Consider the following 71,845-nt stretch of genomic DNA (forward strand, 5'->3'; position numbering starts at 1 on the left):
ATATTGGTTTTTCTCTGTCCCACACCAGAGGGCTCTTCTGATTTGGGACATAAGAATATCTTAACCTTTTTTTTTTTTTTTTTAGCAATATGCTTGGGTTTAGAGAGGGAGTGAGCCAATCCATCTCCGAGGCCAGCTTGGTATATTTGGGAATTTGGGCATAGCTTCTCTTACTACTTCCTGCAGGAAGGGGCACTGTATCTTATGGGGACACAAAGAAAATTTTAGGATTATGGAGTAGTCCATGAGGGTATATCGTCTGAGTCAGTCACCTTGAAATGGTTTTGGATGTCGGATCATCTGGGCCATGATGTCATCGGAGACCTTTCGGGGGTCTTGGCTGGTCAAACCTGATGTATCTTAATCTGGAACAAATCCATAGCCTCTGGCTTTCTGTGGAAACAAAAACAGAGCCTCTTTTCCAAAGCAACATATCCTTATATCCAAATTTTGAAGTCAAGGTACCTTTAAAATATACATTTTGGCATATCTCAACAACTTTTGCAATCAAATGTTTTTCTTCAGTTACGAATATCAAAGAGAACATAATCCAGATTCTCTGTGTGATAGCCATCTTTACATGGCTTATTTTTTATATTACCTTTACTGTTTCTTTAAAGACTTTATTTTTAAAAACTCTGTTTATATAACTGTATATATTCCGTTTTCTCTCTCTTTCAAGCCTACATACATTTTTTACATACATTGTAAATATTCCACCTGAATCAGTCTTATTGTGAACCTATTGCTTTAAACTGCAGCCTTCTAAGACTGAAATGGCGATGTGGCTGCTGGCTCCACCCATTTCAGCTTCCCAACATGGCGGTGGTACATTTTCCGCCAGCTCTGGGAGCCATCAACTCTCAGAAATAGTGGGTCTATGCTTCTATCAAAGCAGTGTGTAGCCCAGAAACCTCTTTTTTTGTTTTGTACTAGCAAAGGCTAAATCCACCAGGCAGCGTAATGTGCCACTTGTAGAGGCCTCATTCCCACCATACTGTAGGTCGAGTGCACACGCTAGGAACCCACCATAGTAGATAGTAGCTCAAACATGCAGGCTGCTGCTAACTTGAGAGAGACAACTAGGAACTGTTTTTAGCTCTGTTTTAGAATCTTTTTTTTCTCAGGTTTTAGGTGGAAACTCTTGCCCCATTTTGGGTGCTATTAAGACTCTTTAAGATTCATGCTACATCCGGCACCCAACGTTTGTGGTATGAATTCATGAAAAAGCTGCTTGCCTGTGGCCTTGCGGGCCCCTACTCAGACCCAAGCTACCCTCAACCAGTTGTGGTGAAGCACACTGGTTGGATTTGCTGAAGGAGGCAGAGGTAGGAGGATCCAAAGTTTGAGGGCAGCCTAGGGGGCTTGCTAAGGAGAAGCTTCGGCCAGGACCCAGGCACAAACGGTGGCGGTGGGACCATGGAGGCAGTGGCTGCTGCTCCAAATTGCTGGCTCCTTCTCATCTTATTGGTGACTGCGGCGATGCTGCTACCTGGGACGAAGGGTTTACTACTGCTTGTTCAGAGAAGAATTGCCAGGACCATCATGTTACAAGAAAGCATCAGCAAAGGTCAGTTTGGAAAAGTTTGGCAAGACAAATGGTGGGGAGAAATTGCTGTGAAGATTTTCTCTTCTAGGGAAGAACATTCATGGTTCTGAGAGACAGACATTTATCAGACTGTGATTACTCCAAACCACAGAGGAGGCAAAAAAAAAAAAAAAATGTCTGCAGGGAACTATGGCCACGCCTAACTGCCTAACAGTGACTTTGAAATCTTCAAAAAGATGACAGGAGCCCACAAAGATGATTCCACATGGACTATGATAAAGCCATTAAGCTGATTAACACCACCAAAAGATCGACTTTGGACTACAAACTACTCAGGACAATTTTGAGATGGCTAGCTGAGATGAACCAGCCTGATGGACTACTTGAACAAGCACTTGAAACAAGCCCTGCACTTTCTCATGCAGAGACTGGACAAATGATACAGGACTTGACAATTAACCCAAAAATTTTCTTTTCAGGATCCCCTAAAGATGTCTTCACCCCAAGAAAGCAGGAAGTAATTTTAAGAAAACGATGCCCACATTCCCAAGAGGTGGGATGGGAGGTTTTTGGTTGTTTAATGAGTTTTGGATGTTGTCATTGTTTTCAATGGTTGGTTACAAGTTGTTAATTGTTAATGGTCAGGAAAAATGCTGAACACGGAGCTTAGATTTAGAGGTTTTGTTTAAAAAAAAGGAAAAAGAAAGAGACTATAGATATGAGGTAGATATACTCTGAAAAAAAAGGTAAAAAAAACAGGATAAATGAGTAGATCATTGAATCTATTCTAAAAAGAAAAAGGGGAAGATATAAAAATGACAAAAGGTAGATTACTGAATCTATTATGAAAAGAAAAAATACTTTTAAAAAGGAAATACTTGTTTTAAATAGGATAAGTAATGAAAAATTTTTTGTCTGAGTTTATCAAATGTTACTGGACTGGACATTGTTAATATATATAATGGAGTTTTTTGTCTGAATCTGTCAAATGTTAATGGACTAGACATTGTTAATGTAATTTTTGACTGTGTATATTGTATATACTTATTGGATAGTTTTTCTTGTATTAATTATAAGCTTTCTTTAATTTTAGACAAAATAAGGGGAAATGTGGTGGTATTGTGTTCCCCAAAACATTGTGCACCCTAATAAACTTATCTGGGGTCATAGACAGAACAGCCACTAGATACAAAGGCTAGGAAATGGTGGCACACATGCCTTCAATCCTAGCATTCCAGAGGGAGAAATCCCTCTGGATCTCTGTGAGTTCAAGGCCACATTAGAAACAGCCAGGCATGGTGACACATGCCTTGAATCCCAAGAAGTGAGCCTTCAATCCCAGGGAGTGATGGCAAAAACAGAAAGATATATAAGGCGTGAAGACCAGAAACTAGAAGCTTTTAGCTAGTTAAGCTTCAGGCTTTCAAGCAGCAGTTCAGCTGAGACCCATTCGGATGAGGACACAGAAGCTTCCAGTCTGAGGAAACAGGATCAGCTGAGGAACTGTTGAGGTGAGGTAGCTGTGGCTTGTTCTGCTTCTCTGATCTTCCAGCATTCACCCCAATACCTGGCCTCAGGTTTTATTTTATTAATAAGACTCTTTAAGATTCATGCTACACTCAGTCATTCTAGGGTCCCCCTATTAGGTAGCCTCCCTGGATCTGTGGGTTGCAGTCTGATTGTCCTTTGCTTTATATCTAGTATCCACTTATGAGTGAGTACATACCATGTTTGTCCTTCTGAGTCTGGGTTACCTCACTCAGAATATTTTCTAGTTCCATCCATTTGCCTTCAAATTTTATGATGTCATTATTTTTCTCTGCTGAGTAGTACTCCATTGTGTATATGTGCCACATTTTCTTTATCCATTCTTCAGTTGACAGGCATCTAGGTTGTTTCCAGGTTCTGGCTATTATGAATAATGCTGCTATGAACATAGTTGAGCATGTGTCCTTGTGGTGTGATTGAGCATTCCTTGGGTATATGCCCAAGAGTGGTATGGCTGGGTCTTGAGGTAGATTGATTCCCAGTTTTCTGAGAAACCACCAAACTGATTTCCACAGTGGTTGTACAAGTTTGCACTCCCACCAACAGTGGAGGAGTATTCCCTTTGCTCTGCATCCTCTCCAACATAGACTGTCATTAGTGTTTTTGATCATGGCCATTCTGACAGGTGTAAGATGGTATCTAAGAGTCATTTTGATTTGCATTTCCCTGATGACTAAGGATGTTGAGCATTTCCTTAAATGTCTTTGAGCCATTTGAGATTCTTCTGTTGAGAATTCTCTGTTTAGCTCTGTAGCCCATTTTTTAATTGGATTGTTTGTTATTTTGATGTCTAGTTTCTTGAGTTCTTTATATACTTTAGTGATCAGTCCTCTGTCAGATGTGGGGTTGGTGAAGGTCTTTTCCCATTCTGTAGGCTCTCTTTTTGTCTTATTGACCATGTCTTTTGCCCTAGAAAAGCTTCTCAGTTTCAAGATTGGGCAAGCTTTAGTGAAATGTTTCACTATTAGGATAAGAATTTGTACCGTATCAAGCTGATGAAAAAAATGCTGACCGAACTTTCAGGAGGGGAGGCTAAAATCTTTTTGGATTATAGATTAGCCTATAGAAAAACATCTGCCATAAATCAAACAGTGAAGGGGAAGATGAATAGGAATCCCACTTACATAACTTAAGTAAAACATAGCTCTCTGAACAGATGAAGATAGGTTTCTTCTGTATCCCAGAATCTAATCAATATTTATGTATAATTCAGCTATCATTTGGCTTAAAAGGGCTTATTGGGAAATGTTATCATTTATACTATTTTCTACAGAGAAATATTTTACTGTTTAAAATAACCCTGGACTTTTAAATTAAATTATAACCTGTTTTTATGTTCAGGCTATCAGAGTATTATTTCTCCTGCAGTTGTATATAAGAGGTTTTTTTTCTGCTGTGGGATGGTCTGTATGTCAAATGTGTTGCTGATTGGTCAATAAATAAAACACTGATTGGCCAGTAGCCAGACAGGAAGTATAGGCGGGACTAACAGAGAGGAGAATTGAGAGAATAGGAAGGCAGAGGAAGACACTGCCAGCCACTGCCATGACAAGCAGCATGTGAAGATGCCGGTAAGCCATGGGCCACGTGGCAAGGTATAGATTTATAGAAATGGATTAACTTAAGATATAAAAATAGTTAGCAAGAAGCCAGGCACGGCCATACAGTTTGTAAGCAATATAAGTCTCTATGTTTACTTGGTTGGGTCTGAGCGGCTGTGGGACTGGCAGGTGACAGAGATTTATCCTGACTGTGGGCCAGGCAGGAAAACTCTAGCTACATTTTTCTTTTTTTTTTCTTTTCCAGAGCTGAGGACTGAACCCAGGGCCTTGTGCTTGCTAGGCAAATGCTCTACCACTGAGCTAAATCCCCAACCCCATAAAACGTTTTTACATTCAAAAAAAGGGACAAATACTATAGAATTGTATTACATGAAGTATATAGAATATACAAATTCATAGAGACAGAAAGATTAGACGTTACCTCAAGATGGAGAAGAAAGGAATATAGAGCAGTGATTTCCTAAGTACAGAATCTCTGTTTTGTGTGATGGAAAAACCCCACAAATGGACAGTAATATCAGGACATAATATCATGAATGTAATAAATCAATACAATTGATGTAATTAATGAATATTATAAATATAATTATTGAATGAATACTGCGAATGTAATCAATGAATACCACAAATGTAATTAATATCATGAGTGTAGTTAATGAATATCATGAGTGTAATTAAAAAATAGAAAAAAATTTTAAAAAAAGAAGAAATGGCAGCCCAGCGGTGGTGGCGCACGCCTTTAATCCTAGCACTCAGGAGGCAGAGCCAGGTAGATCTCTGTGAGTTCAAGGCCAGCCTGGTCTACAGAGTGAGATCCAGGGCAGGCACCAAAACTACACAGAGAAACTCTGTCTCGAAAAACCAAAAAAAAAAAAAGTGAGCGGGGGCGGGGGGGGGGGGACATATAAAATGTCTTCTTTTATACTGAAAATCTAGGTTTAAGTATATAGATGCATATATACACATGTATGTGACAATGCAGTTGGAGTTTTGAGGAGAAAGCCTGGGCTCCAGCAGCCCCGCACTCTTGGTTTAGCCATCCATCCCCAGTGCCAGCTAAAGCGGTGGGTGAAAAGCAGAAACATACATTCAATGCAGCCACACGGGAAAGAGGCATAGATCTGCACGGGGGTCTGGTGATCCAAGTCTGTCTTTGGGGTGCTGACCTAAGCTTTAGGCTTAAATTGAGGAGGGACTGGAGCAGGGCGCCAGCGATGTGCACAGCGGAGCAAGCCTGCCAAGGCCATTGTCTCAGCTCTGGTTCTGCAAGGTGGGCAAAGCGCTAACCCGTTCTCAACCCGTGGGTCGCGACCCTTTGGCGGGTGAACGATCCTTTCACAGGGGTCACATATCAGATATCCTGCATGTCAGATATTTACAATTCATAACAGCAAAATTACAGTTACGATGTAGCAACAAAAATAATGTCATGGGGGGGCGTCAATCAATCATTGGTAATGGTGACAGTCCCCTCTGGGCCACATGGTTACTCAGATTTAACTATGGTCACCATAGGAAAACAGAAGTGAAGTGTCTCTCCTCTCCATCACAGCCATCGTCAGACAGTGTTAAGCTCTCTGACTTTATGACTCGGTGCTAATATGAAATGCTGGTGTCCAGGAGGCCAAACGCTGAATGTCATGTTTAACTGAGGAACAATCTGGAAGAACCACACCAGGGAACTGTGTCAGAGATGACACACACCCCTCCCCCCACCCCACTAGGACCCCATTCTAGGCATGGACCTCAATTTAGCTCCCAGACAATGCCTAATATATTTTGGTATCTCCACTCTGTTTCCAGTCAAAAGAATCCTGGTCTAATTGAATCTCAGAATCCTGGTCTAATTGAATCTCAGGTAGGTGATGGGAAAGTCTGTGTTGTTAATGCACCACAGCCTCCCAGCTTCACACACAGAACAGCTCACGCACTCAGCAGAGCTCCAGTTCCGAACAGCACAAGGACCTTCAGCTGGAGAGGATTAGCCCCCTGCTCCCAGGAGTCGCCTCTCCCGCTGGCACCTCAGACACCCAGGTACTCGTCTCCCCAGGCATCCTGCCCTCCCAGAGCAGCCTGACTGCGGCCTCTCCCCACTTTTCCTTTGTTTGCTCCCCAACTCCTGGTACTTAACTAGCACGCAGGCTTACCCAGCACCTTCTCTTTTTAGGACCTCAAAACAGAGAGACATTTTTTTTTCTTATTTTCATGTGTTCATGACTGGAAAAATGGAAATCACAAAGACTGTTAGGATCATAATGACTCTGTGATTATGCAATGAATAGTTCATGATAAAGTCTGGGAGGGGAGCGGCTCCTCCTGACTCGGGCCTTGGGGGAGGAATCTGGTTCCCAACCAGGGACAAACACCCGCTGCAGCTCAGCTTCCAGGCCCTCTGACCCGGCTCCTGCCCGGGACGTGCTGATCTACAGGGACCTGAGGGAGGCGACAGCTGGGCTGCCTCAACGTGAGGCTCATCACGTTAGCCATTTCAACAAATACGAAGAACAACAGTTTATCACTTTCTCTGGCATTTGCTTCTCCCAGAGACGTATTAACATGGATGTGGCAAGCAGGTTCCAAGCCTCGAATCATGCTCATTAAATCACAGCTGGCTGAGAATACACCGTCAGTCCTGCGCCTTTATTTCTCAAGCCTGTTTTATAATGAAATTAAAATGGACTCTTTCTGACACCCCTTCCCTGGAAGCAAGCAGCTTGGCCCTCTGGGGAGTGAATACCGTGTTCTTATGATGCTCTAGTCTCAAAAGAAATGCATATGCAATTTCAGTAATTAAAACATTTAATTTGGTGATTACCCTCACAAAAAGAAACTGCTGGAATTGTCTTGGTGGGGGAATGTTCCACCCAGCTGTTACAGCTGGGGGTCTTTTCTGCCTCCAGACCCCAGTTCCCCTTCCCTTTAAGAGAACAGCCCACCTGCTTGGGATGCTTCCTGGTCTCTCATCATATCCAGGTTTTCTGAGAGGAAGTATGGCTGACCAGATGTCCCCATCCATCCTCACTTTCCTCTGCTACAATGCACGGTTTGGTTTCTGAGACCGAGTATTTATTTTTACCAAGAGCTAAGGAAAAAGCTGATTCACTGTACCTCTAGAGGAATCCCTTCAGGGAAGGAGGGCAGACATTTCATAGGACAACTTTTGTACTTAAGAACAGCTCTGTGAAGTAAATTCACCCAGGGAGCTCGTTAGATGAGGGGATTCCTACATCCCACACTGCACCCGTTGAGTGTGGGGGGAGGGGCAGACACTCAGAACCCGGGCTATTTAACAAGCTCCCTGGGTGATTCATTTGCACCCTGTAGTTCAGGAGTCACAGAGGTGGGAGGCGTCTACAGATCAGTGGAGTTGGGGTGTCACCCCGAGTCACTCAGGGAATGACTGTGCTTCACCTTTGATTAGGGGCAGCTGAGCACATCACACCCGGAAGACTGTGCTCTGTTTGAAAATAACAAAGTAGAAAATGAGGTGCAATTAAGCTTTTCACAAGGCAGCTAATTAGCTCATCCCCTCCAGTACCTCAGAGCCAGCCTTCTTGTCCCTGGGTAGTTAATGTCAGTAAGACGCCATATTGTGTGGGCTGGAGGGTGACAAGCAGGAATCCCCAGGTGTGGCTGTCAGCCCCAGATCAGCGCAGGCCACTGAGTCTCTTAGCCTCACCCCTGCTGTGTTCAGACTCAGAAATTTCGAGAAAAAGCCTAGGTGCTGGGTGTTTTGTTTTTTGTTTCTTTTCTTTTCTTTTGTTTCAGTAGATTCCAAACGGCTGGCGGCTCAGTGGAGACCAGAGCTGGGCTGGGCCAATCAGAGCCTCCCAGGTAGCCGATTAAAAATACCGCTGTCTGCACTATTGTTGAGAGGCTGGGAGGCTGCATCCTGAAATCTCTATGTGTACTGACCCTGGCATTTGGGAACCATTGTGAGCAGAGAGGACGGCTTGTTAGATCATGCTGTGAATAGAAATGGATTCACAGAGAAGATGGCGTGGAGCAAAGGAAGCAGACGCCTGGCAATGGGGATGTCCTGTCCCAGTGAGGTCAACCAGCTGCGCCCATAGGAGAGCCCTGCCAAGGAGGGCGGAAAGAGGTTCCTTCAGAAGAGGCTGGGTACCTCTTGTTCTAGTTAGCACTGGCAGCTTCTAGAGAGTAAGGCTCGAAGAGGAAGAGTCTAATTCCACAGGCTGGGGGCGGGGCGTGCGGAGTCCCACCTGGGCAGACGACATATTTCAGGCTGACCTCGAACTCATGATCGTCCCCTGGCTTACAGATGTATGCCACCACATCCAGCTACCTTGGGAAAGATTTGAAAGCAGAATTAATTTCTGTTTCCTTTGAGCAGAGAGAACACAGATTCACTAAGGAAAAGAGAGAAGGAGCTATGGGGAATACGAGAGGGACCTACCCTTAAGGAGATCGTTCTGTGTGTGGTTAGGTGAGGGTGCGGGTGTGGGAGGGGTGAGGAAAAGGAACAGCCCAGATTTGTGACGGTTCTGGTTTCTTTGGGATGGATACTCCGTGTGTGGTGGGTTTCCTCCCCTCCTTTCCTTCCTTCCTTCCTTCCCTCCTCCGTGTCTTCCTCCTTCATGTGTGTGCCAAGGCCTCCAGCATCCTAGACCCTGGCCAGCAGCCCCGCTGCTGCAGGTTCACCACTACCGTGAGGTGGGATTGGAAGGCGGTGCACACGGTTGACTCTGCTTTGGTGCCCGGCCATCTGCTCCATCACAGTTCTGGAGAGTTCCATCCTCTGGGAAGATCTTCCTGCCATTATCCAGGCTAGACTCCCAGGGGGAACCAGACCAGCAGAGCGTCTGGGTCACAGGCCCCCAGACTGTGCTGTGGAGCAGCACCTCTCCAGGTGTGCTGAGTGGAGCGCTCTGCCAAGGAGAGGCTGTTGCAATGGCCAACTTCTCCCTCCCTGGACTGAAGGCCAGCTCACCTAGCTGCCTTTGGAAGTGGGGTGTGCCGAAGGAGCAGGAGCTGGGAGTTTAAGGCGGGAGGGCGGATGTGACGACATACACCTGTAAGCCCTGCACTTGCGCTGCAAGGGAGGAGGATTGCTCCAAGTTTGCGGCCAACCCAGGCTGTGTAGAGTACAGCCTACAAGATCGACATAGAAAAAACCAAGAGTGTCTGAAGTGGAGGAAAGGGTTCTTTGTGAATTCTGCTCATGCACTCAGTGAAGGTGGAGTTCAGAGAAAAGGAATAGAGGCCTGCCTGCTGTCCCAGAATGACAGCAGAGTGCCGACTCAGCTGCAGCAGAAGTAGATGGGGTGGGGCGGGGGTGCACACAGCACAACTAGATATCACGTGTCCTGCACACCCCCCCAGCATGTGTCCTGCACCCCCTGAGCACGTGTGCTGCACCTCCTGAGCAAGTGACCTGCACCCCCCTGAGCACGTGTCCTGCATCCCCAGCACGTGTCCTGCACCGATGATCATGTGACCCGCACTCCCTGATCACGTGTCCTGCACCCCTGATCACGTGTCCTGCACCCCTGATCACGTGTCCTGCACCCCCTGCGCAAAGTGTCCTGTACCTCCTGAGCCGGAATGGAGTGGAAATGTCTCATTAATCATTCAAGTTTGTGGCCAAGGAACCAGAGCCTCAGATAGGAATTTCAAGTACTTTAAAAACCGCTTTGGGGAGACACGTGAAACCCGTGATAGAGATGAAATTAACACATATTTTCCTAAGTAGATTGCAGTGTGATAGGAAAATAATAGGAATGAAGGCAAAGGTTTCTGGGAAATAGTTCATTTGCATGACTGAAGAAACCACTGAGGAACCTGAAGAAGGCAGATTCCCCAGCCTTGTGGGAAACATCTTTCTTCCTCTTAGTGGCCCTAGTGGGGAGCTCTTTGCCTTTGAAAGAAAAGCCAGACAGTTTGTACTATTGTTTCCTATGTTTTATTAATATGTCACATAGATTTAGAATTGAAAAATAAGGACAGCAGAACCCATGAACTACTGTATTTTCAAGTTCCCTGGCTAAGCTTGTGTGTGTATATGTGTGTATATGCATATGTACGTGTGTGTATGTATATGTGTGTGATTGTATGTGTGTATATGTACATGAATGTGTGTGTGTGTGTGTGTGTGTGTGTGGTGTGTGTATATACATATGTATGTATGTGTGTGTGTGGTGTTTGTGTGTGTGTGTGTAGATGTTGGGGAACTAGGAAAATCCTATTTTATTATGAAAAATATCACCGTGCAATGTGCTGCTAAAGGTTATTTGCTTCTGACATTGGCAGATGAGCAGGGTGGTATGGAGCTAGCTTGCCCTGCATGGCAAAAGCCAACGGTGGGCATTTCTTCTCACCTGGGTGTTCTTGATGCCGGCCCTCATGGGAGTGGTGATACCATAGTAATTTGGCAAATCAGACCTGCCAGCCTGTTTGTCTCTGGAGAGCTGGTTGCTAACAATCTCTCACCGCAAAACTGTGGGCAAGTTTTCTTGCTGATGGGTGGATCGTGACCAACCATGAGCGTTAGTCTGCTGGGCCACCGCGGTGAAATACCGCACGCAGCCTGGGTGGCTGAAACAATAGGACTCTGTTTCTCCCAGTTCTGTGGCTTGAAGTTCATCAGGGAGGTGTCAGGGAGTCGCCTTTCTCCTGAGCCTTCCTCCTTGGCTTGCAGGCGGTCACCTTCTCACCGAAGCACATGTGGCCCCTTCTCTGTGCAAGTATATCCTCATGTGCTTTCCTCTTCTTACATGATTTCAGTCATACTGGATCAGCCTCTTTCCCAGATGATCTTGTTATCAAACTTGGGGGCACAGCTTATGTCCCAAGTCAGGTCCTGCTACCTCAATAGGTCAATTAAAAGAATGGAAAGCAGAAAAAGGAAATTTATTTAATGTGGTCATGTTGGAAACAGGGGCAAAAAGACGAAGTGACCTCTCAAGTCAGCCTTGTAACAGGGTCCCCGAAGTCTTGAGATAAAAGTTTAAATAAAGGACCAAAGATAGGAACCTTTAAGGAGTCCCAGCTGTGCCCACTGTTGACTCCTCTGTCTAGGCTGGTTTCATCCTGCTAGGGGATCTGACAAGTTGTTAGAACGGTGTGAAGTCTCTTCCTGGGTGACAAGCCCCCTCTGGCTGATGCCTTTTGCTTTTCCCAGTATGAGAGTCATGTGGAAATTCCCATTTAGTTGGGATCTGTCATTTCTATAGCCTGATAATCAGATTGAGAGACACAAGTGTCTCTTTAGAATATCTTCATTTTAAAGATGGTGTGCCTTTAATCCCATCACTTGGGAGCCAGAGGCAGGCAGATCTCAGTGAGTTTGGAAGCAGCATGGTTTCATAGTGAGATCAAGGACAGGCAGGGCTACAGAGGGGGACCCTGTCTCAAACAAACAGCAAACAAACAATCAACAAGAATATCTTCATTTCTGTAGTCCTATTACAACTCACTCAGCTTTAATTACTCTTTTCAAATACAGTCTTCAAATACATTACATTGGGGGTTAGGGTTCCAACAGAGGAATTATTTGGAGGATACAATTTAGTCCACAGTGCCATGTGTGGTGATATTGTGTTCCCCAAAATATTGTGCACCCTAATAAACTTATCTGGGGTCAGAGAACAGAACATCCACTAGATAGACATAGAGACCAGAAAATGGTGGCACACACGCCTTTAATCCTAGCATTCCAGAGGCAGAGATCCCTCTGGATCTCTGTGAGTTCAAAGGCCACCCTGGATACAGCCAGGCATGGTAACAAGAGCCTTTAATCCCAGGAAGTGATGGTGGGAAGCAGAAAGGTATATAAAGTGTGAGGATGAGGAACTAGAGCCTGGTTAAACATTTAGGCTTTGAGCAGCACAGTTCAGCTGAAATCCATTTGGATAAGGACTCAGAAGCTTCCAGGCTGAGGAAATGGCAAGGTGAGATAGCTGTGGCTTGTTCTGTTTCTCTGATCTTCCAGCGTTCACTCCAATACCTGGCTCCAGGTTTGTTCTTATTTAATAAGCCCTGTTAAGATTTGTGCTACAGCCATGTGTTATGGTTTGGGTGAGAAATGTCCCTTATAGGTTCATGCATCTGAACAGTTGGTCCCTAGCTGATGGAGCTGTTTGGGAGGTGGGGGAACCCTTGGGGCAAGAGGCACAGTTGGAGGAGGTGGGTCACTAGGGATGGGCCTGGGAGGTTTACAGGCTTACCTTGTTTCCTACTTAAGCTCTCTGCCTCTAGGTCACCACAATAAAACAAACTACTCTGTAAGGTTCTGAACTCTACAGACAGCCCACCCCAGCCACCAGGATAGACTGTACAGCCCTAAATTGCAAGCCAAATAAAGCTCACATCCTTTAATTCACGTTCACATATTTTGTTAGAGCAATAAGAACAGCAAATACTCCATGTGGCAGGCCCTTGGGAAGATTCGCTCTGTTTTCATGTTCATTGATAGCTCAACTATCCAGGTCCCTTTAACACGATGGAGAACGGGGAGGCAGGTAATTCTCTGAAGTAATGAGGTCTTGGTTCAGGGGTCCTGTTAGCAGCTCGACTGTCATCTCCTAGGGAGCCCTGGGGATGGGCGGGTCTGGGTGAGGATGAGGGGCCACAGCCACTTGTTCTCAGAGACAAAAACCACAGGGAGACTGCGGCCTTGAAATATTCTGCTCAAGTATTTGCTTGGGACCTGCTGAGCCCGGTGACAGCAGTGACCTTTCACAGCAATCAGGAGTGAGCCCGGGACATCAACCGCTGCAATCAGAGGGAGCCCGGCACTCTTTTTCTCTCCTTTGGGATAGGATCTTGCTATGTAGCCCAGGCTGGCCTCCAACTCTTGATCCTCCTGCTCCAGACAGTGAACCACCACACCTAGAAAGACTATCTTGATAAGTGCACGGTAGTTGTTGCCTCTCATCCAGATGTCACTTAGGTAACAGGTAACTGTGATGATTGCTGGTAGCTGCCTGCAGGTTGAGGGAAACAAGCCTGAGCACAAACACTGAGGAAGGCAAGAAATAACGCCATAAAAGAAAACAATGCCTGTAGCCTGACGTATGGACGCGCTGATTGTGTGTTAACGCTGCAGCTGAGACGCGGTGCTGGTGTAGACCCCTGAAGACTCCCTGTGTTGGAGTTCCACTCCCATTGTGGGGGAGATACTAAGATGGTGGAAACTCAGTCTGACATGGATAGTCAGAGGTGGCCTTTAGGACAGGACAAGGATCAGATAGATCATCAAGTTGGGGCCTCTTCGGTTGACTCTTCTTGGCTTTATAAAAGGGGAGAGAGTGGAAGTGCCACCTCTGGGTTCTGCCAAGAAGGAATAGATGCTGGGTCTCCATGTTCACCTGTAGACCCTTGAGCCAAAATAAGCCTTGAGTGTGTGTGTGAGTGTGAGTGAGAGTGTGGGTGTGAGTGAGTGAATGTGTGAGTGTGTGGGGGTGTGTTCAGTTGGTGGTACTGGGCTTTTAGAACAGAAAATGAACTATTCATAGTCAGTGAGCTCATTTTGTTGTACAGTTCATCTTTCACTGGCTCTCTTTATAACAGAATCACTGTAACCAGGCTTTTTGATGTATACTTGAACTCACAACACTCAGGAGATAGAGAGGCAGGAGGATTGCTGCAAACTTGGGGGAGTTTGGCCTACACAGTAAGTTCCAGGACAGCTGGGGTTATATATATATATATTAATTAGGCTGCCTCAAACTGAATTTTATTTTATTTTTTAGATTTACTTTATTTTGTATGTATGAGTGTTGCTAACATGTATGCCTGTGCATGACATGTGTGCCTGTGCCTTTAATGGTCAGAAGAGGTTGTTGGAGTCCCTGGAACTGTAATTATGGATGGTTGTGAGCCACCATGTGAGTACTGGGAGTGGAACCTGAGTCCTCTGTAAGAAGAAAAGGTAGGTACTCTTAACCGCTGAGCCATCTCTCCAGTCCCATCAAACTGAAACATTTTTAAAAAGAAAAAGAAAGAACGAAAGAAAAAAGAAGGAAGGGAGGAACGAGGGAGGGAAGGTCATCTTGGTGGTGATGAGGGTTCTGTGTGTGCATGTTGGCGTGCACGGGCAGAGCATGGATGTGCTGCCTGCACCGGCTCAATGTGTCACGGATGTCCTCTCACATCCTCACACATCCAAGTAGCCTTCCGTTCCCATTTCCTCATTTACAGTCACACAGGAGGCCTTAACAGAGGGTGGGAATGCTATAAGGACCGGGCAACCCTGGCTGTGGTCACAACACTGGAGAAAGCCTCTTTAGCTGCCTTGTGAAAGACCCTGGAGACCCGGGGTAGGAGAGGCCTGGGGAAGGCCGGCACCAGCTCACAGCAGGTGTACTGATTAGTATCTGTCACTCTGCTGCAAACCCGAGTCACCTGTGGAGAGGAAACCTCAGCTGAGGAAAACTTCTGTTGGTTGGCTGTGGGCATGTCTTTAGGGGGCATTTTCTTGATTGATGGTTAGTGCCAGAGGACCTAGCCCACTGTGGGCGGCGCCACCCTCCCCACCAAGGACCTGGGTCCTGTAAGAAAGGGAGCTGAGCAAGCTGTGGAAGAAGACAGAAAGCAGTGTTCCTCCGCGGTCCCTGCCTCAGCTCATGCCTCAGGTCTTGCTCTGACTCGCCTCGATGATGGACTGTGATTGGAATGTACAAGCCAAGTAAAGCCTTTCCCCCTCAAGCTGCTTTTGGGACCTCAGGAGGGAGAGAATTCTAAGCCGGGGGCCAGGGGCAGCTGTTGAGAGCACAAAGGGATGGTGGGCAGGAGGCGGCACGCAGGAGGCCATCCGTCACATCCTGACAGAGACTCCCAGGCTCTGCCTCACCAGTACCCATCTGCCCCGCGCAGCCTCTGGCTGTCCTCAACCCACCCGTTGAGCCCATCGGCACCTGCTGAACCTAGCACTGCGCTCCGCATTGTGCATGGGGACTTGCAGCACAGGCCCAGTCAGTCCTCTCTAGGGTAAGTTGGTCATGTAGACAAACGTGAACCCCATGACAGGGGCTCTGGGACACACGTAGGCTCACTCTGAAGCATCTCACAGGCACATTGATGAGTCCGTCCCCAGGGATGTGGCATTTAAGCTGAGACCTGAGCACGGAGTAGAAGTCGCTAAATTGAGAAGGCTAAGCATGGCACAGAGAGAGCACTGAGGTGAGGGAGCAAGCACAGTCTGAAGTCCACCCTCTCTCCCACCGGTCCTGGAGTCTGGAATTCCAACCAGTGGGAGGGTGGGCGATAAAAGAGCTGTGGCCTGGGAGAAGTGCAGGCCTTGTCCTGAGGCCAGAGTCCTCTTAATAAACAAGTCAGTGTGCTCTCACGGGAGGGAGGAAGCCAGGGAGTAGCCAAGTTCCCAAACCTAAGATAGGGGAGGTGACAGAAACTGAGTGACCTCGGGGTGGATGCCAAGGTGAAGACAGCTGAAGACAAGTCATTCAAGAGGTTGGAGACCCACCCAGGCAGCAGACCATCGGTTGGCAGCAGTTAGCAGGAGATAGAATGACTGAAAGACCATGTCCTAGACCCCAGCCCCTCCTGCGGTCGTAGTCACTATTGGAGAGGTGGGGAATGTCATATGGGTGGCTTTTCCAGCTGGGGCCCATGCTCCTTCATCCAACCCCTGCCTCTGATAGTGTAGGGAGCTGGGCTTTGAGAAACTTCTGGGAAACAGCCCTCCAATTTTATTTATGTAGAAGACATTTGTTTGTGAAGTTAGGAGCAAATAAGATCATAAGGGAAACAAGAACTAGGTCCCTTCAGGGCTTTGGGTCTCTGACATGCTCAGAGGGACCTCTGAGGGAATTTAGATGTAATAAGCCACATTCTTTGCATAAAGATTGAGAGCTGCTGTTTCTGCTGGGGGTCCCCAGTGCTCCCACAAGCTCTTTCAAGCGCCTCTAGATGCAAGTGTCTCACAAAGGTCCCTGCTGCTGTCCCTCGGGAGCTCCCCTCTTCCCCTCTACAGCTCCCCGACAGACTTTGATGATGTCACTGGTCCTCTGGCCTAGAAGTCACCTACAGGCTTCCGCTCCTGTTCCTGCTGAAGTTCTCAAGTGAGAACCCTGATGTCCCTGCTGAACCCTGATGTTCCAGATGTTCAGCAGCATCTCTGGAGCAGCAGTACTCTTGGATGCCACTGTGGGTAACATCTGGGTATCCCCCAGGCCACCTGGGGCACCTGGGTCCACTGCAGCAGGCAGAAGGGCAGGAGTGGGGGAGCTAAGGGGTATTCTTTGGAACTTTGGAAAACCAACCTGTTTTGAATTGGAGTGGGAGACAGATTCCTCTTTCACTCCACACAATCCAGCATTGGCTAGAGTGTCCCTGGCCTTGGCCACTCAGAGGCAGAGCCTTCTCTGCAGCTCCAGGCACTCAGTGAGATCCCTGTGGGAGGCCAGCACTCTCTGTCTCTCTCCCACTGACACTATCTTGTCACGGGAGGCTCTGCTCACAGCCTCTGGACATTATCCATGTGCTCTTTTCTGCATGGCACGAACTGCATCTTGTTCTCTGATGTCTCTTAACTAATTTCTCAACTCATAGAGGTGACCTGTAAGGGATGCCAGATGTTGCTGAATGTTGAATCGGGCTTGGAAGGTCCTATCATAGAAGCACAGACTCAAAACAAGACCTCGTTTAGTTCCTGCAGTAACTCACTGCCAACTCTATATGCATACACACTGATTTGGAAGGCTGCTTAGCTGAGCCCAGTGAGGCTGAACAAATGCATGCCACAAGACTAGGCGACTCCAGACCACAAAAATGCTGTGATTATTCACCAGAGTGACATGTGCAGCCTTGTTCCTCACCACAGTCTCAAGTGGGAAACATCCCCCTATGTCCATCTACATAAGTAGCATGAATACATTGGAGTGTATTTACAGCATGATGAAATGTGCAAGATTCCACAACACAGATAAATCTTACAATTATGCTATCGAGTAAGGGAAGCAAGGCACCAGCATGAGGATTTCTACCTATTGGCATTTATACAAAGCCAGGAACCAGAGCTGGAAACCTGTTTAAGGCTCTAGAACACAGGTCAGTGGACCCTTGTGGAGAGGTCAATGCCGTCGGGAATAAAGGGGTTTCTGGTATCTCTTACTATGAATGACAAGTCACCAGGTTAAGTTTACAATGTTTTCTCTTTTCTTAAACAAAACAGAAAGCAATCCTGCTGTGGGGTGATTTTCTCGGACTGAGACTAAAAGGCAGGCCACAGAGGGTGGCCCTCCACCCAAGCTTCATCCCTTGCTTTATCCAGTTCTTTCTCAAAAAGCAGATGGATCTGAGCCAGACCCACTAATCCAGCCCACACAATGGGCCACATCCAGATCAGTCCCAAAGAGGTCACAGCTTGGCTGGGGCCAGGATCCTGTTACCACATGGTTTTTATTGTTGTTGGTTTGTTTGATGTTGAGTATGGAACCCAGTCACAGTAACAAAGTCAAGTGCTCTACCACCAAACTACCCCAGACTCTTGCCCTTTTGTTTTTGAGACAGACTCACATGTAGCTCCAGTTGGCCTTGAACTCACTATGTAGCAGTGGAGGACTCTGAACTCCTGATCTTCCGGCTCTTAAATGCTGGGATTGCAGCCATATGTTGCCATGCCCTGTTCATGCAGTGGTAGGGTCAAACCTAGGACTTTGTGTGGTAGATAAATAGCCACCAACTGAGCTATATCCCCAGTCAAAAACATAAACAATCAGCTTCCTGCTCACCTTAAAAAAAGATTTTTTAAAATTGTATTATTTATGACTATGGATGAGTGCCTGCATGTATGTATGTGTACCACATGCATGCTTGGTACTCAAAAGGTCAGAGAGCATCAGATCTCCTGGAATTGTAGTTACAGACAGTTGTGAGTTCTGGGAATTGAACCCAGGTCCTCTGGAAGAGCAGTAGCCAGTGCTCTTAACTGCTGAGCCATCGCTCCAGCCTCCATCCCCTTTTGAGACAGGATTTCATATAGCCCAGGCTAGCCTCAAACTTGGTACATATTTGAGGATGACTTTGAACTTCTGATCCTCCTACCTCCACATCCTGACAGTTGAAGATACATAGATCCATATACCACACAGTTGTTTCTATGCAGTGCTGGGGTTAAACCCAACGCTCTATGCGTGTTGGCAAGCACTCTATCAGCTGAGCCAACCCCCAGATCCAATTCCAAGGTTCTACTTCCTTTGCTTTTCAGATTCATATTTGGTATTGATCTTTGAGGCATTTGCTAAACCAATGAATGGATGGGATAATCAACGAGCAGAGTGTCCTCATCCAGGACTTTGAAGCAGGAAGAGCCGGGGCCTCCCCACCTCCTCAGAGGCTGGGTCATGCTTCCCTGCAGCCCACCCCACGTCAAATTCCCAGAGGGAAGAACCCAGCAGATCCAGCTGCAGTCAGAGTCTTCTCTGGGTACAGAAACATATGCCCACAGAGGGGGCAGGCCGTGTCTTAGAAGGGGTCCTGGCAGTTCTCAAGGAAAGGGATCAATCAGTGGGAAGATTTCCCAAAAGTTCCACAAACCAAGATGTGAGGTTGATTTCCACGTTCCCAGAATGGTATAGCCATTGCGGTTTTGAGGCACTGTGTGTTTCTAGAACCTTGAACTAAAGCAGCCATCTTCGACATGAAATGGCCATGACCATGAGGAGTCTGAGAGACTACTCCCTTGTAAAGTTCACATCTGTGCACAGCTGGATTCTTCTCTATTTAAATAATGCATTGCAATGGGTTGGAGGAAGAGAAGATATTTGGGCTGTTCTGTATGAAGCCAGACACTAGGAGAGTTGTAAATCAGTGTTCATGTACTGGTGGTTTAGTTGTTGCTGGTTTGGGTTTTGTTTGGTTTGGTTTGGTTTGGTTTTTTGAGATAGAGTTTCTCTGTGTAATGGAGGTCTGGCTGTGCTGGAACCAGGCTAGTTTCAAACTCACATAGATCCTCTCAACTCTCCCTCCAAGTGCTGGGATTAAAGGCATGAGCTCGATTTTTTTTGTGTGTGTGCAAATTAAAAAAAATGTCCCATCAAAAATGTCTTTGGTGGCTAGGATGGGGTGGGGTGGCTTAGTCAATTAACGACCTACAGTGCAAGCAGGAAGACCTGAGTTTGGAACCCTGGCCCCATGTAAAACTTGGGTGCAGTGACATGTATCAGTAACCCCTGTGCTAGAGGTGGGAGTGGGAACAGGGGCTCAGCTGTCCAGCCAACCTGGCTAAATCAGTGGTCCCAGGTTCCAGTGAGAGGTCCCATCTCAAAAAAACAGGATGGAAGGCAAGGCTATCCTGAGGAGTAAAACCCACCCTTGGCCTCTGCCTTCCACATACTTGTGGACACATGCATGTGCACACACACATAGACATACACTCGGAATCATTTGGGGCTGCGTCCAGAGCTACATAGGTAGAATGCTTGCTTAGCAGGTGACACACTCCAGCTTTAACCCTCAGAACTGCAAAAATTGCAAAAAGATAAAAAAAAAAATTTAAAATTAAAATACAATTGGTAGTAACAGGTACTGGAGTTACTGTTGTTAGAGTTTTTCCTTTTCTCTCTCTCTTAAGATATGTTTTGTTTTTAATTGTGTGAGTGCATGGGCAAGTGAGTGCAGTTTCCCTAGGAACCTAGGGTGTCAGACCTGCCGGAGCTGGAGTTACAGGCAGGTGGGAGTCACTGGAACCAAACTCTTACCTGCTGATCCGCCTCTCCAGCCCCTCTTCCTTCGCTCTATGAGACGGACTCCTAGTAGTAGTTGAGGCTACTATGAGATTCTTGGCCCACCTCTCCTGGTCTCTGGAGTGCGATGCTTGCAGGCATGCACACACATTCCATTTTACTATTATTATCAGTTTTTAAACGAATATACATTTTATGAATTCCTGTTTTAATTTTATTTTCTTTCTGTAGTACGAGGAATTGAACCTAGGGCCTTGCAAATGAAAACATATATCCGGGGCTGGAGAAATGGCTCAGAGGTTAAGAGCACTGGCTGTTCTTCCAGAGGACCTTAGTTCAATTCCCAGCAACCACAAGGTTGGCTCACAACCATCTATTGTGGGGTCTGATGCCCTCTTCTGGCATAAAGGTGTACATGCAGATAGAGCACTCACACATAAAATAAATAAATCCTTAAAAAGAAAAGAAAAGAAAAAGAAAACACATACCCTACTACACCTCCAGCTCTTGGCAGTAATTTCTAATATGGTAAGTACTGATTAATAAAACTAGATTATTAAAATGTTCCTCTGGATCCGTGTGAAGTATAACATGACCTCAGACCCAGTACTTCAAGAACTTCACACCCACCTCCTTCCTTTTTTCTAACTCTTCCTCCTCTTTGGCTGCCCAAAGGTGGGTCCGGGTGTCCCTGCAGCTCCTGGCATCAGGAATCCTATCTTGTCCCATGTTTCAGTCTCCAGCAATGGGTGGGGACAGAGTGGAGCCTGAGTGTACCTCAGCGGCTGGGAGCTTTCCCTGGAAAGCCTGTCAGACTGCACATTAAACAGGGCTTCTGGTCCGGCATTGGGCTTCAATACAACCCCATCTGAGTCACCCTCTGGGAGAGAAGCAAGGCCTCCAGTTCCTTAGGTGAACATGAATGATTCTCGTGTGAAATTCAAGGACATTTTGAGTCTCTTCTCCTCACCAAGAACAATCCAGATTGCTGCCGACCTTTTTCTTGGAGAATTCATGAGCTTGAAAGAGAGGAGGCAGGGAAGGAGCACCAAGATGGGGGGTCATCAGAACACAGTCAGAAGGGAGGACGCCAATTTACACCCCAGGAAAATCAGACTAATTAAGCACCCTAAAATCTCCATCATTTTTAAACATTTTTATTATTATTATTTTATAATTTAATTTAATTTTACATATCAGCCACGGATTCCCCTGTCCTCCCTCCTCCTTCCTCCCTCCATCATTTTGTTTTAAAGGTAGGGGCTGGCCTAGACTTACCATGTAGCCAGACAATCTGGAACACTGATCCTGCCTCTGACCCCCAAGTGCTGGGATTACAGCCATGCACCCGCACACCTGGGTTTACTTCTCAAATCTTAACAAAGAAATGCCTCTGCTTATTTGATGTGTAAAATTCCCGTCACTCCTCAATGTCTGAGTCGTCAGATTTTCCAAAAGCCAAAGGAAAACTCGCTCAGTTCGGCCCTCCTGCTCTTAGATGCTACCCACCAGGAGCAGCCTCCCAGCTGCCTAAGGAGCCCACTGGCTGCAGCTGCAGGAGCAACATGCCACTTCCTTCCCCTCTCTCTCACCTTACCTAGCAGGGAATTCCTTAAAGATTCCTACGGGGCCCCAGCGAGACTTAGCAAGCAAAGACCCTTGCCTCGCAAGCCAGAGACCAGAGTTCAATCCCCAGAACCCATGGTAGATGGAAAGAACAGGCTTCTTGAGAACTGTCCTCTGATGTCCACACATGGCAGAGCACACACGTGCCCACCCTCTCTCTTAATTACACATGCTCTCTCTCATAAAACTTTAAAAGGGGGTTGGTGGTGGAGAGAAGACTCAGCAGTCAGAAACATTTGCTGCTCTTGCAGAGGGCTGTGGTTGGGTTTCTCAGCACCCACATCCAGCGGCATATAACGAACTGCCTGTAACTCCACTTCCGGCTTCTCGGCACCTGCACACACATGGTCCACATCCGTACACTCAGGCACACATACACATACACATAAAATATGTAAGCAAATACATCTTTCTTTTATAAAGACCTCATGGGGCTGAAAGAGCAAAGGAAGATCAAACTACACGAACTAATACAGTCATAGGATTATCGTTCAAAGCAGTCACGGCTGTCTCGGCACCCAAATGGCCTGTCTTGCAGGCTCACCTGCCCCGGGTTCCCAGCTGAGACTCTCTGCCAGGGGAGGCTGATGTGCATAAGAGCTTTTCCAGAACTTTTCCTGAGGTTCTGGCCCCATAGAAACTTCTGCTGCCTTAAGGACGCTGTTCTTGGATGATCTTCCTGGCATTTTCTGATGTTTTCCCTCCCATGAGTCACCGTTGTTCCACACCCACAGGCCTTCAGTGTGACAGCTGCTCTGGAGGTACTGAGATCCAGGCTAAGGGGGAGAAGTGGGGCTCACATGAGATGATGTCCTCTGGGGCAGCGGCTGCCTCGCCTCCAAGCTCAGCCTGGAGGGGCCTCTGCCAGTAGGCTGAAGGGAGCAGGCTGTCATCCCGGCAGAGTTCCACGTTTGTTTGTGGAAATGTTTTATTTTTCTGGTCCTGGGGCTGGAACTTAGGGTCTCATCCGCAGTAGGCAAGTGCTCTGTCAATGTTCTGTGTTCTAGTTCTTTCAGTTTTTCAGCTCCCCTGAACTTGGCCATCCTCCTGGGGAGCTGCGATCACAGGCCTGAGCCACTGAGCACTAGGCCTGTCTTGGCTGTTTGGTTTTTTTCCCTAAGATTTCTGTGTAGAAGGCTGGCCTCAGACTTGAGTCCTTACAAGTGCCTCTGAAAGGCTGGAATCCCAGCACGTGTTACCATCCACGCCAGTGCCTCAGTTGGCCCCCATAAGTGAAAAGAAGCCGCGGGTTTGAGCCAGGCCTGGTGGCACACGCTGTAATCCCAGCACTGGGGAGTTCAGCAGAAGCAGGAGGATTGCCTAGAGGTGAGGGCCAGCCTGGGCTATTATATAGTCAGTTCTGGGCCAGCTTAGGCTATGTAGTGAAGCCCTTGTCTAAAAAATAAAATACAAAGCAGGCAAAGAGAAGAGAAAGAAAAAGATGAGGTTGTCGGAAACACCTGAGGAGCTGACGGCCCCGAGAGCAGCTGATGACCAGTTTGGAAATGTGAACTGTGTTTAGGCACTGTGCTAAACAGGAAGTTCCAGGAGGACAGTGGGTTGGCCAGCTTAGTGCCCGTCCTTTGTCTAGGCCACTTCACTGACAGTACCTAATGGTGGGGAGTGGGACAAGGAGATGGTTATTGACCTAAAAGCAGGTTTCATGGGTGATGGACAGACCAAAGACGTGTCTTACGGAAGACTTCTCCAGTGGCCTGCTCGGGGGATGGTCCAAAAGCTCTCCTGGCTGTGTGTGATGCTGAGTGTCCTCCTCCATCTCTCCACTGTGCTGAGGCAGGGTCTGCCTCTGAACTGGAACTCCTCAGTTTGACTAATCTAGCTAGTCCCCTTGCCCAGGGAATCCCCTGGCTCTGGATTCCACATGAGCTCTCATCCCTCCTAGCTTTTACATGTGAGCTGGGATCACAGCTCTGGTCCTCAACCTTCAGAGAAGCTCTTTATCCACTGAGCCGTCTCCTCAGCCTCTCGCCTGGATTTTTGAGATGGGACCAGACGTGAGTGCTAGACATGTGACAGCCGAAGTATTTCAGGGCTAGTGAGACGGCTCAGGGGTGAAGGTGCTCACTACTGTGCTAGCCTGGTGACCTGAATTCAATCCATGGAATGCACGGAAAGGTGGAAAGAGAGAACTGACTCCACAAAGGTGTCTCTGAGCACTCTGCATGTGCAACAGGCACATGTGATCACATACATACACATCACACACACACACACAGGCACATGTAACCACATACATACACATCACACATGCACACACACACAGGCACAGGTAACCACATACATACCCATCATACACGCACACACAGGCACATGTAACCACATACATACACATCATAGACACACACACAGGCACATGTAACCACATACATACACATCACACACACACAGGCACATGTAGCCACATACATACACATCACACACACACACACAGGCACATGTAACCACATACATACACATCACACACACACACACACACAGGCACATTGTAACCACATACATACACATCACACACACATACACACACACACACACACACAGGCACATTGTAACCACATACATACACATCACACACACATACACACACACACACACACACACACACACACACACACACACACACACAAACAATAGACTAAATACATTTTTTGTTTGTTTTTGGGGATTGAACCCAGAGCCTCTCACAATTCTACCGCTGGGTTGTACTCCCAGCCCTAGGAAGGAGAATTTTAAAAGTCACCTATACCTTACTTCTCAGAGATAACCACAGACAGTTTCTAAGGGTCAGTCTCTCCTTCACTGGATTCTTTCCAACAGCATGAAAGCCATGTCGAGTGCATAATTTGGGGTTTAATGTTTACACACTGTGTGTTGATCCCATCACCTCTAGATGAATACCTCTGTAGCTTTGGCTTAGTGAGTGGACTTGGCCTGTACCTGCCTTGCCGGGTGGAGGAGCAGAAGAGGCCCCCCCCCCCCCCCTTGGCACACAGGTCTGCTAACACTGGGACCAGGCAAGTGCTGCCTGGCTTGGGAAGCTGCCGGCTCCTGCCCTCTATCCCCGAGGAAGGTCTGTCTGTCACCAGCCAAGGTGAGTGGGCATGTCCACGACTTAATCTGGTGTAAGGGACAGCCCCCACCTCCGCATTAGAGCCCGTGAACATGCTCGTGTTAATAGTTCCAGGAGCTGTGCCTGTAGCTCACCCTGAAGGATTTTTAGCAGATTCTAATGAACTTCAGCCTTGTCCTTCTGATGCGAACAGACCACAATTCCACCGAATCTTTAGTTGTCTTTTGATTTGAGACATCCCACTGTGTATCCTAGGCCGTCACTGACCTCACAAAAACCCACCTATCTCTGCCTCCCAACTACTAAGATTAAAGGCTTGCATCACCACACCCAGCAATAATGTAGCCCAGGCTGGCCTTGAACTCACGATCCTTCAGCATATCCTACCCGTGTGAGGCAGCACAACTGTCCCGTCGAATCTGTTAATATACTTATTCAGTCACTTGAAATGACGTAAAAAATGTATTTCATGATGGAAGAGTGAAATTACTAGGGAGGTGGGGTCATGGGAGAATCCTAGTGAAATGAAGTCAGGACTTCTTAATAACATGCCACGTAGACTGAGATGTGTGCTTAAGCTCTGAAAGATGTGTACTTAACAAGTTAAAACAAGAACGGCCTGTTCAAACCTTTGCTGACATTTGCTAATCACGGAATTCACTGGGATATGAGAATTCAGTAGTCTTTCACTTGGTGTTGGAGAAATCCCGATACGCCTACAGGTCGTGTTCCTGGTAACAGAGGCCACCCCTCAGAACTGCGTAGAACTACCTGCAAAGGACATTAGCTTTGGTCACTAGAAAAGCAGAACTTGACCTTTGACTCATCCCACCTGACCCAGGTGGCTGGCTCCCCCTCCTCTGTAGGTGCTGGCTGCCTAAGTGTCTAAGACATTCATCTTCACAGAAGTGGGGCCTTCTAGGTCATGGCTGCGGAAGGCTGGGAACACACAGCGGCTTGGGCTTAGGTGCTATGGCCTCTCTGGTGACCCCTAAGAGACTCTCATGAGCTCTGTGGCACCCCTATTTCTGGTTCTTTTCCTCAGTCGTTTGGCTCCATCCTGTCCCCGTGCAGGAGCTGTGTATGCAGCCTGCCTCCCTGGTTTGTATCGCCACCTTTCTTTGAGTTCCAGATCACTTATTCACGAGTCCCCTCCACAGTTCACCTTGAAGCTGCCACTAGCCCCGTTTACCACACTCTACCCCCAGCTCATTGCCTCAGTGACACCATGAGCCTGCCAAGCTACAGACTCGGGAGTCACTACTGATTCTTCCTTTATTCCATTTTCATTCTGCTCACTAAGTTCTGCTTATTTGTCCATTTGGTGGCTCATTGTGTAAATGCTAAGCTCTGACGATGCACCAGGCATTGTGTTAGGTTGCTATTGGTGAGCAAAATCAGTCAATATCCCCTGTTTAGTTTTGGAACTAGACAAGCAATGTCATATCCAAAACATGTCGGGGCTGGGGGTATTCTAACTCAGTGAACAGAGTGCCTGCCTAGCATGCATGAGGCTCCGGGTCAGTTCCCGGCACCTCATAAACAAGGCGTGGTGGTGCACACCTGAATCTCAGCACTCAGGTGGAGTCAGGAGATCGGGTATAGGCCATCCTCAGCTACGTAGTGAGTTGAAGGCTAACCTTGTCAAAGACCTTGTCAAAGAAGGAAGAGAGAGAGAGAGAGAGAGAGAGAGAGAGAGAGAGAGAGAGAGAGGAGAGGAGAGGAGAGGAGAGGAGAGGGGAGAGGGGAGAGGGGAGAGGGGAGAGGGGAGAGGGGAGAGGGGAGAGAGAGTGAGAGGGGAGAGAGTGAGAGGAGGGGGGAGAGGAGGGGGGAGAGAGACAGACAGACAGAGAGGGAGAGAATGTCATAAATGTTTGGTGGTGGGACAGAGAAGACTTCCCAAGGATACCCATGCAAGAGGGAGCAGTAATGAACTAGATCTCAGACTAGGTCAGAGATTTCAGCTTCTAAGCAGGCAGAGCAACTCTGTTTAAATCCAAATGAGGTGGAAAGTGTGAGCTAAGGCCTCCCAGAGTGAGCAGGTGAGTTTTAAGGTGAAAAGGAAGGACACTGAGAGGTGACAGGTTCATATGCAGAACCAGTCTGGCTCCAGTGTGAAATCAGATTGGGTGGACCTTGAGGGGAGTGGGGAGAATAAGCCCATTCGCTTCCTCATTTTAAAATTAGATCTATTCATTTTGTTTCATGTGTGTTTTACCTGCATGCATTTATGTGCATGATCGTGCTTGGTGCCTGCGGAGATCTGAAGAGGGTATCAGATCCTATGGTACTGGATTGAAGTGATTCTGAATCACTATGTGGGTGTTGGGTATCGAACTCCGGTCCTCTGCACGAGCACAAATGCTCCTAACCACTGAGCCACCACTCCAACTCCAGCTTCCTTCTAATGCTCCTCGAACCATGAGCACCAGCCCTTGCCTCTTCACAGGGTCTGACCTACTTTAACATCTATCACTAGGGGAGGATGGATCCTTTATTGAACTCAAAATAATTCATCCCCCTTACTGTGGCCTTCAAACCTAGCTCTTAGCTCCCTCTCTGGTGTCCCATCCACTTGTCATCCTGTGCCTCCCCTGGGTCTTAGTCTAGGAAAAGGGGAATTGAGAGATGGAAGTGGTCTGAGGGACAGAAGTAGATAAGTATAAGTCAAATCTGAGACGAGTCTGCAGTCTAAGAGGTTAATCCACATTAGCGCGTAGGCAGTGGCTGAAGCAAGGGTTTCAGGCTAATGGAAGAGGACCAGGGCCAGTGCTTGGGAGGCACTCAGGGGCCAGGCACTTGGAGGCTTAGAAACAAGACCATCTTTGCTGGGAGGGGGTGCCTGAAGACAGGACCCTGAGCAGTAGGAGACAAGAGCATATGAGCCCCGGACTAGTGAAGAACTGATGTTCCTAGTTAGCTAGAACCCTAGCTGATAAAGGATGGGCAGTCGTCCATGATGTGTGAGGTCCTGGGTTTGATCCCTGGCACCAGGAAAATAATAACAATAATCATGGATGGGACTCAGAGATTTGGGACTGAGAAAGTCAATGACAAAGGCAGACTTGTGGCGGACTTGGTAGGAGAAAAGGGCAGACAGCAAAGTTCTTCACACTCTGTCTGTAGCCAAAATAAACCTTACAACAAGGCTCAGGTCTAGAACCAGAAGGCACAGAGACCAGAGCCAGGCAACCCATGCTATTTCCACACCAAGATCAAAACTACACTCACATCCATGCCATAGCTTCTAAACACATACAAGTCAAGGACACTAAAGGCTGGTCCATGAACCCCAAAAGGCTGTGACTGCTGGGGAGCCCCACCACCACTCAGGTGAATGAAACTCAGTGTGAGTATGATCCTGGGAGTAGCCCTGAGGAGGGTCTTTGGGGACCATAAGTGTTTGTGGTTGGCATGGTAACCAGGAGACTATGACATACTTAAGGGTGGGCGGGGTCACAGAACACAAGCTTTAAAGTAAGTGAATCATGTGTGGCTCATTTAATTTTAAAGGAGGACTCTGAGCTGAGCTTAGAACAATTTTTTCCTCTGAGTGCCATTTCCCAAAGGTACTCACAGAACAATAAGGTGTGACCATAATGGCTGCACTGAGTTGTCTTTTGGACAGTGTTAGGAGGGACATAAAGAAGGTGGACAGAGAATTAAGGCAATTGAGATGTATCGACGAACTCAGCTCCCGCTGCCTGTGTGACTTATACATGCATCCGTACTGCTGCTGTGACCTGCACCCATACCCCTACTGCCTCTGCTACTCCAAGCGATCCCGCTCCTGTGGCCTGTGCGACCTCTACTACCCATGCTGCCTGTGTGACTACAAGCTCTACTGCCTTCGCCCATCACTCCGCAGCTTAGAGAGGAAAGCTATCCGCGCCATTGAGGATGAGAAAAGAGCGTTGGCCAAGTGAGAGGGTGTAATCTAGGCCTGCGTAGTCAGTGCAGCAGCTGCAGCAGCGGGAAGAAGCGGGGCAGTGGGGACAGGGACAGCTGAATAGACAGGAAAAGGGATCAAGACGACAACTCGGGTGGCCTAGGCAAGGCTTAAGAAAAGTGGGTCCGTGGTGGGAATAGTGAGGTTCTCCAGAGGCAGCGTGAGGTGGTGGGCTGGCAAAATTGGTGGGAGTCTACAGTGAGAGTGCCAGTGTGGTACAGAAGGTGGTCTTAATGAGGGAGAGAAATGGCAGGTGTCGTTAAAAAGCTACTGGAAGCAGCAAGCTCAACATTTCTTCTGGGTATGACTCAAGTGAGTATTTCTGGGCTTGCAGAAATGACTGCAGGAGAAGTCATAATCATTGATCAAACCTTTAATGTTTGCCAGAAGCCTCAGGAGTAGAGAGTGGACTGAACGCCAGAGGCATTTCCTCTGTGCGTGGAAACCTTTCTCTTATCCAGTCTCAGGGCTGCTCTGTTGGCCTCCCTTTCCAACCTCAGGAGGGATGTGTGACAGCCTTCACAGAAGATTCAAATGGGGTTTTCACTGAATTGGGTAATTTAACAGGGGGAGTTGGTATATTTCTTTAACCCTTTCCTAACTTTTCACATATACCTATATTCTACATAGATGAGGGGCACTGTCCCCTGGTTAAACACGAAGTAAGGATTAAAGAACCAGGTGTGGTGGCTGACTCCTGGAGATCCTTGCACTTGGGAGGCAGAGGCAGGAGGATCACAGGTTCTTGGCCAGCTTCTGATTCATAGAGCATGAGGTCAGCTTGGGCTATGTGAGACTGTTTCAAAAAATTTTTTAAAAATGGGATTGAAAAGTTGGAAAGTTCTTTTATATATGGATACATTAAGTGAAAAGGCAAGAGGCAGAAAAATCATGTTTAATAAGGGACTATTCTTAAAAATAGAGCAGAAACAGATATGATATATAGGAAGATGAACAGATGGATGAATGGAAGGATTAATGGGTGTGTGCCTGGACAAAGCCCTTGACAACAGTGACTGTGATGTTTTATTGAGAAGGGTAATGGGACAATTGCTGCTGATGTCATCAGTTACAAGGTCAGAAGCAGACTTACCTAACAATCTGGGATGGAGTAGTCACAAATTTATCTACAATTTTGAACCAATGCTTATTTTAATTCCTCAGGATGTCAAGTTCTTACACTCACACTGTGAAATAGGGACTAGTTACTATTTGCTCTTTGTGAGTTGGTCTGTGTCTTCTCTCCATGGCTCTATGTCATCTGGCTTAGTCATCTGGCTGCCCCCACTTCCAGGGCAGACTTTTTTCTGCCCACTATCTGTGTCCTCTTGCCTTTCCACAAGACTGTTTCTTGGCACACCGTAGACTCCACCTCAAGCCTTGCTCTCAAGAGTGATTCAGAGAGAGCAGCGCTTTCTCCAGTCTGTGGTACTTTCCCTGGTAGTGTCTGCGTCTCCTCAGTACCAGCAGCATATATGAAGTGGATGGTGTCCTTCCTTAGTTCCTGGACCTGTGAGCCTCAGGTTTGCCCTCCCTTATCTCTTCCCCAGCACTTTTCTTCCAATTCACGCCACCTTGCAAAAGTTCTGCGCTCTATTTCCATCAGCCTGACATTTCACTGTCTGGAAGGAGTCAGAGTCAGCTACAACCCCGCAGCTTCAGTTTTCCTGATGGGGGTAAAAGCGGTAAAGTCCAGATCTGAGCTCCGATCCCAAAGGACTCATGACTAATTTTTCTTCCAATGAAGTGCCTTCTTTCTTATCTTTAATCTAGCTCCTGACCTGTGACTGAATAAGTCTCAAAATAATCAATCTCCATTCAGTTTTGTTTTGTTTTTTAAACCATCTTTGGTGTGAAACTGTGCTCAAGGCTTTTTGAGTTTAGAATTCATGTTTGTGTGACCTTTTGCCCCTTTAAAGAATGACTGGGCATCGGTGAGCTGTGACTTGTCTTTTCAGATGTCTGACTATGTGGTCCAGAAGATTCTCTGTCTTGATCTGTAATTGCCTCAGCTATATTGAGCTTTTTTTCCCTCTGTGTGCAAGTCTTCCATGTCTCCAGTGTTTCCTTGTCAAGAAGACTGAATTACAGTTTTAAAATGCCCTCCACAAGTATCTGCCATTGGATGGATGTGTGTGTACAGTGGGCTGTTTTTAGACAAGGTTTTACAAGTCCTGCTCACTGCTATTGTTTCTCAAGCAGCTGCTTTAGAAGACAGTGTCTTCCTGAGCAGGGACCAGACTCAGCTCTTCTGTTTCCTTAGCCGCTTCCCGATTTTCCTGGTCTCGCCTGTTGCACTCCAAGCTCTGGCAGTGGCCTGTCTCTTCCCTCACTTTTGGATTCAAAGGGATGGTGGTGACAATTGGGTTTTCTTTCATGAAGCCATGCCACCAGCCTGAGTTAAGCTTGTACATCCACACTTCAAGGGCTTCCCTGTCTCTTGTACTTAAGCTAGAGAAACTGACAAAACCCTGTCCTTCCTCAATCCTGTCTAGTGACTGGACGCTCGTGGTGCCGCTGACTCCTGGCTTGAGTCCTTTCGAGCTGGTGCACCTTAGTTGGCAGTTGTGCCCTTGAGCTGCACTGGGCTCAACCTCTGTGCCCTTTCCTAGAGACCAATCCCGAGACGGCCTTCCAGCCGCTCACGCAAGCATCTGTGGTTAGTCTGACTCTTAATAAGAAATTCCCTGGAAAATTCCACACACAAAATATGCCATCTTAAAACCTCAAATACTTCTCTTCTCTTTTACATTCACACTATGAGTATGAGGTTTTCACTGAATCTACTCAGTCAATGAGGCTGATGCAAGGCAGAGGTTTTATGGCTACCAAAAAGTTGACTTCCCTTCCCACTTGCTGCTTCTGGGTCCACTGAAAGATGGAAGTAAGCTGCCTCTTTAGTGTCTTTTATATTTTTTCAAACCCCTAGGTCTCAGAATCCATCATCATTTGACTACACAGGGCAGAGCTGATGCCCATGTAGGTCAAATGCAGCTTTTAATTTTATTTTCTGTGCTAGAAATAAAACCGAGGTCCTTGTGTATGCTAAGTAAGTATTCTATCACTGAATTACCCTCCAGTCTTAGATGAGTGTTATTTGATTTAACCTTTTCCTTTAATGATACAGGCTTGGGAGTTGTTCACCGAAGGTCTCAGACTTACAGTAAAGCTGTTTAAGGTAGAGCCTACATAGCCTGATAAAGAGGACTTACAGCTCATGGAGTAAAAACTAGATACCTAGCATTTCCTGTTTAATATCCCTAATGCCCTGGTCGGCTATTGTCTCAGTCATTTTCTGACAATGAAACATTAAGGAGCAGTGTTCTTGATGACTAGGAGGTGGCAGAGCAAAGAAAGCCACATCTGCCAGAGTCCAGAGCACAGGTGCATAGCAACCTGTCAGTTTTCAGTGTGACCCTGAACCAGTGTTAGCGGCGCCACCCGGAACTTACTAGACAGACAAAGTCTCGGCTCTATACCAACCCAGGGAAGCTAGAGCTCAGGTGGGAGCCAGACACCTGTGTTGTGTGAGCCCTGCTGGAAGAAGGATGCCCCTGCACCACACAACCTGCTCTCTGCTGCAGAGTGACATCCGTCTACTCCACAAGTCTGAGGAAAGGAGGAAAGCAGGAAAAGAAAGCAGAGAGGGGCCAGGAGACGGCTCAATGCCTAGAGTGCTCGCCTCACAAGCATGGAGACCTGAGTTCAGATCTGCAGCACCCACATCGAAAAGCTGGGTGCTGTGGCATCTAGAGCCCCAGCACTGGGAAGGTAGAGACAGGAAGACCTCAGGGTGCTAATCAGTGAGGTCCACATTCAGAGAGAGACCCTGTCTCAAAAATCTAAGGTTGCCTGATATCAATCTGGCCTCCACTCACACATGTGCACACACATGAACATATGTACACCCACGGGGCAGGGGCACAAGGAGGCAGGTGAAGATAAAAGATGTGAGGAGTGGGGTTTAGGTAGCTCTTTGGAATGGGTTTAAATTCAAGAGAAAAAGAATGTCCCAGTGAAGTCTAGAGGGCCCTGTGCTCTTCAGAGTCACGTCTTTGTTATGTTCTCCCTCACTGGGTTGGAACTGATCTTTCTGGAAACAGCTGAGTATATAACTCTACAAGAAAGGCAGGGTGTTTTGCATTCAAGAGTGTGGTTGGACATAGGAGTGAACACAGCCATGACCAGGAGAAAATAGGGGAACTCTGTGCACAAGCATAGTTCCCCCACAAGCTGACAAGCTTCCCTTAATCTAAGGGAGCAGGGCACAGGAGGCCCTGTCCCCTGCTTAGAACCTTACAGTCATGGAAAAACCCATTTCAGGTTGTGGATAATCCACCAGGCAAGAAACATGTTCCAAGTTCAGAGTTGAGTTTGATGAGTCAAATGTGGCCCCAACAAATTCTCCTACAACCACACATTCCTACTCATAACCATTAATGTAGAAAAGATAAGAAACCTGGCCTGGCTGAAAGTTTGAGGAAGTCTTCTGAAGACTCAACGTGTGGGACCCTTGGATGGTGTGGAACCCCTGGACAGTGTGGGGCCCCTGGACAGTGTGGGGCCCCTGGACAGTGTGGGACCCCTGGACAGTGTGGGGCCCCTGGACAGTGTGGGGCCCCTGGACAGTGTGGGGCCCCTGGACAGCTAGGGACTCCTGGACATTGTGGGGCTCCTGGACAGTATGGGACCCCTGGACAGTGTGGGGCCCCTGGACAGCTAGGGACCCCTGGACAGTGTGGGGCCCCTGGACAGCTAGGGACCCCTGGACAGTGTGGGGCCCCTGGACAGCTAGGGACCCCTGGACAGTACTGCAAGGCCAAAGGAGCCAAGGTGACAGGAAGAGAGGAAGGCAAGGAGGGGCCAGCAATCCAATACATTTGACTGTAGCTGGGACTCAGGTGTCTAAGAGGACACAGATCTGAAAATTGGCTGTGATTGGCGAGTCAGGTTCCCAGGTTAGGCTCTAGTTCCTGTGATGAACAGGCCGAGCTTTTCCTAGAAGAATCAGCTGAGGCTTAGGGAACCTGCTTGGGATTCTTGGCTGGCTTGCTTTTGTTAGTCCTGGCCCACCTTCACTATCATTAATGTCAGGATTCCATGCTTCTCATCTAAACAAGACAGATAACTTCTCATCTAAACAAGAGAGATAACTCAGCAGTTAGGAGCATTTGCTGTTCTTCCAGGGGCCCTGAGTTCAGTTCCCAGCACCCACTTCAGGCTGCTGGCAATCATCTGTAACTCCAGCTCCAGGGTACCCGATGACTCTGACCTCTTCAGATAGCTACACTCACATTCACAAACACACACACACACACACACACACACACACACACACACACACACACACACACACCTACAAATAGTTAAAATACAATAAAAATAAATCTTCAAAAAAATTTAAAGTGCCACAATGATAATCTCACCACAGGCTTGTAGTGAAGTTTAAACAAAGCACAACCTCTTGGCACCCTTAGCACCTGCAAGGAGCATTTTAAGAAAAAAGAAAACAAAGGCCTCCCCTCCTGGTTGAGTGTCAAGCAACACTAAATGCATTTCATGCACCGGGTAAGCACAACCATCCGGTAGGTGGGTTACTCATTACTGTCCCAGTGTAACTGAGGCATAGGAAGCTCAACAACTTGTCTGCACAGCAGAGCCAAGGTGTGAGGGAAGAGAGCCCAGTTCTGGGGTCACTGCTCTGCTTGGGTACTTTGCCCCTGCCTCTCAAAAAGAGTTCTTTTTATTTATGTGTTTATCTCTGTGTGAGCATGTGCGCATGAGTGCAGGTGCCCAAAGAGTTACCAGAAGAGGTTGCCAGATCCCCTGGAGCTAGTTACAGGGGGTTGTGAGCTTCCTGAGAGGGTGCTGGGGACTGAACTTGGGTCCTTTGGAAGAGTTGCAAGGGCTCTTACCTGCGGAGCCATCTGTCCAGCCCAGCTTTCCTATCTCTTGATGTATCCTAACTGCTCAATTAGTGTGAGCTGCTGGTAATAAGGATGTACACAGCAGGGCTGTTGAGTAGCAGCCATGGCAGTGGTGTTCAGCAGCCAGCTCTTCAAGGCTCCAGTTTGTAGCTTACTCCACTCACCCCGGCATGAATGTCCCTCTGATGAATGAGGAGCTGGGGAAACGCACACACACAACAAACTCTTGCAAGAAGATAGGATCGGTGGCAGCGCACCACTGGGAGATCACTGCAGATCTGATCCACACTGGCAGCCAGACAAACTGGTTTTCCACTGACAGGAGCTGTCCAGGGTCTCTCCTGGGCCAAGGAAGAACCAGGCCAGAGCTCTCTTGCATTGTCCTTTGCCGATGAGCTTTCTGGTGGAGTGTCTGCCTGTTTGTCTGTCTGCCCCATGATGGTCTAAAAGGGAGGATCATGCTTTGGTGTCCAGCTTATCTTTCAACTGTTGGGCTCAAGCAATCCTCCTGCCTCACCTTCTGGAATAGTTGGGTCTACAGACACACACTGGTATTCCTGGCTTTGATCTTTAAGATGCAGTGTTCAAATGCTAGCTTACTGGTTGTGTCTCATTAAAAAAAAAAAAGCCTTGAGCTGGGGTGTAGCCTAGCTGAGAGTGCTTCCCTAACATGGAGGAGGCTCAAACCTCAGCATCAGAAAACCAAAACTGTTTGTACACGATGAAATAACAGTAACGCTAACGGTGGTAATCAAGCAAGATGCATTATGAGCCAAGCGCAGTGTTGAGTAAAACATCATCGTCTCATTTAGCCCTCCGTCAGTGTTGTGATGTATTAGCACCATTATCACAGGGAAGGAAACTGATTAGTGACAGAGAGGCTAAGGGGCAGGCCAAGTTTCCGTAACTTATAGCAGGAGGGGCTGGATTTGAGCATTAGAGAAAGATCTGAATGGCCAACGGATTTCGAGCAGGTTGACTTGAGGCGAAAAGGGGTGGGGGTAGGGTTGTGTGTTGTCCAGAGGTCTAATCTCTCTTCTCCCTTCCGCCCCTTCCAACCACAGACTCAGAAGGACGACGAACAGAATTCTGGCCTCCTCTTGCTGCAGCAGCAACATTTTAGGGTCAGTGAATGTGTGCGGCTTTGAGCCTGATCAAGTCAAGGTGCGAGTTAAAGATGGAAAAGTCTGTGTGTCCGCCGAGAGGGAGAACAGGTATGATTGCCTCGGATCCAAAAAGTACAGTTACATGAACATCTGCAAGGAGTTCAGCTTGCCGCCATGTGTGGATGAGAAAGACGTGACCTACTCCTACGGGCTCGGCAGCTGCGTCAAGATCGAGTCTCCGTGCTACCCTTGCACATCTCCCTGCAACCCCTGCAACCCCTGTAACCCCTGCAGCCCCTGTAGCCCCTGTGGGCCCTGCGGCCCCTGTGGGCCCTGTGGCCCCTGTGACCCCTGTAACCCCTGCTACCCCTGTGGAAGCCGATTCTCCTGTAGGAAGATGATCTTGTAAGGCGTGTGTAAGAACCTATGTCTTAGCAGAAGTCAGTTCTCCAGCCAGGCAGCTCTTCAGCATCTCTCTTCCCCTTCCTATAGCCCGTGTGGTTCAAGTAGGTAGGAAACTGAATACATAACTGCAATCTGATGCCGCTGTGTGCTAGTCTTTTGCTATGACCCCCTCACCCCCACCCCAGAGTTAGCTGATTGAAGGATTAAAGGACAGGATAGAAGGTGAGATGAGATCTGCCCTCCACATCCTTCATATCCAACAACCTCTAAACTCACAGGCATTCCTCGACACTAAGTAATCCTGTGAAATGGCCCTGCCTGAAAAGAACACGCTTAGGGTAGTTTAGGTGGAAGATAATACTCAGTGAGGATTTGCTGGTGATGTGACCTCCTTCCCAAGCCCAACAGGACTGTGGATTTTACCTGGGGACCAGACAATCCTTAAAAGAATACAGCAATGTGCGGCATGTCCGCAGATCCCAGAGCAGGGCAGCCACTGAACTTCAGTGTTTCAGCATTCCTGCAGCTTCGACTCTCCCCCTCTGGCTCAAGGTAGTTTGCAGTCTCCTGGGGATTTATTGCAACTCTCTTTTTCCAATTCTTGAAACTGGTTTTGGGCAGAAGGTCAATGCAAAGGTCAGGAGCAGGAGAGTACAGTTTCAGCAACTGATGGTGTAGTTCACTTGTGTTTGGGTCCTTACTGACGTAGCTCAAGAGCCGTTGTTTGTTTTTGAGGTTGGTCTTACTGTGTAACTCTGACTGTCTGGAAAACTCATTATATAAGATAAGACTGGCCTCAAACGCACACAAGTCTACCTGTCTCTGCCTCCTGAGTGCTGGGACCACGCCTGGCTCTTGATGACTAGGGAAAAGGGAAGTATGAAGGAAGAATGAAGGGACGCTGGGGAGGAACTGGCTGAAGCTGGTCTCAGATTCTTAGAGGAAACACAAACTCCTGTTTGCGTAGCTGAGTCCTGTCATCGCCTGTGGATTAGTTTCCTCTGTGTGAGCTGCACTGGGGAGTTACCTGAGGAGCTGTAAAAATATGGATGCCAGGCTAAGAAGATGGTTCAGTTGGTAAGAATGCAGGCTGCACAAGTGTGAGGACCTGAGTTCAAATCCCCAGGACCCACTCAAAGTTGGGCATGACGTGTAACCCCAGCACTGGCCTAGCCTAAGTAATGAGCTCCCAGTGCATTCAGCGTATTACCTGGGGTTCTCTAGAGGAACAGAACCAGGAGAGTGAGTGTACATTTAAAGAAACATATTCAGTTGGCTTACACAATACGGTCTGGGCGTCTAACGTGGCTGCCTCACACCAAAGCTGCAGAGAACGCGGCCGTTTCTCAGTCCACAAGGCTTGCTGTCTCAGCAGTCCCATTCTGACACTGAAGGGTCCTGGGGAGCCTGGTCTTCAACCCCTGTTGGAAGGTCCCCCCAGCAGGGTTCTGACGTCAGTGAGGGAACATGGCGGTGACAGCAGCAGTCAGCGCTCGTGAATGTGCCAGCCAGAGCAAAGGCAAGCATTCGAAAGCAAAGCTTATTTCTTGGGCCTTTTTTTTGGGCTGCCACCAGAGCACAGCCCATGTGTGGGGTGGGTCTCCCCACTCCACATAACAGATGGAGAAAAGCCCTCACAAATGAGCCTGGAGGCTTGCCTTTCAACTGCTTCCAAATCCAATCAAGGTTACATTCAAGATTAGCTGTGACAGTGAGAGACACCTCTCTCTCTAAAGGAGGTAAGGTGGGGAACAAGGGAAGACACCCTTGTCTTCCTCAGGCTTCTGCGCATGCACACATAGCCACACATCCCTACACTCATGTGCATACACAATACACACCACACCATACACAGCACCACAGTACACACACATGCACACATAGCCACATATCCCTACACTCATGTGCATATACAATACACACCACACCATATACAACACTACAGTACACACACATGCACACATAGCCACACATCCCTACACTCATGTGTATACACAATACACACCACACCACACCATACACAGCACCACAGTATACACACATGCACACATAGCCACATATCCCTACACTCATGTGCATACACAATACACACCACACCATACCATACACAGCACCACAGTACACACACATGCACACATAGACACACATCCCTACACTCATGTGTATACACAATACACACCACACCACACCATACACAGCACCACAGTATACACACATGCACACATAGCCACACATCCCTACACTCATGTGCATACACAATACACACCACACCATACCATACACAGCACCACAGTACACACACATGCACACATAGACACACATCCCTACACTCATGTGCATACACAATACACACCACACCACACCATACACAGCACCACAGTATACACACCTGCACACATAGACACCCATCCCTACACTCATGTGCATACACAATACACACCACACCATACCATATACAGCACCACAGTACACATGCATACACACACACACACACACACACACACTTAAACGTTCATGTATGTCCAGTGGTAGAGCTTGCCTCACATGGTTAGGGCCCAGAGTCCGGTCTGTACAATCTTTCTCCCTGCAATCAATCTCTCCAGAGATTAAAATGCTAATCACCTCATGAGACAGCCTGGGCAGCAAGATCTTTAAACGTTTCCCCAGGTAATTCAAGCTCTGGGCATTCATAAAGCCCTGTGAGCCTTTCTTTCAAAGCCTCCTTCAAGTTCAAGGTTTGAGAATACTAAGAGTGACAGCAGACATATCTGGCTTTCAGCCGAGGGAAGGAATGGCCCTCTAATATAAATGTTGAATAAAAACCCTGAGCCATTTCCAAAATCAATTACCTAACAGCTATCCATTTGAGTGTACCAAACTCTGGCCTCACCCTTCTGTCTTGCCAAGTTTTCACTAAATGTTGACGTACATATTCTAGTTTCTAAGTTATAAACTTTTGAAAATGCCTTTGAAAAAGTTTCTCCCTATCCAGCTTAGCCCATGGGAAGTGACCCCTCAAACAGGCAGCAAGCTCAGCCCTCCTAAGAGCACTACTCCAGGACTCGTGGAACGAGTCACGCTTTTATTTCTCCTGCTAATGTAGTAATTCACCCACTCATTCACCAGCCCACTGGCCAGACATGCCAGATACTGTGCTCCACAGTGAATGGAGAGAAAGACACTTTCACAGGGGTATTAAACTCAAGGAGGGCACATCAGAAGGGTACGAGGTGGAGAATGGGGAGATGCCGAAAAAATTACACTTATGATGAGTAGGAAAGGCCAGAGGTCTTCAGACCAGTCCCCAACATTGCCATGGTGGGCACTGTTAACATCACTGCCTTGAACCACGCCTCTGGGAAGTCGGGGGCCGGCCTCAGGAGAACCAGCTGGCCACCTCTGCTTACCATCAACACAGGGGGAAAAAATGATAAATAAGAGTTGGGTCTGTTACCTGGCAGGGGAGATACCATGATCACAAAGGTGGTTTTCCCAGGGCGAGGCTTATCCATTGCACTCCGGATGTGCTGACCCCTGCGATTTCCCCAAATGCGGGAAACTCGACTGCATAATTTGTGGTAGTGGGGGACTGCGTTCGCGCTCTCCCCTGTTAAGAGTAAAAAATTAAAAAAAAAAAAAAAGAGTTGGGTCTGGCAAGATGGTTCAGTGGATGGAGAATTTGCCGCTGAGCCCGACAACCTGAGACCAACATGGTGGAAGGAGAGAACCAGTTCTCTCCTGACCTCCACATACGTGCCAGGGCACACACGCATGAGCGCACACACACTAAATGAACATAATAAAACAGAGTTTTAAAAAGACAAGGGTTTATAGACTGAGTACTTGCCCTGAGTTGAGGTACAGTGCCAAGAGCTATTGTTAATAGATACCTTTCTGGAAATTTCTGTAGAGAAGGCAAGACTAGTGCCCACAATATAATTTGAAATGCTTGACTGTGTATTCAGAAGGCATTGTCTGTGTACCTCTGACATCAGAGAAGGATGTATGGGGTGAAGTCAGAGGAGGAGGGAGAATGTGTGAGCCTCACCTGGGGCCTTGGAAAAGGCATGTGGTAGGGCCTTCTCCATGAACTAGTAGAGACCAGGGAGGAAATGGATAATAGAGAAAAGAAAACAAGCATTTGCCATTTCCAAAGTTGTGTTTGGATGGTTTTACAGAACCTTGGGCTTGCACAGCTCTGCCATGACCTTGAAAGCAGTTTTGCAGAACAGAGTGCAATCTTAAATACTCTACTTCATGTATTCCTGAAGGAAGATGGGGACAAGGAAGAGGCTGGAATGGACAGAGGAAGAAAGAAGCTTGGATGGTGTTAGTTTCTTTCCCTGTTGCTGTGGTAAACTACTCTGATAGAAGTACCTCAAGGGGAAAAGGTTTGTTTCAACTCAAAGTTCAAGGTTACAGTCCATCACGGAAGGAAATGAAGGCAGCGGGAGCCTAGAGCCTCCAGTCACATCACACCCACACTCAGGAAGCAGAGAAAGATGAATGCACGTGGCTGCTCAGCTGCCTTTCTCCTCTTACACAGTCCAGGACCCCAGCCAGGGAATGGTGCTGCCCACAGTGGGCAGATCTTCCCACCTCGGTGAATACAATCCCCATGGGCATGCCCAGAGGCCCATCTTCTACACGTTTCAAGATCCTTTCAAGTTCACTGCACTAATGGTCACAGCTGGAACTGACAGGCGAGAAGGCTCTAGTTCTCTATCCATGTGTGTGCAATGAGTGGATGATAAACCAGGTAAATGTGCAACCTCTGAACATGAACACGGTCACCAAGTATTGTCAAGGTTGGAGATGAAGGTGCCTGAACTTCTTAGTGCTCATGGAGTATATTCTAGAGCCAAAGAGTTTTTTAACTGAGTCATGAATAAGAACTTTCACAGGCCTAGTACTGACAGACGTCTTTCCCTAGTACTGCTTGATTTCTTTCAAAACCTACATGGTTTTATAAAATGTCTAATAAAATGATATTAAAGGAGCTAGAGAGATGGCTTAGCAGTTCAGAGCACTTGCTGTTCCTGCAGAATACTGGGGTTCAGTTCCAAGCACCCACATGGCAGCTCACAACTGTTGACTTCAGTTGCAGGGCACCCAGCACACCTTTCTGGCCTCCAGGAGCACAGCACAGATGTGCTGCACATACATACATGAAGTGAACACTCATACACTTAAAAATAAATCTAAACAAATGGTACTAACAATCCCCTTCAGTTGACTGTTCTCTCCCAAAATAGTTTGAATTGGTGAAATTGTTCTTATATCTAGAACTAGTGAACTTCATAGAAAGATATCTAAATTTCTGGGACTGGGGATGTAGCTCTCTACACGATTCCTTTTCCTGCCTCTGTCTCTCCGTGTTCCTCTTCCTCTCTCCTACACACGAGCGTCACAGACTAGGTAAGTTTTTGACTCTGATTTAACCCTTCAGCTCAGGAAACGATGTAAAAAATGATGTCAGAAGTTCTTACTAACCCAGAAGAGAGTGATTTTAAAGGAAACTTGGGGCAGGGGAGGGTGTTGCTAGGTGACCCAGATTAACTCCCATGACTCTGCAGGGCCTTCAGAGGCTTGGGTGTCACATGACTTATGGTCATGAGGAGAGTGTACATGACCCTTGAAAGAAATGCATCTTTCCAGTTTGGAGAGGTTTGGTAATAAAAGCCAGGTATGTGGTACTCCCAGCAACCCCAGCCATTAAAGAGCTAAGGCAGAGAATTCGGAGTTGAAGATCAGCCTAAGCCACATAAGAAGACCCTACATAACAAAACAAAACAAGATATAACACTGTCTTAGAGTTTACTATTGCTCTGAAGAGACACTAAGACCATGGAAGCTCTTATAAAGAGTTTAATTGGGGTGGCTTGCTTACAGTTTCAGAGGTTCAGTCCATTATGATCATGAAGGACAGTATGGCAGCCTGCAGGCAGACATGGTGTTGGAGCTGAGAGGGTTACATCTGGCAGGCTGCAGGCAGTCAACTGTCACATTGAGGGAAGCTTGAGAAAAAGAGATCTCAAAGCTGGTCCCCACAGTGACACACTTCCCTTTGGGAATCATTTTCTTTCAAACATCACAAACACAAAACCAGAACCCATCCATCATGTAGGTATCTAGATAAAATTTATCAGACTTAACTACTCTCCCTCTAAACTACATCAAGCCCTTCTTCCAGTGTTAGGGGCACAAATGTCTGCAAACCTGGCCCCCATCCCACCACACACTGGAGGCTTGTAAGCCTTGACCTTCAGCCAGGACAAGACCTGTGATCAGCACGAGAGCCCGAGTGTGCTTCTGAGCATCTGTGTCAGAGGGTTGTGGATCCAGGACACAAGGCTGGTGTTTAAATCCATCTGTCCCTGTTCCTAGGACACGTGACCCACTGGTGGAGCCTCTTCTACCAGGTCACCCTTGTGATGGAAAAAGTCCCAGTCTTGGTGGACCAGACCACCAAGCTCTGAGGAGCCAGGATTTCCAGTTAAGGTTCTGCACAGTACTCTCTTCAACTCAAACTCCAGTGGGAACTGCATTTTCATACACCAAACTGAGCAAAGAGCCAGGCAGCATGTTCCTCTGGCTGGCTGCCATGTTCCTTCTTATCTGAGCACCTAGAACCTTCTAAGACTTCTTCCCTATCCTGCACCTGTGTGTATCCAAGGTGGATCTGGCCTGTGATTTTCAGTGAAAAGTCTAACAGTGGTACAAAAACACACACTTTATTATATATAAAGTAACTGCTTTTTCTGGTTGGGAGTTTGTGTCTGCAATCCTGACACTCGGGAAGCCTGAAGCAGGAGAATTCAACTTTAAGGCCAACCTGGTCTACAGGGTTAAGCTCCTGTCTCAAAACAAAATGTGTGTGTGTGTGTGTGTGTGTGTGTGTGTGTGTGTGTGTGTGTGTGTGTGTGTAAGAGAAAGAGAGAAGCATTTTCATTTAAGATAGAATATAGAAAGAATCACAGCAAACATCGAGCATTAAAGCCATTTTCACTAACAACTTCTGTAGTTAATATCTCTTGTGAAGGAATATGATTACCATGTTTCTGGAAACAAAGTCAGACACAAACTTTGTTCTTTAAAAAATATGTTTATAGTTATTAAAACCATTTTCATTGATTCTTTGTTGTTGTTGTTGTGTTTTTTTGAAACAGGGTTTCTCTGTGTAATAGCCCTGGCTGTCCCGGAATTCACTCTCTAGACCAGGCTGGCCTTGAACTCACAGAGATCCGACTGCCTCTGCCTCCTGGGATTAAAGGCGTGCACCACCACCGCCCGGCTGCAGTATTTCTACGGGTACAATGAACATCCTAGATTTTCTGGAACAACCAGATCTCAGTGGCATGGTGATTAGGGACAAGAATATGTGGTCCCCATGGGTCACCTGTGTGAGGTCAAGACTGAGGAATAGGGTAAGGAGCTAGCACAGACCCCTCCGGAAGTCCTGAGAGCAGCAGGAGAAAGGGGAAGGGACACAAAAGACCTTTGGGACTATCTGGCAGCCTGAGGAAGACAGCCCAACAGTCAGAACGTGGGAGACCGGACTCCTCCAAACAAAACGACTTGACACAGGCCAGGCTGCATCTGCGAGGAAGCTTCCTTTGTTTGATACTCTGTATCAGTTACCATTGCTACAACAAAATCCCTGACAAAGGCGAGGGAAGAAAGGAAGCATTTAGTCTACCCCGCTGTTCAAGGACACAGTCGGTCATGGTGGGGAAGTCTGGCAGCGGGATCCTGAGCCTGCTCAGGATTACATTGTGTCCATCGCTGAAGCAGTGGGTGATGGATGCCAATTTTCTCCTTTGTTCAGCCCAGGTCCCCAGCCCACAGAATGGGGCCACACACAGTAAGGGGTGGGTCTTTCCACCTTGGTTAACCTACTCTATGTGCTCTCTCACGGTACACAGAGGCCCATCTCCTAGGTAAGTCTAGGTCCCGTCCGGTTGTCAATATTAACCAAAACTGTTTTGTTTTGTTTTTAAAAGGGGGTAGGGTTACTATATAGCTCAAACTGGCTTCTAACTCATTGACCTCCTGCCTCAGCATCTCAAGTAGTTGTGATTATAAGTGTATACCAGCATATCCAGTAAAGAAGTCTCCTTGAGTCTCTACCTTCCTGTGTCACTAGCATAGAAATGGGTTAGCCTTTACAGCCTCACATGGGCCTGTGAGGAGGTTCTACCTCCTCATAAGGATGTGAATTCGAGAAGGATAGACCCATACAACTCGTTTGTAGGAAAAGCTTTTGTTTCTTCCTCCATGAGTTAAGTCCAAAGCAGGGCCCCAAAATTGTAGTGCTTCGGACAATGTCCTAAACAGAAGGACCCCGACCGGGCAAACAGAAGTAAGCTGAGTTTCTTACTTACAGCCAGAAAAGCCACCACTTCCCTTATCCACCCACAACAGTCAACTACCTTGGGCCAGGGCGGTGAGTTTCTGAACAGCCGGCTACAGACCAAAGCTCCCATGCTAAATCCCAAGCTATTCTGGCTTGCACCTCTCCTCTGGAGGTTACCCCCCCCCCAAACTGACAAGACCTTCCCTGCCACCTGCTGCTCTCTGCCCCCTGAGAGGCAGCCCAGCAGTTTGATTCCCCCAAATAAAGTTTTCTTTCTACCCATGGAGTGTCCCGGTCAGTGGTTTCACTGTGCCTCGCCTGCATCATGAGCTCATGTACAGACCATGTCCACAGAGAAGAGAGGCAGGATGCAGAAATGACCAAAATAAAATATGTGCCTATTGGATGTTCCCAACCCCTTGAGGATATGGACATACAGAATGAAAGAAAGGTAAAAAGCCCCCAGGCAAAAAATAGATGAATAAAAACAGGTTAAAATAAACTATAAGAGCTAGTGGGACAAGTAAGAGATAAGGCCGAGCATTCATACCTAATAATAAGTCTCCATGTCATGATTGGGTAAGTTTCTGTGTCATGATTTGGGGACTGGTGGTCTGAGAAAGCCTGCTACACACATGTTGCACACACACTCACACAGAACTTTACAGCACAGACGAACGTAATGTGTACAAACTTTTCAAAAGTCACTGCGAGACTGGCAAGACGGTTCTGTGGTTAAAGAGCTCGCCATGCAGACGTGAGGACCAGAACTTGGATCTCTAGTGCTGGGCCCGTGTGGTAGCCAGCCTGTGATCTCAGAGTTCAGGAGGCAGAAACAGGATCCCTGAAGGAGGCTGGGTATCCTAACAGAACCAGTGAGTTCCGGGTTCAGTAAGAAGCTGTGCCTCGTTAAATTAACATGGAGTGACTAACGAAGACACCCGGAGTAGCCTCTGGCCTCAACATGTGCACATACATGCATCCACACAAATACACATGTGCATGCACAGCGCACACACACGAGCTCACAGCTCATTTAGGAGGTTCAGGAGCCACCATCCAGGGGTCCTGATTGGGTTCATTTTTCTCTGCCAGTGAAAGAGTTAGAAGGCAGGAAAAACCTTGAGCGTGGCAGGTAGCAGGAGAGAAATGGAGAAGACAGCCCACAGGAGCTGACAGATGAGCAGTTGAAGAGAAGAGAGACATGTGTGGACATGGTGCCTAGGGGTGAGGAGACACACACCCTGCGTCACACAGAGGCAGACTCTCCACAAAGCAGAGGCGACTGGGGAAGCGGAAGTCTTCCTGAGGGATGGGAGTTTTTAAACTCTGAAGGGTCTTCCTCCCTAATTTAGGGTTGGTCAGTCTGAAGAAAGGCAGGATGGCCGACTGGCCCACCACGCTATAAATGTGCCCTGACCCAGCCTTGAGCTTTTGAGCCCGGTCATCAGCAGGGGACCTTACCAGAAGGAGAAAAAGCTTCCAGGCCTTTGTTTAAAGCTACCAGGCTTTTGTCTCAGGTCAGGAGGGTGAGGAGGAAGCCATCTAGGAAGCTTGCCACTTTTTGTTACCTAGTTATGGCCCTTCTCCCTACCTGCGTGCCTATCAGGGGACCTGTACCACTCCCCACAGGGGTATCAGGACAGAATGCAGACTGTGACAAATTATCAAAACGCCTCTCAGTGGGTGGAGTCACAGTAGTGGCACCTAGGCACTAGAGTCTAGTTCACAGGCTGACCAACGTCCCTCCCCAAGAGGCCCACATTCTAGTGGAAGGATTTTAAGAGGGTTACAGGGATCATCCATGTGGACCCGTGCAATCATACGATCCTTAAGTGAAGGGAGGGAGGAGGTCCCATCCAGAGACAGGGACGTGTCACGCAGAGACTGAAGTAATCCCAGCCAGAAGGTTACAAACCAAAGGTAGACTTCAGCATTTGGGAAAAGCAAGGAAAGGCACCCCACCAAGAGTCTGCGAAGGGGACTCAGGCGTGCTGGTCCTTTGTTTTAGAACGTCTAACGAAATAGAAGAAAATAATTAAGCTAAATTTGTGGCATGTTGCTATAGTAACAACAGAAAATGAATACAAGACATCATTTAAGGTCCACGATCCAGAAAACTAGTGTTAGAAACAAGTTTGCGGTAGAGAAGAATGAGAATGTCTCGCCAATGGAAGCATCTAGACAAGGCAAACTCTGCTCTTCACCTAGAGGGTTTGCTCGGGATAGCAAATGCACAGAGATTGGAAGCACATTTGGTTTTTACTCTAACTCAGGTGGCAGCTGTGTCTTTTCCCCCCTGGCTGGGGTCCACCTCACAATCTTATTCAACTGGCTAGTTCAAAAAGAACTGGAGCCCAGGAGACAAGAAGGAAGGGGAGAAAGGTTCTGCTCCAGGCCGTCAAATCCCAGGAATACAGCCGGGGTCTTTGTACAAACAGAAGTTTTACTGGGGTGGGGGAGATTGATACATAAAAGTCTTCCTAGGTGGCGAGATAATAGATTTGAACTCCTTGTCCTAAACACAAGTTTCATAGTACTTGAAAGAAAAGACTCATTTAATTTCTTGCAATAGGACCCCCTCATTTCTTCTTTAGCAATTCTGGGGCTCAGAAGTGAGATTTGTGTGGAATAAAAGTAGCCAGAGAGCCTCAGATTTCAGCTAGGTACAGGCCAGTCCCACAGTGAAGTGTGTGGAAAACCGTGACGATCATACATCCTATTTTTTGACCTATAACATTGATTCTGCACCCAGAACAAGCAAGGACTACTCCAAAATGTCCCCTTCCCAGGACCTCATGAGGTGGGTGGTCAATGCGTACACGTCACAGCTGGGCAGAGCAGCAGGCCCAGCGGCAGCATCGCCATGAGAAGGGAAAGTTGGATTAGATTACAGAATTATTCACCCACAACGGGAGAACCTGCACCGTAAGAGGAAAAAGGGTAAGAAACAGGGAAATGTGCACCTTACTCACTCGTACAGTGCTTGCTCAGCATGCTTCTGCCTGCGTTGGTTCCCAGCATGTAACCAGGTATGGCATTAGTCACTATCCTATTGCTGTGAAGAGACACCATGACCAAGACAGTCTACAGAAGAAAACACTGAATTAGGGACTTGTTTATAGTTACAGAGGGTTAGTCCATGACCATCATGGTGGAAAGCATGGAAGCATGGCACCATGCAGGCAGACAGAGTGCTGGAGCAGTAACTGAGAGCTCACATCTGATCCACACGATGGAGGCAGAGAGACTGGTCCTGACATAGGCTTTTGAAACCTTGAAGTCTATCCCTAGTGACAGGCTCCCTCCAACAAGGCCACACTCCCTCATCCTTCCTACACAGAGCACCAACTGAGAACCAGACATTCAAATAGATGAGTCTAGGGGGGCCATGCTCACTCAAGTCTGCAATCCCAGGGGAGGAGGATCAGAAATTCAAGATCATCCTGGGATTCATGAAACCCTGTCTTTAAAACTAAAAACAGAAACAGAATATCCATTAAAAAATACACACACCCATCTTCTTGTAAGAGGCCTGAGGTGACCTATGAAAAAGGTTCACTACTCTCTTAATCCCCAAAACCCTACAGAAATCACAAAAATCAACAGATTTAAATCTATGTGTTCACTTTAAGAATGTCTATGAAATTGCCCAGGCCATCAACGGTATGGTATGCATATCCAAAAGGCCACCAAGTGTGGTGATATTTTATTTGTGCTGAAATGTGGTGATATTTTATTTGTGCTTTGATAAATAAAGCTTGCCTGGAGATCAGGGGAAAAGATCAGCCATTTTAAGTAAACAAAGTCAGGCAGCACACGACCTTAATCTGATCACAGGCAGGGTCTCTGTGTGTTCAAGGTCACACTAGGGAACAGAGCTAAGCATGGTGACATAGGACTTTAATCCCAGTACCAACCATAGAGACCTGGAGGTCTGTACAGACAGACAGTGACAAGAAAGTGAGGTAGCTGAGCTAAAATAGCCAATGAGAGGGCAGAATAGCAAGGCAATAAAGGCATGGGTAGACAGGAAATAGCTCTCTTTGGAAGCTGCAGAGCTGGAGAGGTAAGGTTGGCTGTGGCTCTCACTATTTCCCTGATCTCTAAGGCTTTCACCCTTATATTTGGCTCCATGTTTTTTATTTAATAAGACCATTTAGAAATTCATCTACAACCAAGTGTCTGAACAATGTCACTTTAAAGAATTAATGTATGGGGCGGGGAGTGGGAGGAGGGATGAGAGGGGGAATCTGTGGTTGGTATGTAAAATGAATAAAAACATTAAAAAAGAGAGAAGTAATGTATGTATAAATAAAGGGTGGACACACGGGTTGGTGGCCCAGGCCCCAAAAGACTGCCGGATTTTTGCTGCACATGCTTAGAAATGTGGAGAGTAATGCTGACCTTACGGATTCAGGATGTAGATTCTCTAGTCACTGAACACATCCGGGTAGACAAAGCCCCTAAGATGAGCCGTTGAACTGAGAGCCGGTTAACACATGCATGAACTCCCACCACCGTGAGATGATCCTCGCTAAGACGGAACAAACTGTTCCAAAGCCAGAAGGGGAGGCCGCGCAGAAGAAGAAGAAGACATCCCTGAGAAACTGCAGAAACAACATCATGGCATGGGACTACATCCAGCGTTGTCTCAGTTAGGGTTCCTGTTGCTGTAAAGAAACACCATGAAAGTCCCTTGGAGAGGAAGGGGTTTATTTGGCTTACACTTCCACACCACGGTTCATCATGAAGGCAGGGCAGGAACTCAAACAGGGAAGGAATCTGGAGGCAGGAGAGAATGCAGAGCCCACAGAGGAGTGCTGCTTACTGGCCTGCTCTTCATGGCTTGCTCAGCCTGCTTTCTTATGGCGGCCAGGACCACCAGCCCAGGGATGGCCCCACCCATAATGGGCTGGGCCCTCTCCCATCAATCAGTAATGCCTGCAGCCTGATCTCATGGAGGCATTTTCTTACTTGAGGTTCCCTCCTCTCTGATGTCTTTAGCGTGTGTCAAGTTGGCATAAAACTAGCCAGCACAAGCATCCAATAAATGCAAATAAAAGTTAAAAACAAATATACCCCAAATAACATTATATACATGTAAGGATCAATGCACATCTCAGACGTGTCAAATCCATGGGGCGACCCACAGCAGGAGGCAAAGAATGAAGATGAGACTATGTCTTATGAAAATAATACATAAAATAAGGAGACACTGTGAAAGAACTTAGCATCACCACATTTGAGAAGTCTGACCCATGCGGTTCTGCACCAGGGCTACCAAAAGGAAAGGTACATTTCTTTACTTCATGTGTTGGGTGTTTTGCCTGCATGTGTACATGTGTACCACATGTGTGCCCGGTGGCCGCAGAGCTCAGAAGAGGGTGTCTGGTTACCTGGAACTGGAGTTATAAATAGTTGTGAGGCACCTTGTGGTTGCTGGGAATTGAACTCAGGACCTCTGGAAGAGCAATCACTGCTTTTAACAGCAGAGCCAGATCTCCAGCCCAAAAACTGTATTTCAGAGAAGGCAGAGCTCAGGTTAGAGCCTCAGCCATCTTTAAATACTTGGGAGGTGACACTGATGTGCCTCTAAGGCAATGGCTCAGGCCTATCACAGGCAGAGCTTAAACAACCTTCTAAACTGGGTGTGCTGGTACACATGCCTTTAATCCCAGCACTCAGGAGGCAGAGGAGGGTGCATCTCTGAGTTCAAGGCCAGCCTGGGCTACAGAGTTAGTTCAGGACAGCCAGGGCTACACAGAGAAACCCTGTCTCAAAAAACCAAACTAAGCCAACCGAACAAAAACCCCACAACCTTCTAGACAGAATGAGGCTATGGACAGAGTAAGAAGCTGGGGAAACATTGACCCTTAAAACGGCAGGCAGCTTCTATGTTATTGTGGGAAAAACTTTTATCTTGTAAGTTACTGGTACCTGCGTGCGTGCATGCGTGCGTGTGTGCGTGTGTGCGTGCATGCGTGCGTGCGTGCGTGCGTGTGTGTGTGTGTGTGTGTGTGTGTGTGTGTGTGTGTGTGTTTTCCTTTGCTGTTGAGACTGGGTCTCACTAGAAAGTCCAGACTGGTCTAGAGCTCCTCAGCCATCCAAGTGCAGGGATCACGGGTCACAACACCCTGCCCAGTTGTGACCACTTTTACAGTCATTGTTGCTTTTGTATGTCGTAATACCACGGGTTCTTGTTAGGTTGTTCCGAATTTCTAGGGAGAATTAAGAGCCTTGAAAGAATTTAGCAGATGCTTACGATTTTAAAGCTCATAATAAAAGGCCGCAGGTGCTAAATTGCGCAAAAATCTACTTTAAACTGCAGCTGAAGAAGAGTTAGCGCTCCAAGGGAGGAAGGAGACTTCAGTGGTTCCTTAAGGGAAATCATGTGGATGTGTGCGGCGTGAGTGCGGGTGCCCACACAGGCCAGAAGAGGGTGTCAGCTGCCCTGGAGGTGGAATTATAGTAAACAGGTCCTGTGACCCCAGATGTGGTAGGAACCGAATTCAGGTCCCCAGCAGGGGCAGTATAGGCTCTTAACTGCTGAACCATTTCTCCAGCTCTCCTTCCCCGCTTTTTAAATTTTCTTGCTTTTATTCTTTTCATGTTTTTGTTTCATTTAATTTTGAACTCATGCCAGTTCTGCCTCAGTCTTGCACAGTGTTGGGATTACAGATGTGAGCCACTTGGAGAGGGTTATACTTCTGTTTGGTTGTATGTTTTTTGTTTTGACAGGGTCTTACTATATAAATCCAGGCTGGCCTCGAACTCACAGAGATTTCCTGCCCCTGCCTCCAGAGGGCTGGGTTTAAACACTGGCACCACCATGTCTTGTTTTGTCTTATTTTGAGACAGGGTCTCACTGTGTAGCTCTGGCTGACCTGGAGGTCACTGTGTAGACCTTCAAACTCACAGAGATCCACCTGCCTCTGTATGCTTGGGATTAAAAGCGTCTGGCACCACACTCCACCAAAGGTTGTAATTTCCTAAGACATTTTTACAACAAGCTTAGAAGTGTACCTCAGTCGGTAGGCTGACCAGGCCTGCTCAGAGCCCAGTTCAGTCCCCAGGACAGCATAGACCTGGCCTGGCGGCTCATGCCTGGTAACCCCAGAACTTTGGAAGTGGAGGCAGGAAGATCAGATAATTTTCATTAGTTACACAGTGTGTTTAAGGCCAGACAAATAAATTGTAAAAAAAGGAAGGAGAAAAGTTATGCTTCAAACATTTCCTACAGGTAGTCTAAATACAGGAAGCTAGTTGAACTACTAGTTGCTATCTTACTAAAGAGGAAACACAAGAGAACAGAGTATATATCAGACTCACAAGCAGACGTGATACTTATGCACAAGAAATTCAGAGGGGAGCCCGGGAGGCAGGCAGAGGCTGAGTGAGGAGGCATAGGACCCACACCTGTTCGACTCCTTCAGTCACCTCTGTAACCCTGCCACGCCCTCTCATTGGCCGGGAAAAACCCTGTGGGAGGTGTGGCCCCGGTGTAACAGGTTTCAACATCTGGAGGATGTGTGTGCACAGCTGCCAAGACTCTCAGCTTTGCCAAGTGTCTGGGAACTAGAGACGTCTCTTATTTGATGAGAGGGTAACTAGTAAAGAGAGGTGGGGGTGGGGATAAACGGAGTGGGATGGGAGTAGGAAGTAAACCGGGAGGTTGTTAAGGTTTTTCTAGGACTTGTCGGAAACTTTGACTCAATTCCTCTCAACTTTTGTGCGATGAGGTCGAGGGATGAGGAAGACAGAGGATAGACTTCATTACCTGAAAAGATCTCCACAGGTAACAGTGGCCAACCGGGCATGCTGACATACTGGCCCAGGCGGCTTGGGGTGCTTCCCTGTGCCTCCAACACGGCTGTGTATCACCCCTGGAACAGGTCATTCAGGTTTGCGCTCACCCTTTGCTCCAAAGGAGCTTTATCCCGCTAGAGCAGGTGTTCACCAAGGCTGCCTTTACTGGCTTTGCTTTCCGAAAGATGTAGGAGGCTCTCGTTCAACGCTCAGCCTCAAAAGTATGTCCTGGGCAGTGTGTGTGTGTGTGTGTGTGTGTGTGTGTGTCCACGCTAAAGGTGGTGGGTTTCCCAAGTAGTCAGGGAAAGTGGCCAGATTCTTAGCATTGCCGAGTATAAAGCAGGGAGCAGACCCTGGTGGCTCCTTCCGGTGGCCAGTGCTCATCCTGAATCAGAAGACAGGCCTGCCCTCATCTGAGTCGTGAGACATGGAGGACAGGAGGCAGCTCTCTCAAGCCTGGAACCGACCTTCTGCTGACTTGCCAGGCTGGAGAGGTGGAGAATGCGTGCTGCCGCTGGCATGCCTAAGAACGACCACAGTCATTTCCAACCTGTTTGTGTGTGGCAGGAAGTCCAGGTCCAGCCATTTTCAGGCTTCCCTTCTCTTAGGGTTGGATGAGGGCCCCGCGGCCACTGAGAGGCAGCTCGCCCATCCCTGGCTATGGAACTGTGTACAGGGTCACCCTCGCCAGGGTTCTGACAGGTCACTGAGACTCTCCAGGCCACTGACGGCCGCCCTGTGTCCCCTCGTTGGCTGGCGTGTGCTGTTGCTCGAGTTTCTAGTCCATGAGATGGGATTGCTAGGGTAACGCCACCTGTTGCCATCATCAAACTGCACTCACAGTGGCTTCAGAAATAATGCCTGTTCCTCGCTCGTGTACAAACCCAGAGCGGGTCTTCTTGGTTGGTGCCCTTTTTTTCTTGTGACCCCTTCCTGAAGCCTCAAAACACCCTACTCGCAGAAAGAGACGAGGCTTGCTTCCTGTTCTCCCTGGCCAGGAAACGCTGTGGGTTGCTCTCCGCCAACCCTATTGGCGAGAACTACTCACGTGGTGCCCCGGGTATAGAGGATTCTGGGAAATGTAGTTCCTGACCGGGCCACTCTATAAACAGAAAGGGGAACCCCAGGGAATGTGGCTTTTCGTTTCAGTTTGCCGTCTTTGTCACACCCTCGATGACTCAGTTCTAGCTAGCGACCACATTTCCTGCCATTGAGACATCCTGTTATCTTTCTGCTGCCAAATCTGTCAAGATGTGAGCCCACACTCTGCCTCCGCTCTTGCTAGTGCAGTAGAACAGTTACCGGCTCCTTGATCCTGTTTTGATTGAGGACATCATGATAAAAAACTAACCTTAGCGCTAAGTGAGCCAAGAAGCTCCTATGTGGGATGCTCGACTGCACTGCTGGGCAGCCAGCACCCGGGGATCAGAGTTGTCTCGAAATGTGTGTAAGCGAGGACACGTGTGCGTGTGTATGGGTATGTGTGCCGGTGTGTGTGTACTTGTGTGCATGTGCGTGTACTTGTGTGTATGGGTGCATGTGTGTGTGTGTGTGTGTGTGTGTGTGTGTGTGTGTGTGTGTGTGTGTGTGAGAGAGAGAGAGAGAGAGAGAGAGAGAGAGAGAGAGAGAGAGAGAGAGAGAGGACGCTTTCCTTCCCTCGGGTGTAGACTGAATCTTTTGACTTGCCTCTACTGAGTAGAATATCCCAAATGTCATGGGTGCCACTATGACATTGGGATAGAAGAAGATTGAGTCGGTCATGTAGCTCAGTGGTAGTGTTTGCCCAGCACCCACATGTCCATACTCAGCTCCTAAAATAAGTAAGTGAAAAAAAATTAGAAGACTATGTTCTACTGAGCCCATCCGTTCCTTAGTGTGAGGCAAATCAACTATCCCCGAGGACTGCCCCCTGGAGATACTGACATCAGCTCTGGCCACTCGTCCCTGAGGGCTCGGCTGCCACAGTCAGTCTGGGAGCAGATCCTTTCCAGTGGAGTCTCTAGATGACCACAGTCCCACAGGACATCTTGTCAGCAGCTTTGGGAGGGAGCCTGGAGCAGAGGCACAGGCTACAGGTGCCTGAATTGCTTCTCTGTACCTCTAGTCCCAGGTTACCCCATTCCCTCATCTGGCCTCTAGGGTCACTGCACATATGTGGTGAACAGAAATATATGCAGGCAAAACATCCATGCACATAAAATATTTTTTTAAGAAATGAATTCAAGGCCTGGCTCAGCTAGATAGTGAGTTCAAGGACAACCTGGGCTACATGAGATCTTCTCTAAACAAACAACTTATCTTTAAATACAGTCGTATTTTGAAGTATGGGAGTTTGGACTGGAATATGTGATTTGGGGAGAGGTCTGATTTGTTCCATAACACACAGAAACTAAGGTGACAGACAATGGTTAGGATAAAGCAGTTCAGTGGGAAGTCCGGGTGCGAGCAGAAGAGAACTAGACTTGGAGAGGGCTGGGAACAGCAGTCAGGGAAGCCACACAAGGCTGAGGACCTGAATTTCTGAATCTGATCCCCAGAACTTATTTATTTATTTAAAGCTAGGTGTGGTGGCACTCACGTGTAATCCCATGATGGGGAGAGTTGGAGACAGATGGGTCCTTGGGAATCACTGGCCAGACAGCCTAGCCTACCGGTGGAGCGCCAGACCAGAGAGAGATGGTCAGTGGTCAGTGCAAGAGGACCACCAGCTGAGGTTTCTGCTCTGGTCTCCATGTGCACAGACATATATATGTACATGCACCACACACACACACACACACACACACACACACACACACACACACACACACACACACACACCCCACATGCACGACTCGGAGAGACCAGGGAACCATCTGTAACCCTCATCCAAGGAGAGGCTTCTTCCAGCGGTAGGAGCAGCTAGTGGTGAGCTGGAGGGACCACATCACATCAGCTAGTCAAGAAAGCGCCAAGAAAGCTTTCAGGGAACGCTAGGAGGGGCTGGAGTGTGTTTCCCGCACTTTGGGATCTGATCCCGCTCTGAGCACTTTGCCTGAGCATGCATGCCCTTCTCCACCAGGGGCCAGGTGTAAACACTGGACGGAACTGCGGTAGAGAGACAGTGCCGGAAGTTAAGGAAATCGAGGGTGTGGAACGTGACCGCACACAGCAGCCCCCGAGGGGGGTTGAACAGCAAATTCAGATTTAGCTCTACCCATCCCCCCAAGTACTCTTCCCAAGGGGCGGTGGTATGTCTGCCAAGCAAGCCAGGATCGTGGGATTCAAACAAGGCCTTTTCTACCCACTATGGCCTTCTCCCTGTGCATGGAAGCAGCATGTGCTGTGGGACAGAGAGGTGCAGGGCAAGGGCAGGCACGACTCGGGTTCCTCCTCACCTTATGGCCAAGGCAGGTCCACACAGAAGGAAGAAGGGCTTTTTAAAACGAACCACCATTCCTGGCTCGGTATGAAGACACACTGGAGCGTTTACTTTTTAAAGACGGGATAAACTGAACGTTCACAGAAAGAGCTGAGAGACCACAGAAAGCTGGGGGCATTTTCAGTTCTGTTAAAAATAGATTGTCTTGCCGAAGGGGGAAAGGCGCTGTCATAACCCAGTCTGTGGCTCCGCCGCTAGGGGGCACCACTGTGCAGGAACGCAAAGGGAATCCGTGATCCTTTGAATCTGGAAGCCACGCTAATTGTCGTGCCAGGGATTTATATTTCTTAATTTAGACCTTAAAGCACGTGACAAATACAAAAGAGATTGCGGAGGGAGTGAGAAAAGAAAGCATTCTGCCTTTTCCTGGTCGAACGCTTATTCTCCAGGAACGTTTATTCCTGGAGAATAAACGGCTACAAGGCAAGGTTCCGGGGCCCTGCGGACCATTATTAGAGGAGCGTTTTTCATGGAGAGCAGACAATAGCGTAGAGACACGCAATCTCTTACCTTTGGAGTGGGGGTTCTGGTTTGATTTCTGGTTTGGTTCACTCTACCTGGAAATGGGTGTAGACCAAGCCATCTGCATGGCTTGCATCCCTTTCTGAATGTTTCTTGTGTTGTGCTTTGACGTTGTGGGGATGGAGCAGAGTCCTGGGAGCTGTCAGTCTGCTGGCTTTATTTAGAATTCAAAGGAGAGCGCCATCACCCCCTAGCGGCTGGCACTGGCGAACAGGAGGTGGGCTGCCAGCCTCATCCAGTCAACTCTTTAGATCGTCCACTGAGGGCCTTGAGGTCATGCAGTTTGCAACCCAGCGGAGAGAAGAATGGAGGGCCAAGAGCCTGCCCTGCTGGCCTTAGTCAGGCCGGCACCACACGGAAATCCGTATGTGTCAGAGAGGTCCATGAGTCATTGCACTGGATGCACAGAGCTGGGCCAAACCTCCCCTGGATCCTACTCTCAATGGATGCTGCACGGTAGAATCATAAATACTTAGAAAACTAGAAGAGGAGGTCTGGAAGAAAGCTGTGTTATACCAGACACACAGTAGTCCCACACTATCAATTTCCGTTCCCCTTTCCAAAGAGTCCATGAAATGGTTAAAGTACTTCAGAGTTCACAGGAGGAAGGAGATGACACTCAGTTTAGCTTCATATGAGGTCGGAACACGAACAAAGTGGGGAGAGTGTGTAGGAATGGGAAAACTGACTTTAACCTAGAAGGTTTGGGGCGCAGTGCAAAACTTTGAACTTTGGTTAGGCATGGTGGCTCCCACTTGTAATCTCAGTGTTTCTGAGGCTGAGGTAGGAAGGCTGTAAGGAATTTGAGGCCAGCCTGGGCTATGTAGTGAGTCCTGGGTCAGTCTGGGCTAGAGCGTAAGATCCTGATCTCCCTGCGAACCACAGGATTTTAGGACCAGCAAGAGGAGACATATTGGCCTGGTCCAGACTTCAAATAACACTTTGACTGTGAGTGGCAGTGGCCAGCGGGAGCGTGGAAATGGTCCTTCTTATTCTTTTAAAACACTAATGAGAGCCCGTGCTCACTCTTCCGTCCTCACATCGGCAGATGCTTTCCATATTACCACATGCAAAGTCACCCCTGAACTCACTAGTGTTGTGTGACCATACCATAGCTGTGCCTCCGTTCACAGTGTGCAGGTGCTGGTAATTTTCAGCTTTTTTATATAAAGTATAAAATCCTAAAGTGTCACTGCTAAAGCAAAAAAATATGGAACTTAGGTTTTGACAGACTTATAAAATTGCCCTCTATAAAGAGTGAAAGTGTTTTTAACTTCCGTCTCAGTGTGGGGAAATGTGTCTCCCCGGACTTCACTAATGGTATGACCAAAGTTGGGGTCATAAATAAAAATTTATGTATTTGTTTGTTTTGTGCATTTGTGTTTATTATGTGTGTATGTGGACATGTGTGTGCGCATGTTTGTGGAGGTCAGAGAACAACTTATGGGAAATGGGTCTCTCCTTCTACCATGTAGGTTCTGGGAATTGAACTCAGGCCATCAGGCTTCGTGGTAAGCTTTTATCCACTCAGCCATCTCACTGGCCCCAGATATGAAAGGGTTTGACATAGCCTGGAGATGCCTGAAAAGGGAGGCTTAATGGCAGGTCTGCCCAGATCGGATTGGCTTGTGGACGCGTCTGTGGGGGATCATCTTGGTTGTTCACTAATGGAGGAGGGCAGAGCCCACTGTGGCCAGCACCAGTTTCTGGGTAGGTAGTCCCGGGCAGTACAAGGAAAGTTAGCTGAGAAAAAGTTGGCCTGTAAGCCGGCTAGCAAGCAGTAGCCTCTGTGATTCCTGCTGTGCCTCTCTGGCTGAGAAGTGACTCCTCTGTTGGAGGTGAGGCCTGTGGACTAGCAAGTAGGCCTGTCTCCCCGTCCGTCCCTGCGGGAGGCATCTGACTTACTCCAGTGACCAATGCAACCTATAAGCGGAAATAAACCCTTTCTTCCCCAGAAGTGCTTGTGGTCGCAGTGTCTCATCTCAGCAATAAAACGGATTAGAGCAGCATCCAATTATAATTTTTGTTTTGTTTTGCCTTTTGTTTTATTTTTCAGGTAGAATCTTACAGGAAAGCCTAGAACTTTTGAGCCCCCTCCTTCTGCCTCTTGAATTCTGGGATTATAGCTGCACACCACCACCCCTTGTTTTAGGCCTTTTCTTTATTGATTTATAGGAACTCTTTATTTACTAAAGAAATTGTGTGTTTCGGATATGGTCATGGAGATTTTTTGCAATTTGTCATTATTCACCCACTATTCCCACAGCTTCCTCTGAGGCAAATATTTTTCACCTTTGTGAAAATTGATCTTCTTTATCTCTGAGGCTTTGGATTTTCTGTCATGCCCAACTAGGAAGGCTTTCCCTGCTCGAAGAAGAGAAAGCTTTGTTTTCTTTGGCCTTATCCAAGGGAGGAGAGCAGGGCTTCTGTTTGCTGTTTTCCAAATGGCAGTCACACTGGCACCATCTCTCAGGATTCCTTTAAGCATCGGGAGCCAGTCAAGAACTCTTAGTACCTTGCTTACAGGAAGAGCATGTATCCATTTAGAAGTTTCCTGTGTTTGGAATGTCATTTTATCAAATCCTCACACTCCATGTGAGCTGTTGACATTTTCTTACTTTTCAGAGGAGGGAAGCAGGACTCAAAGAGACTGAGCAAATGACTCATTGCTACATAGCCGGAAGTGTGAACACGGCCCGAACAGTCTACCTGCCACCCCATGATTCACCCTCTCCATCTCTTGCCCCAAAGTCCCCCATGCCATGTGCCTGGGTTGGCAGATGTCTGAGCAATGAGGGATAGTTATCAACTGCCCAACTGGCAAACCCTCCTGTGGCCAAAGATGGGGTATGTCCCACAAAGCTGTCAATCATCAATGTCCCACAAAGCTGTCAATCATCAGGGACTCGATGATGATAGGCTGTAAAGATGATTTTTCTCATGGTCGACGACATTGTGTGTTTGCTGTGTGGCTGCAGCTAGTCCTAACCTGCATAGTGTGACTACTGGGGTAGACCACAGGAGGGCACCTGAAGAGGGCAGCGGCGGCTCCAGGATATGGATTCCACCCCCACCTGGGCAGCCAAGGCCCTCCATCTCTTCCTTCTCCTCCCTTCTCCTTCTCTATACCCTAGTCTTAGCAATTCTTTGAAGTAAGCTTCCATCTGAATATATTCTGTCTCACACTCAGCTCAGTGGTTGTTTAAAAACTTTATTCTAACCAGGTGTACAAGTTTGTAATCCCAGCACTCTGGGGCAGAGGCAGGAGGATTGTGAGTTCCAGATCTGCCTAAACTACATAGCAAAATCCTGTCTCAAAAATAATTAAATCAACCAAAAAGGTAAATATTCTGGGCCAGGCCTGGTGGCACATAGAGGCAGATCTCAGGGAGTTTGAGGCCAGACTGATCTACGTGGTGAGTTCCAGGCCAGCCAGGGATACTTAATTAGACTCTGTCTCAAAGAAGAAGGAAGAAAGGAGGAAGAGGAGGAGGAGGAGGAGGAGGAGGAGGAGAGGGGGAAGAGGAGGAGGAAGAGGGGGAGGAAGAAGGAGAAGAAGAGGAGGAGGAGGAAGAGAAGGAGGAGGAGGAAATAATCTGGGGCTGGTAGCTCAGCGGGTGTCTTAGTTGGGTTTTTATTACTGTGAAGAGACACCATGACCATGACAACTGTTATAAAGAAAACATTGAACTGGGATGGTTCATTTACAGTTTCAGAGGTTCAGTCCATTATCAGCATGGCAGGGAGCATGGCAGTATGCAGGCAGACGTGGTGCTGGAGGAGTAGCTGAGAGTCCTACATCTTGCAGGCAATGGAAAGTCTACTAAGACACTGGGAGGTATCCTGAGCACAGGAGACCTCAAAGACTGCCCCCACAGTGACACAGTTCCTCCAACAAGGCCACACCCTCTCCAACAAAGCAACACCTCCTAATAGTGCCACTTGGGGGCCATTTTCTTTCAAACCACCGCAGTGGGTAAAATGCCTGCCTCCTGAGCACATGGGCCTGGACTCGATCCCAGCGTTATGTATTAAAGCCCAAAGCCTGTCGAGGTGATGCACATGGTAGACAGCCTGGCTGTAACAGAGCGCTGCAGTTCAGTTCTGAGGGACCCTGCTCAGAACATGAGGTGGAGAGCGACAGGGGAGATGCTTGATGTGACGCTGTTCCTTGCACATGCAGGCATGCTTCACACGCGCTCACACACCAGACAATAAATGCGCCTGCTTTGGAGTGGACTGGAGGAAGAAGAGGCCAGGGGGGCAGTGAGAGGGCCAGACGTCTAGGAATTCTCAGAAATGCTCCAAAGTGGAGAGACTTCTCCCTTCACAGGCCCGGGGCCACTGTGGTTTCTCAGGTTGAACGTGACTAATTCCCCTCCAGTCTTTGCAGCAGGACACAGAATCAGCAGCTCACGGTGTGCTGGCTTCAGTCCGGCACTGACATCCAGCCTTTGTTACCATTCTTATCAGCCAGGAAAGGGCTGTGGCTTCAGGCGTGGATCCACAGCCTGGAGCCTGTGCTAGTGCGGCAGCATCTGACCCCGCACTACATCGAGTCAGACTGAACAAGAGAAAGGTCAGGCCAGTGGAGGAAAAGGAGATCTGTCCCCCCCCCCACCCGAGGAAGCCCCCGCAGGCCACTGGGAAAGATAGAAGGCCTCGCAGGGAGACTAAGAACAGTGGTTGAAATCGCTGTTTTATTCTGGCCACAGTGCCCCCACGCTCCTCCAGACACCGAAGGCAACCGTGGTGGGGCCCCAGTAACTGGGGGCTGACCTCCATGATCTTGCTGGATAAGCACCAGCCGGTCCCTCAGCTGGGCTCCAGACTGTCTTTTAAAAGCTGGATTCCCTCCTCTCTTGGCACTGCCCAGATGTTTTGAGAACAGACCCCCCCGCCACCGACTGCTGGCTCTGGCCTACATCTTTCCTACAGCTCTGCCAAGGCACCACTTCCCGGGAGCATGGCACCCCTTCCCAGGAGCATGGCACCCCTTCCCAGGGAGCATGGCACCCCTTCCCAGGGAGCATGGCACCACTTCCCGGGAGCATTGTACCCCTTCCCAGGGAGCATGGCACCCCTTCCCAGGAGCATGGCATCCCTCCCCAGGAGCATGGCACCCCTTCCCAGGAGCATGGCATCCCTCCCCAGGAGCATGGCATCCCTCCCCAGGGAGCATGGCACCCCTCCCCAGGGAGCATGGCACCCCTTCCCTGGGAGCGTGGCACCCCTTTCAGGGAGTGTGGCACCCCTCCCCAGGGAACATGGCACCCCTTCCCAGGAGCATGGCACCCCTTCCCAGGAGCATGGCACCCGTTCCCGGGGAGCGTGACACCCCTTTCAGGGAGCGTGGCACTTCCCCAGTGTTCTTTAATCTAGTCCAGAACTTCTGGGCTCAAGTGAGTGTCCCCTCACCTCAATCTTTTGAGTAGGTAGGACTAGTGATGTGGCCACTGTGCCTGACTAGCTGCATGTGGTTTTCGGTTTTTACTTTAAATTTTAAAAAATATTTCCCGAGATTATAATTACATCATTTCTCCCTCCTCTCCTCTCTCCCAAACTTCTCATGTACCCCCACTTTCAAATTCATGGTCTCTTTTTCTTTAATTGTTGTTACATTTCTGTACATTTTAAATATATATGTTATATTATATTATATTCCTAAATCCATAAATGCAACCTTCTTAGTCGATATAATGTTACTTGTATTAAAAGACCCTAACCCTTCAGGCTTACACCCCCCCCCCCCCCAAGGCCCAGGAGAATGAGGAACTAAAAAGCTAGTTCCAAGGGCAAATTGACTCAGCCATTACCCAACCACCCCTGCCACAATGGAACAATGTAAAGAGATTTCTATTAAGAGATGCTCAACTGTGACTGGGATAATTGCAAGTGTTCCAGGAAAGACCACTGTAACCATTGTGTAGCCTTCACTCCCATCCTGATAACCCCCCTTGAGGTTTCGGGAAGAATGTGCATGTGGATGTGACTGTACCCACCCTGTGATCAGGCCATGATCTTGTGAAATTAGCCTCTAGACATAAATCAATCCAAACGAAATTGTATGGGAATTGTAATCTTAAGGCTTTTGTGGGGATTTTTTCCTTTAAAAGTACCCATGTGGCTGCAGTGGGCACGACTCTTGCTCTTGGGAGGAGAGGAGCCCGACTGTGCAGCCGCATCAATAAACCTCTTGCTGTTTGCATCAACTGGACCGGAGTCTGGGTTCTTGGGGCGCCCAACCGAGAAGGTAGTACCCTGGGTCTGGGGTCTATCAGTATCTGAATAACCAATTAGTGTATTCTTTCTAGGGAAGACATTTCTCCTGCTCTCAGAATTCCTTGGTTGCCTACTGTTGGTTTTATGCGGCGCTTTTACCCTGCAGAGAAAAGTCATGAAACACAACAAAACCCACTGTCATGGTTTTATTAGGAGGAGGGTGGGACAGGACAGAGTGTGTGGTCAGGCCTGCTGAAAAGACATGTGCGGAGGAGGAGGAGGGGGAGGAGGAGGAGGAGGAGGCGGGTACATGGGACCCACCTTTTAAGGACTACCCTGCATATGCACACATAGGCCCACGTGGCTACTCCACACACGTGCATAGATTACATGATCACGCTGTGCACAGATTACATAGGACATAGGGCCCGGAAATGACTAGGTGGAAATGACTAAGTGTCTCGCCAGGGCATGCCCGATCATGGGGTTGTGGCTAGAATTGCTGTTGTCCCTGACTCTTTATTTTTGTAAAAGATGGCAGATAAGTGGGTATGGGGGCATCTGTTTCTCCTGAAAACTGCTTCCAGCTGACTTGGTGGGTGTCAGTTGACTCTTGGGGAGCTAGGGAAGGGGGCTTCTGAGGCAGCCAGGAGTCCTGGGGTGGTGGATTGTCGCCTACTGCTTCGGAACCATCCATCTTTCTCAGCTTGGGACTCTGGTTGCTTGTGTCTGAGAGGGTGCTGGTGAGACAGAGAAAAGCTTAGAAAAAAAAAGAATATATATAAAATATTTCTCCTTTGGGGGATCCCAGGGTGAGGGAGGGGGCCCCAGGACCAGGAAAGTTTGGGTTATACTTATCTGAAGCAGTTCTGACCTGTCCAGATGGATTCAAGCTGGTTTCTGGAGTTTGGAAGAATTTTTAAACATATTAAGAAACAGCCATGGGAAATTTAAAGTCTTGGGCTGGTGACCATGACATAGTAGTGTTTAGTACTCTGGTATATCAGTTAGTGTTAGTAAGAGAAAGAGAGAGAGAGAGAGAGATTTGGAACATGTTTTTAATTTTTACCTGAGATAATCCTTATCTGAGACAGATTATTTTAAGGCACCTGTTTCTTTTATTAGTTTAGCATCCAGGAGACACAGGTGATCAGTTGCTGAGTCTGGACCCTTTTGGATCTGGGGGTGTAAATAACTCTGGACTGTTATTGTTCCTTCCCGCCTAGATATATTTATCTGATGGTCCTTGGCCTCCAGCTCTGTGGTGGTCCTGTAACAATTAGCTGAGTGGGAACAATTAGGAGTGGGAACCAGGAAGGAAGTGTAGCTAGAGTTTTCCTGCCTGGCCCACAGTCAGGACAAATCTCTCTCACCTGCCAGTCCCACAGCCACTCAGACCCGACCAAGTAAACACAGAGACTTATATTGGTTACAAACTGTATGGCCATGGCAGGTTTCTTGCTAACTGTTCTTACAGCTTAAATTAATCCATTTCTATAAATCTATACCTTGCCATGTGGCTCGTGGCTTACTGACATCTTCACATGCTGTTTCTCATCGTGGTGGCTGGCAGTGTCTCTCACTCAGCCTTCCACTTCCCAGCTTTATTCTCCCTCCTTGTCCCGCCTATACTTCCTGCCTAGCCAACGGCCAATCAGTGTTTTATTTACCAACCAATCAGAGCAACACATTTGCCATACAGAACATCCCACAGCAAGGAAGAGCTTGTGGGATGATGCCTCATTCTTCTGGAATTGGTGATAAGGGAGTAGACCCTGGTGTCCTCTGGAACTTGAGAGAGCAGGACCCTGTCTGTGTCACTGTGTATGAAGAGAGGTTTTTCTGTGATGGAGGGGAGATGAAAGGTTTCAGATGAGACAGGTAGACCCAGTGAGGAAAGCCCTCGAGCTTAGCAGCTGTGGGGGTTACAAGAATGACCTTGAAGGGTTCCTGCAATTTAGGGGTAAGGGGTGAGGGGCGCTGGCCTGGAGGGGAAAGAAGACCCTGATCCCCAATGTAGATTGGGGGTGGGCAAGGACTGTCACATGGCTGAGGTAAGGAATGGTCTGTGAAGTTCCACAGGACAGACCCGAGATGACAGAGTAAGGGAGTTAACAGGCTGTCTGGAATGGGTGAAGGTTTGGATAGAAGACCCGGTGTTAGAGCTGGTCTCCCATACATTAGTTCAAATGGAGAAATTGAAAGAGGCTTCTTAGGAAGGGCCCTGAGCCTGAAAAGAGCTAGAGGCAATAATCTTACCCAGTTGAGATGAAGTTCCTGTGACGTCTTAGTGAGAACAGATTTTATTTTATTTTATTTATTTATTTATTTATTTATTTTTTGAGGCAAGGTTTCTCTGTGTAGCTTTGCACCTTTCCTGGAACTCGCTTTGGAGACCAGGCTGGCCTTGAACTCACAGAGATCTGTCTGCCTCTGCCTCCCAAGTGCTGGGATTAAAGGCGTGCGCCACCACTGCCTGGCAAGAACAGATTTTAAAGACCAGTTGGTCCACCTTCCCTGAGGACTGAGGATGGTATGGGATATGAAAATGCCAAGGAATATTAAGAGCCTTAGCTAGTGTCTGGGAAATCTGGGAGGTGAACTCCAGACCATTGTCAAACTGAAGAGAGGCAGAAATCCCAAACCAAGGAATAATTTCTCAGAGAAGGAGATATGCAACTGTCTGAGCCCGCTTATTAGAAACAGGGTAAGCCTCCACCCAATTTGAAAATGAGTCCACCATCACAAGAAGATATTTAATTTTCCTGATGGTGGGCATATGGATAAAATCGAGCTGCCAGTCAGTCCCTGGAAGGGAACCTCTAGTCTGGTGGGTGGGAAAAGGCTGACTTCTGTCCCTGGTATTGGGGTTTGTCCTTTGGCAAATCTCACAGGAGGCAGCAATAGTTCTTAAGAACTGTAAGTCCTCAGAGGTGGGCTGCAAGTGGGCTTTTATGAATTGAGACAAAGCAAGACTATTAGGGTGAAAAAGCTGGTGTAGATAGAACAGAATTTGCCTAATGTCAGGAGTTGCCTGTTAGGGTGTGGGCTGCACTGTATGGATTCTCTGTGGTGGGTGGGGTGAGACTTGGCCCTGGAGGGCCACTGTCCTGGCTGCCTGGTCAGCCCAGTTATTTCCCTTGGAGATGATGGAGCTGTTGGTCTGATGAGACTGGCAGTGGATAATTTTATAGCCTTGGGGAGATGGGAAGCTTTTAGCATTATTTGGCCTGAATTAGATATAGATCCTCCTTTTGCTCTTTCCAAATAGCAGCATGGGACAGGAGGATATGGAAAGCATATTTGGAGTCTGTATAAACATTTAGAGATTGTCCCTGTGCCAATTAAAAGGCACGGGTGAGAGCTACCAGCTCAGCCTGTTGGTTAGTGGTGTGTGGGGGTAATGCCTGTGCTTCTATTATCTCAGTATCTGACACTATGGTATAGCCTGCTTTACGGGTCCCCTCATGTAGAAAGGAGCTGCCATCTGTGTACCAGGTGTAAGTGGCCTGAGGCAGTGTGCCCTCCTGTGTGTGCGGAGGGTGAGGCCACAGTTCCTACTGTAGTTCTTTGTCTAGTGTTAAGGCCCTGTGACATTAGCGTGTCTATCGATGTCATTCTTTTTTTTTTTTTTTTTTTTTTTTGGTTTTTCAAGACAGGGTTTCTCTGTGTAGCCTTGCGCCTTTCCTGGAACTCACTTGGTAGCCCAGGCTGGCCTCGAACTCACAGAGATCCGCCTGTATGTGCCTGTAATCCCTCCCGAGTGCTGGGATTAAAGGCGTGCGCCACCACCGCCCGGCTAATCGATGTCATTCTTACTCAGGTCATATGTGGGCAGCCTTGTTGGTGAGATTTCATGGGTGTGGCTTCTGACGTTTCTAGGAGACAATCTCTCAGCAAACCCCCTGTTCCTTTGTCTCTTACAGCCTCCCCACACCCTCTTCCACAGTGATCCCTGAGCATTAGGTATAGGAGTTGCATTGTAGATGCATTAGCTGGGACGGGGCTCTACAGCTCTGTATTTTGATTGGTTGTAATTTTTTATAATTAATGGTCTCTGTCCATTGCCAAGAGAAGCCCTTGATGAGGAGTGATGACGACACTTATCTGTAGATATGAGGACAAATATTTAGAAAGTAATTAGGGATTATGCTGGTTTATAAAGTGGCAGCTGTAGGTTCTCTGTTAAGATCCACGGTTTTTCTTGCCCTGGGTAGTTGGCTAGCTTTCCAGTACCAGGTATGATTTCCCTCTTGTTGAATGACACAGAGAGCTGTTGGTTTCCACCAAGATATGTGTGCCACTGTGGCACCCATAGGCTACTGTGCCATGCTGGTTTTTATTGTGGTTCGTAGGTAGCGTAGCTAGGGAGAAGTGTTGGTAGCTTCCTTCCTTTGGAAGCTTGTGTGGTAAGCTTGTGTGGTCCCTTCTGATACCATGAATGTTAGTCCTCAGACTTTCAGGTCAGATCCAGCTCGAGGTTGGGAGCGGAGGTATGCTCTGGACCCTGTGTCCAAGGTGCATGGTGTCTTCAGTAATAAGGACTTACCTTCCACCTTTAGGGGGCAACCAAGGGCTATAGCCTGTCATTTGTGGGAGTCTCTTGGACAATGCTGCCCAACAACTCAAGAGAGTGTTTCTCATACCTGGTGTTAGGTGATCTTTGATTCTTAGAGGGAGCATCATCAGCCCAGATGAGAAAGTTTCATGTAAACTGTATATGCATATTTATATATCAACTGACATTGTTTATAGGTATTTTAAGGTAGATAGTTGATAGTATGAGTCTGAGTTTTTTCAGGATTCTTACTCTTATTTTATCCTCTTTCTATGTTTATCTTCTGCCGTCACTAATTAGAGCCCCCTGAATTTTTCCCATCTCCCCTTCAGATCACTTATGCCCAGCTACTTCCCTCTCTATTATCCCCCACTGAGGTCTCTTTTTACTTTCCTGGTTTCTGCAGTTACTCTAGGTTATATACTCATGAGACCCGAAGATTTGGAGCTAAGGACCACAGATGAGAGAGAGCATGTGGCATTTGTCTTTCTGGGTCTGGGTTATCTCACTCAACAGGGTCTTTTCTAGTTCCGTTCATTTACATTCCACAATGGATGTATACCACATTTTTGTTATCCATTGTCAGTTAAAGGTTCCATTTTAGGAACCGTTTAGGTTCTATTTCCTGGCTATTGTGAATAGAGCAATGATGAATATGGCTGACTGAATATCTGTGGAGTCCTTTGAGCATATACCAAGGAGTGGTATAGTTGAGTTATACGGTAGATTTATTTTTAGCTTTTGAAAAATCCTCCACACTGATTTTCATAGTGTCTGTACCAGTTTGAAATCCTGGCTAAGCCCATATTTCTATCAGAGAGACATGAACGTGTGCATCCAGGAAGATGCATACACAATAAATAAATGTAAAAAAAAAGTTTAAAGTAGCAAAACAAAGAAACAAAAAGAACAGCGTTGGAAGGGCGACTGTTTCAGACCTCAAGAGTTATTACAGGGCCAGAAGGAGAAGCAGTGTGGTGCTGGTGCAGACGACAGAGCCCAGTGTGGTGCTGGTGCAGACGACAGAGCCCAGTGTGGTGCTGGTGCAGACAGAGCCCAGTGTGGTGCTGGTGCAGACAGAGCCCAGTGATAGAAATGTGATAGAAATGTGATAGAAATGTGAGCCCACAGCAGGTGAGGTCCCTTCTCCCCACACAGCAGGTGAGGTCCCTTCTCCCCATACCCCTCTAGCACTGGCTGGCAGTTGTTTTGTTGATCTTTACCATTATGATTGGGTTAAGACAAAGTCTCCAAGGTGTTTCGATTTGCATTTCCCTCATTGCAAGGGACAAAGCACATTTTTGAAGGTATTCCTTAGCCATGTGAACTCTTGAGAACCCTCTGTTCAGATCCCAGGCCCGTTCTTTGAATAGGTCGTTTGGTTGGTTTGTTTTTTGAGTTCTTTCTAGTCTAGATCTTCCTCCTCTGTCAGATGTCTGCTGGCGAAGATTCTCTCCCATCCTGTGAGCTTTCCCTTCATGTGGTTGAGTGCTCTTTTCAGCCATGAAGAAGCTTGTCCATTTGGAACAGTCCACTTGTCAGTTGTTGACCTTGACTCTCCGAAAATGGAGTCCGGGCCTCTTCCGAATCCTGTGCCACACAGGGAACTGCCTGTGTTTCTTTTAGCAGTTTCAGGGTTTCAGGTTTAAGTCGCTGACTCATTCGGAGTTAGTTTTTGTGCAAAGGTGATAGCTTAGTTTTCTTCTTCTTAGTGTGGACCACTGCACCATTTCTGAAGATGCTTCTTCTTCCCAGTTTATGTTTTGGGCATCTTTGTTGAGTACTAAATGGCTGAAGTTACGCATATCCATGCTTGGTCTTCCTTTTTTTTAAAAAAAATGTTTTGGTATTCAGTTGTGTTTTATCGGTTTACATATCTGTCTGTGCCACTACCACATCGTTTTTATTACTATGGCTTTGTAATAACTCTTGAGATCTAGAATAGTAATCTTTCCAACATTGTTCTTTTTGTTTTGTTTTTTACTTTAAATGTTTTTATTTTTTTAGGTTTTTCCAGACAGGGTTTCTCTGTGGAGTTTTTGGAGTCACTCTGTAGACCAGGTTGGCCTCGAACTCACAGAGATCCTCCTGCCTCCGCCTCCTGAGTGCTGGAATTAAAGGCATGCACTGCTACCACCTGGCCTACTTTAAACTTTTTTTTTTTTTTTTACATTTATTTATTGTGTGTGCGTGCTCATAGGTGCACAAGGTCATGCCACTGTTTTTGTGTGGAGGTCAGAGAACAACTTTCAGTATCTATTCTCTCCTTCTACCAAGTGGATCTGGGGGATCGAACCCAGGTCATCAGGCCTGGCAGCAAGTGCCTTTCTTCATCTGCTGAGATATTTAACCAGTCTGACTTTGGTGTTTTGAGCCAAGGTCTTATGTAGCCTAGGTTGACTTCAAAATCAGTATATAGCCAAACATAGGCCCATCTCCACCTCCCAAGTGCTAAAATCACAGGTGTGTATCACCACTTCTAGCTTATGTGTTCCTTTCACATGCCTTCCGTTCCTATCTGACCCTCTTCATAAGATGGTAAAGTTCTGGGAAGCAGGGATTGTCCTCCATCAATTCCAGATGCCCCGCTCTTGCAATGGCTAGTCAGAAGGCAAGAGCTAGGGTGTGTTCTGATGAACTTTTCCCTCTCAGCCAAAGTGGAATATTTTTCAACTGATGTTGTGAGACAAACAAGCACCTAATTATGTGAAATGAGTCTCGGGACTGTAACACGGTTTGAACCTCATCTTTTACAAGGGGAAACCAAGGTCCTGGTGATGACATGGTTTCCCAGAGCAGAGTATCTTGCAGAAGCCAGGTCAGGACAAGAGGGTCTTTACTGACAGTGTACCATTATTAGAGGCAGCAGAACACATCCTGGGCTTGGTCAGCCTTATGTGCTCCGCCACTGTGTTCTTTGTGCCCAAAGCCTTCAAAAAATGGCCTCTGTATTCTCTCTTCATTTTGATTATGTATTTCTTTTGAAAATTTGCCTTGCATTAAATTTTGACTATAAAAGTATTAATTTTGGACTAGTCATGGTGGCATACACATGTAATCCCAGCACTCAGTAAGTAGGCAGGGAGTGGGAGTTCAAGGTTATCCTAGGCTACATAGTGAGTTCAAGGCCAGCTAGACTATATGAGAGCCTGGCCCCCTCTCTTTCCATCTCCTAGGATGTTCAGAAAAGTAAAATATTAAAAATTACTTAAATCCCATCAGCCAGAGCTAATCTGTCCATTACCATTAATAAGTACATGTAACTGTGATCAAGCCATATGTTGAATTTCATTTGTCTTTATTAACCAGAGAGTCAAGGTTTAAGAAATGTTTTAGGTACTGTTCTATCGCTGTGAAGAGACACCATGACCAAGGCAACTTACAAAAGAAGGCATTATACTGGGGGCTTGCTTATAGTTTTAGAGGTTTAACCTATAATCGTCATGGTAGGAAGTATGGCGGCATGCAGGCAGGCATGTCACTGTAGCCATGGCTGAGAACTTACATCCCAGTTCATAGGCAGAAGACAGAGAGAGATGGAGATTGGACACGGGCTTTTGAAACCTCAGAGCCCACCCCAGTGACACACCTTCTCCAACAAGGCCACACCTCCTAATCTTTCCTAAACAGTCTACCAACTGAGGACCAAACATTCAAATATATGAGCCTAGGGGGGCCATTTCCATTCAAATCACCACGAGAAATGTGTTTTCATATAGGCGTAAGCACCAGGGTGAGAGACTGAGGAGTGGATTGGGGAGACGGCTGAGAGGCTACCGTGCTTGCTGCATGGGCTTGGTGACCTGGGTTTGATCCCCAGAACCCACAATGGGAGGAGAGAACCAACCCACCCTGGCTGTTCCCTGGCCTCCACTCCTACTCGGTAGGTCAAGCACCATATGCCCACGCACTAGTAGTGAATGAAATAAAAGCTCAAAAAATTAATTGATTTCCTAGAGAAAAGGAAACACTGCCTTTTAGTAGACAGCAGAAAGAAGGCTGGGGTGTGTCACAGAGGCAGACAGCTGTGAACATGTGCAAAGCCCCAGTTCAATCCTCAGCACCCAGAAAACGAAAAACCCCTGACTCAGAGTAAAAAAAAAGACTTCAATAGCTGACTTTGCTGGTACACACCTAGATTCTTAGCATTCAGGAGGAAGAGGCAGGAGGAGCTCTGTGAGTTCCAGGTCAGCCTGGTCTACATAGTGAGTTCCAGGACAGCCTGGTCTACATAGTGAGTTCCAGGACAACCTGGTCTACATAGTGAGTTCCAGGACAGCCTGGTCTACATAATGAGTTCCAGGACAGCCTGGTCTACATAATGAGTTCCACGACAGCCTGGTATACACAGTGAGTTCCAGGACAGCCTGGTCTACACAGTGAATTCCAGGACAGCCTGGTCTACACAGTGAATTCCAGGACAGCCTGGTCTACATAATGAGTTCCAGGACAGCCTGGTCTACATAATGAGTTCCAGGACAGCCTGGTCTATATAGTAAGTTCCAGGTCAGCCTGATCTACATAGCGAGGCC

At 47.6% G+C, this 71,845-nt stretch overlaps 1 protein-coding gene and 1 non-coding gene across 2 annotated transcripts; both read left to right on the forward strand.

The window, feature by feature from the left end:
• Positions 1-26,883: 26,883 nt before the first annotated feature.
• Odf1 (outer dense fiber of sperm tails 1) lies at positions 26,884-38,901 on the forward strand. Its single transcript, XM_052747644.1, has 2 exons — positions 26,884-28,960; positions 35,979-38,901. The coding sequence occupies exons 1-2, from the start codon at positions 28,638-28,640 to the stop codon at positions 36,427-36,429; spliced, it is 774 nt and encodes a 257-aa protein (XP_052603604.1). The 5' UTR covers positions 26,884-28,637; the 3' UTR covers positions 36,430-38,901.
• Positions 38,902-39,871: 970 nt separating this feature from the next.
• LOC128117257 (U1 spliceosomal RNA) lies at positions 39,872-40,035 on the forward strand. Its single transcript, XR_008220747.1, has one exon. It is a non-coding gene; the product is annotated as a U1 spliceosomal RNA (small nuclear RNA).
• Positions 40,036-71,845: the final 31,810 nt, after the last annotated feature.

This window comes from Peromyscus californicus, unplaced genomic scaffold (assembly GCF_007827085.1).
Source record: "Peromyscus californicus insignis strain IS unplaced genomic scaffold, ASM782708v3 Scaffold_20__1_contigs__length_68692818, whole genome shotgun sequence".
Lineage (NCBI taxonomy): Eukaryota > Metazoa > Chordata > Mammalia > Rodentia > Cricetidae > Peromyscus > Peromyscus californicus.

Coding starts and splice junctions, on each gene's coding strand:
- Odf1 (XM_052747644.1), top strand. CDS start 28,638: ATGGCTGCACTGAGTTGTCTTTTGGACAGTGTTAGGAGGGACATAAAG. Junction 28,961..35,978: donor GAGAAAAGAGCGTTGGCCAA/GTGAGAGGGTGT, acceptor TTCCAACCACAG/ACTCAGAAGGACGACGAACA.